The 72089-nt window shown below is 38.9% G+C and overlaps 1 long non-coding RNA gene across 3 annotated transcripts; it reads right to left on the bottom strand.

The window, feature by feature from the left end:
* Nucleotides 1-7884: 7884 nt before the first annotated feature.
* On the bottom strand, nucleotides 7885-46353 carry LOC103887116. Of its 3 annotated transcripts, none has more exons than XR_004185929.1 (4): nucleotides 43626-46353; nucleotides 35014-36569; nucleotides 32886-33000; nucleotides 7885-9283 (listed from the first exon to the last, which is right to left on the bottom strand). It is a non-coding gene; the product is annotated as an uncharacterized LOC103887116 (long non-coding RNA). The 3 variants fall into 3 exon arrangements; XR_004185930.1 differs by lacking the exon at nucleotides 7885-9283 and having other exon boundaries at nucleotides 32129-33000; nucleotides 35014-35087; nucleotides 35919-36569; XR_002523987.2 differs by lacking the exon at nucleotides 7885-9283 and having other exon boundaries at nucleotides 32129-33000.
* Nucleotides 46354-72089: the final 25736 nt, after the last annotated feature.

Below are 72089 nucleotides of genomic sequence, written 5' to 3' on the forward strand. Positions count from 1 at the left end.
ATTAGCCGGGCATGGTGGTGGGTGCCAATACTCCCAGCTACTTGGAAGGCGAAGGCAGAGAATTACTTGAACTCGGGAGGCAGAGTCTGCAGTGAGCCAAGATCGTGCCACTGCACTCCAGCCTGGGCGACAGAGCGAGACTCCATCTCAAAAACAAAAAACAACAACACAAAAAGGAAAATGAAATAAATCTGCAGTTAATATTTTGGCAAGCTTTCTTCACTTGTATGCATTTTTAAAACCCTAATGTTAATAGCAGTTTGGGACTTCTAATTTTTATTTTATATTTAAGTGACAGATACACAAATTGTCAGATGGTACTTCATCATCCTTCTCTCTCTCCCATCTTCTTAGAAATATAACTTGCTTTAGGTGGGAATGCTATAATTTTAGACCAGAAAATACATGCCAGAGGTCTCTTATATGAAGCTGTCCTGCCCAAGGATATATGCCTTAGTCATTAGGATGTGTTCTAAATATTACCGCAAAGCCCTTGGAAGGTGGGTCTGAACCCTCACTTATACTTAACTGTTGGCATGTTGCTTTGTCCCCGTGTCTTGTGCTACTATTTCCATTGATGTAAAGGAAGCACCAATTAGATAACACTCCATTATTAGAGAACCAGGCACAAGTCAGCTGAGGCAGGAGACCCGCCTTCTTTTCCAGAAACAATGTAAAGCCTGGGTGGATGAGGGTCTCTGGGCTTCCGCTGTGCCTTGCTTTTGACATTCTCCAGCACACCCTATAAACATGTCTAAGGCTGTCCTGTTTAGTCTGATTATTCAAACTATATTGTCCAGCGTAGAGCAAAGGGAAACCTAGCTGAACCCTGGAGATGACAGCAGGGAGAGAGAGAGGGGCAAAGAAGGGCAAAATGGGAAAAACAGGAAACAGGCTAGCGAGAAGAGTAAAAATGCTTCAGGGTGAGGAAGCAGGGTTTCTAAGCTCTCTAATCTCCCCTGTGCAGCTGGCTTGCTGTATGGTTTATACAAATTCAGTGGTGATCTCTGTGCACCGTGGTATCACCTGTTTAAAGAGGTCTCATCTTCATTTTCAAAGAGGAATAAATGTTTTTTACTTACTCTTCTGCATGACTGACTCCTTTTCATGCTTAAAGTCTCAATCTTAATGCCACCTCCTACTTCCTGACTTTCCTAGCAAAAGTGGCACTTCCCAGCACCATTACTCTATGTTTATTGCCTGCATAGCTCTTATTTGTAATGATTTTGTAATAGTTTGATGATGATGATGATGATGAATATTACTTTACCTATTTATGGCCTCTCTTTTAATGTTAAATTCTGTAAGCCCCATGAGCACAGGGACACATCTCTTTTGTCACTGCCCCAATGCTAGCATTTAGCACAAACATGGCCCATAATAGATACCAAACATTTATATAAAAATCATGTAAATGACTAAATCAATGAATGAATCTATGAGAGAGCGTAGATAGCAGCACATAAAGGAAAGGGAATGTAGTAAATTTTTCATTTTCCCTGAAGATATAGCTATGTATTAGGACTTTGAAAAATATGTTATCAAACACAAAGCTAAATTATGCCAGTTAACGAATACTAAATATAATAAAATCGGCTGGACATGGTGGCTCACGCCTGTAATTCCAGCACTTTGAGAGATCGAGGCGGGCAGATCACAAGGTCAGGAGATCGAGACCATTCTGGCTAACATGGTGAAACCCTGTCTCTACTAAAAATACAAAAAATTAGCCAGGTGTGGTGGCAGGCACCTGTAATCCTAGCTACTCGGGAGGCTGAGGCAGGAGAATTGCTTGAACCCAGGAGGCGGAGGTTGCAGTGAGCAGAGATTACACCACTGCACTCAAGGCTGGGTGACAGAGCGAGACTCTGTCTCAAAAATAAATAAATAAATAAATAATATGTAAAAAGTCAGAAATCTTGGGGATTATATTGTAAAGAATTTCCACTATATTGATAACAGAGGAAGGCTTTTAATACTATACTTTTTGAATACTAAGAAATTGGCATCTACTCACCAGTTTGGACATTACTTTTAAAATACACACTAAACGAAAGCCATTTTGTACTGATAAGTTAAGTGCTAGATTAAATTCCTGCATAGGCTAAAAAAGGTCTCTTTCCATTCATTTCCAAATATACAATTAACAAAGAGCTAATTATTCTCAGAGAGTCACTTATTTCTTCCAATTCACCAATTAGGATGAGGGCTATTTGTTAACATCATAAAAGAGGAAATGGTGCATGGGCAAGAAGAAATTTGGAAAGGAAATGTGATTAGAGGAATTATGTCGAAAGGTAAAACAAGGGAGAACAGAGATAAAGAAAAGAAAAATTAGAAATTGGAAATAAAGTTATTCCAGCCCCTCTCTAGTAACTACTACTATTTGGAACAAAGGAAGCAGAACCTGACAAGACATTTTACAGTCTGATGAAAGGGATGCTAAAAAGTCAGGGACCACGGGTCTCAGGCTTCGACTGGATGTGTTCATGTCTGAGGCCTTTCGATTCTCACTTTCCTCATCTGGAAAACAAGAGTAGCTGAATCTCCTTCTAAGGGCATTTGTGATATGAACTGAGATCTTGCATATGACTGCACCAAGTCTAGCTCAATTCGCGTGAGTTCCCTCCATTATACCCCTCCCCCCAACTTTACTCAGACTCAGAAGAAAGCTAGGCAATATTTCTACCTCTGTATTATGCAAAAACAAAAGCAAACGAGCAGAAAACCTCCCCAAAACAGTTAACTTCGACATTTGGGCTTACACAGCAATTCAAAAATCTCTTTTCATTTCATCCCGTGATTACAGTTATTTTTCTAAAGTGAATGATTCTGCTTCCCAAATGCAGTAAACCCACTGTTAAAGATAGTTAATTTTCCTCTGGATGATTGTGGCTCTTGAAATTCATCAAGGTTGTTTTTTTTAATTATTTCCCCAGTATTTGTCCTGAAACAGTTTCTTTTTGTCTAAATCAGTCCAAGTAGGTTCTGCATTAGTCATAAAGGGGGTGCTGACCAACAAAGAAATCAACTGAGTGGAAGTGATAGTATAATGTAAATAACTTGACACAGGAATACATAACACTCATAGATATTGATTTATTTATTTAATAAATTAAAAAATAATGCTTATGATATGTAAACAAGATATAACAATGCAGTCAAGAATAACTCTCTTTATTTCAGATGATTTTTTCCCATACATAACTGAATAGCAAGAAAACAAGTAACCCAATTCAAAAATGGACAAAAAACTGAAATAGATATTTCTCAAAAGAAGACATACAAATGGCCAATAGGATATTTTTAAAATGTTACTAGTCATCAAGGAAATGCAAATTAAAATGACAATGAACTGTCACCTCACACTTGTTAGAATGGTTACTATCAAAAAAGACAAGGGATAACAAGGTTGGCAATGATGTAGAGAAAAGGGAATCCTTGTACGTTGTTGGAGGGAATGTAAATTAGTATAGTCATTATGGAAAACTGCATGGAGGAGCTTCAAAAAACTGAAAATAAACCTACCACATGATCCTAATACTGGGTATATATCCAAAGGATTTGAAATCGATATGTTAAAGAGATATCTGCATTCTCATGTTCATTGCAGCCTTATTTACAATAGCCAAGTATGAAATTTGCTTGAGAAAACATATACACAATGGAATACTATTCAGCCTTAAAAAAGAAGGAAATCCTGTCATTTGCAACAACATGATGAACCTGTAGGACATTACGCTGAGTAAAATAAGCCAGGCAGAGAAAGAAAAATACTGTATAATCTCATATGCAGAATCTTCAAAAAGTGGAACTTATAAAGGTAGAGAGTAGAATGATGTTTATTAGAGGGTGGGGTGGAGAGGGGTGGGGTACAGGGAACGGGGGAATATTAGTCAAAGAGTAAAAAGTTTTAGTTAGACATGACAAATAAGTTTTCAAATGCTATTGCACAGTGTGGTGACCATAATTAACAATAATATCTTTTATATCTAAAAATAGCTAAAAGAGTAGGCCTTAAATGCTTTTAGTACAGAAAAGTAAGTCTATGAGATGATGCCTAATTTAATTAGCTTGATATAATTATTCCACAATGTATACATACATGAAAACATCACATTGTCTCCCATAAATATATACATTTATTATTTATTAATTACAAGTGAAAGTTTAAAAAATGGCAAGTAAATCATGTAGCCCCTGAGACAGATGGATATGTGAGTCTAGCTTGAAACAAACGGCATCATATAGCCACCATTACACAAGACTTTGAGCAGACTGAATGCTCACAGAACATATTGGGAGGAGATATTTGGCAGCTGACGTGGCAAATAGTCATTTTCCAAGGGAGCAACAAAGTGGAGAGGTTTCCAGTTAAAGTTGCAGAGTTTCTGCAGAGTCTCTGGCAGTGATGGATCCAAGGGTATGCCGTACATCCAAGTAGCTCTTGAGGAAACCATAGGCAGATCCTGGCATAGGGGAGCACCTCGGGAGCACATCCTGAGTTTCAGGGCATTTGAAATGGATGTGCAGTCACATGCCACCCAACTGCAAGGGATACCTAGCCTACACACAGAGGTCAGGCAAGCTGCCCACATTAAGACATTGCATGCAATAAGCCGCTCCCCAGTAGGAGTCTATGGAGATAGAAATGCATTTTGAGGAGCAATTTCATGCAGTCACAGAGTAAGTGAACCAACTGAGCTATGAAGCCAGATTTTCCCTCCTGGGCGACATATTTCAGAGGCACATAACTCATGCTTGCAACACGTATTCAAGAGAGACCAGCTACACTTGGTAGAGAGAGCCATAGGAAAGTGAAATGACCCCAGGGTTTAGTAAAGCCAGCTGTTTCCACTTCCGAAAAAAAAAATTTTTTTAATGATACAAAGTGCAAAGTTTAACAAATACATCTGAAACCATTTGCAGCATATACATCTGAAGCCATTTGCTGGCTCTAGAAAGTGTGGGGTCTTTGTTGTGGGGACAGTGTTACCGATTTAGCATTACTTATATCTGGCAAATGATATTTTTGAGATAACATGTTATGGAAGAAAATGAACTGAACTTGGAAGTTTGAAGATCTCAATGGAAGTATCATTTCTGCCTCAACTACTTGCATGAACTGAACATAATGGAAAAATAAGATGAGAGTACATGTTGTGTCCTCTCCAAAGACAGGGAGACTGCTGATATAAGGGGGCACTTTTAGTAACGGATGGAGCAAAATGTTGTTATGTGAGTGTCAGCATAGGGCCCTGGGCTTACAATGGTGCCATGAACCTTAGAACAGAGGAAGGATAACTACAGCAATGAAAGGACTAGTTTAGATTCAGAAAAATAAGACAGAAACCAAGGTGTGATAACATGTTTTAGTATGGAGGGGAAGGCAGTCATAGAAGCTTGAATTACATAATTTGTACATTTCTGGGAGATAGAAGGTAAAGATAGCAGCTAATGGAGACAGGACGGGACTGGTACTTGATTATGGAAGAAAGGAGGTAAATAGAAGAGACAGAAAGGGAGGGAAGGCATGTTAACTGCTTACTCTGTGGTAGCCTCTGTATCCAAAAGGTTGACTCAAACATTCGCTCATAACTTTGTCTGGCTTAATCCTGCTCATCCCACAAGACTTACTTCAAGTGTCTCCACATTTTAGGAAGTCATCACTCACTTCTCTGGGCTTTCATATGGGAGAGCATTTCATTCTATTGAAAAACTATTTAGTACAACATCTACCTTTCTCTATGGACTCTGAGCTTCTTGAGGGCATGTATCACGTATGTTCTATTCTGAAGCACCCATACATAGAACAAAGCTTAGCACATAGTAGGAACTTAATATTTCTGAGTTGAATAACTAGCCTTATATAATCCTCACAACAACCCTAAGCTAGAGACTCAAACAAGGCTGGAAATAAATAGGTGTCAAGAAGAACTGAGATTCAGACACATATTTGCAGGTAAAACATAGGAACACTGAACATTCACTGAGAACTGACAATTTAAGGGGTTGTTGAAGGATATATGACCAGAGATTCTTGAATGCCAGTCTCTGTACCCGTGCCATGTTGGCTAACAAGAATCACATGGAATACTTGCTGAAAATGCAGACCCTAGAAGTTTTCTCAAATCTAGAGAGACTGTACTATGGTTTGAATATGGTTTGTCACCACCAGAACTTATGTTGAGGCTTGGTTCTCAATGTAGCCGTGTTGGGAGGTGGGACCTAGAGGGAAGTGTTTGGGTCCTGTGGGCAGATACCTCGTGAATAGATAAATATTGTCTTGTGGGAGTGAATGACCTCTCTTGCAGGACTGAATGAGGTACCACAAGAATGAGTTGTTGTGACGCTTCTCCTCGTGTTTTGCTGTCTTTGCATGCTCCCTCTTGACTTTTTTTTTTTTTCTTCGCTATGTTATGAGGTAGCACATAACCCTCTGCAAGCTGAGTAGATGCCAGTGCCATGCTCTTGGATTTTCTAGCCACTAGAGTTGTGAGCCAAATAACCTTTTTTTTTCCTTTATAAATTACCCAGATCAGGTATTCTGTTAGAGCAACTCTAAAGGGACTAAGACACTCTTATTCTCACCAAATCTTTATTTTGGTAATGATTTCTCACATTTATTCATTTGCTTCAGAAAAGGTTGTCATTCTCTATAGTCTATCTTCATCTTCCACTTCATGCTTATTTAATCCATCACCAATTCCTGTCAATATATCCTCTTAAATATCTCTTACATCCACCAACTTTTCTATCATCACTATTACTACCCTTTTACAAGCACATAGACCACTGCCAGGAGCCCTTGACTTGCCAGCCTGACTCTATACTAGTTCTTCTTCCTACTGCCACCAGAGCAATCTTTTTAAACAAAACTATGACTCAACATTTACTCTCTTGATAAAATCTCTTAGGAGGCCTTCTGTAGCTCTTAGAACAAAGACTGAAATAAAAACTCTATAATATAGTCTAAACGTTCCTTGTTGGTCTCACCCTCTCCAGCTTCCTCTCTCTATGCTCCAACCACACAGGATTGCCTTCAATGCTTCAGATATCACCCAGCTTCAAATTCCCTTCTGGGTGCAGGGTCTTGGAACAAACTGTTTTCTCTGCCTGATGTTTTTCACCCTTCCATCTACATTCATCAATTTGACTTCTACTTATCTTTTGGAACTCAGCTCAGACAAGGTTAGATCCTGCCATTGACATACTCATAGCACCCTGAAATATTTCTTAATCACTGTGTATGATTATATATTTATATAATCACACTGTGTGTGATTAATTGATTAATGGCTGTCTGACCCCCTCCTCCCTGCTTTAAGACTATAAGCTACATTAATTCAGGGCCCATGTTAGCTTTACTCAGTACTTGGTACCCAATGCCTACCCCAAGTAAGAATGCCTATCACAAGTAAGAATGTTCAGTACATGGCTGTTAAATAGATACATGAATGATACAATAAGTCAACAATTGGGCTCAGGAATCTCAATTATTTTAATGCTATCAAAGTGATTTGATGCAGATTTGGGAAAAATTATCTAAAAAATTCATCCCAAGCTAAGATCCTGTGATTCTTAGCTATCACAGAATCTGTGATTCTGGGCTACTCCTCTGCGCGACGTATACATGGGTATAACCATGAAAAATGTTTGTTAGTTTGTTTGTTTTGAGACACAGTTTAACTCTTGTTGCCCAGGCTGGAGTGCAATGGTGTAATCTCGGCTCACTGCAAACTCCACCTCCTGGGCTCAAGGGATTCTCCTGCCTCAGCCTCCAGAGTAGCTGAGATTACAGGCGCATGCCACTACACCCAGCTAATGTTTACATTTTTAGTAGAGATAGGTTTTCACTATGTTGGCCAGGCTGGTCTCAAACTCCTGACCTCAGGTGATCCACCTGCCTCAGCCTCCCAAAGTGCTGGGATTACAGGCGTGAGCCACCACACGCAGCCGAAAAATGTTTTAAAGCATCTAGGGTCATTGGCAGGCCTTTAGCACACTGTACGGAAGGGACATTCTGTGCCTGTCGCTGGAATGACCAGCAATTCTGGTTCCTTTCTTTGCCCAGACTGTTTCTATGTCCCCTTCAGTTTAGTTCAGTTCAAGAATTATCTAGTGAGCACTTTCTCTGAGCCGAGCATCTGCTTTGTACTAAGTGTAAGCCCTGCCTCCAAGAACTCATTGCGTAGGAGAGACATACATGAAAACCAACTAATTGTGATTCAGTGTAAAATACATAGTAATTGACAAATGCATATAGTTTCATGGTAGCCCTGTGGAAGGAGTAGGCAAGTGTTCTAGTATGGCTTCAAGGAGGAAATGTAGCTTAAAACAGGTTCGGAGGGATGAATAAGAGTTTACTATACTTTTAAGGGGGTTGGGAGGAATATACAGAAATGAAAATTGCATTTTGCAAATGCAATATGAGGAGCCGTGGGACAGTTTAATGTGTTTGGAGAACAACAAGTAACTGTGTGGCAGGAGCAGTAAATATGACAAACGAGGAAGCTGGTGAGGTTGGAAAAGCCTGAGGGGTCATGAGGCATATTACCTTCATTTAAAAGGCGTGCCCTTTTCTCCCTCTCCTGCCACTTCAAATTCAGGTTCACCATTTATATGTCTATTAGTCCTGGTGTCTTTCTCATGCTCCTTGATTAGTCCTTAATCCACAAGCCCAACATTGCAATACTTGCCTAGCATATTTCACAGGCAGGGTACCTAATGTCCCTGTGAGAACCCATCTAGCTGAGATTGTTGCTGGCAGATTTACTTCCAGTGTGATTATTGCAAGAATTTGTCTAACAGAATGAATGACCAACCTTGAGTAAAAGGGATTATGAAAAACTTAATAGCATTGTAGCAATGTGGCTGTTAATGAAATACAGTTGGCTGCTCCCACTGTTTGGCACCAACCAACCCAACACTGTCAACATCACAATATGATATTTGTTCCCAATTATTTTACAGCAACAACTGAAATACAATGTGTTATTAATCATATTTATTATAAGTATCAATTTGAGAAATTTCTGACATGCCAGAAGATGAATAGGTTTATTATGAAAAGCAATTCTGCTTGGTGCATGCTGGCTGCTGCTGTGTAATAAATAGCCTCTGTGGGGAAAATTTTGTAAAAGAAGTAAAGCAAAAAATAGCACTGAAAACAGAAAGGAAGCATCAAAACCCTTCAAATACCTGCTGTGTCCATTGGTCAGTCACATCCAGGACATCACATGCCTTTAGAACTCCAGCAGGTTCCAACAGGACGTTCTAGACTCTGAGAGAGAGCAAGGGAGGTCTTATGACTGGGGAAAAAGAAAAGAGACACTGAAGGCAAAAGACAATCTCTGAATATGCAGTACCCTCCGAACTGCTCCTCCTCTCACAAAAACACCTTCCCAGCATGCACTGCTTTAGGGACTGTGATTGTACCATGACTCTGTTCAGAAAACCTGTGTCCTGAATATGTCACAGGGCTCATTCCTTCACTTCTTTCAGGTGCCTACTCAGGTATTTCCTGATCAGAACAGTCTTTTGAACCACCCCATTAAAAAAACAGTCTTGTCAACCCTATGTTAACACTTTATTTGTTTTTATTATTTTTTAACAATACATAATAGGTGCACATATTTTGGGAGTACATGTAATAATTTGATACATTCATATCGTGCATAAAGATCGAATCGGAGTAACTGGGATATCCATCGCCTTAAGTGTTTTACCTTTTCTTTATGCTATGGACATTCAAATTACTTTCTAACTCTGTGAAATATATAATAGAAGAATGTTAACTTATAATCACCCTATTGATCTATCAAATGCTAGGTCTTATTTCTTCTATCTAACTATATATTGTACTTATTAATTAGTAACTCTGCAATTATATTTACTTCTTATACTTTTATCCTTCTAGGCTATAAACCAAATGAGAGTGGGCATCCGTTTGGTTCACTGCCCAACACATGCATGCCTACCACATGGCAGTCAAAATATTTGTGGAAGAAATGAATGAATGAAAAAAAAAAAAAGAAATGGATGAATGAATCACGATTAATGATGAATGAATCAAATCGGTCTGCCATGTCTTTCTAAACTAAATTTGGATGATTTTGGGTGATTCCACCCCTTTAAAATATTTCTTCATTTCCCGCCCCAATTTAGTTTCTACTCAGGACTTTTTCAATATCTTCCAAACCTATTGTTCTTTTTTGTTTATTTGTTTGTTTTTTGAGGCAAGGTCTTGCTCTGTTGCCACGGCTAGAGTACAGTGGTGTGATCACAGCTCACTAAAGCCTCCAACTCCTGGGCTCAAGTGATTCTCCACCTCAGCCTCCCAGATAGCTGGGATGAAAGTGTACAACACAACGCCTGGATAATTTTATTTCTCCTTTGTAGAGATCAAGTCTTACTCTGTTGACCAGGTTGCTTCCGAACTCCTGGCCTCAAGCCATCCTTCCACCTCGGCCTTCCCAAGTGCTGGAATTATAGGCATGAGCCAACTTGCCCAGCCCTGTAATTTTTGAGTCTCTTCAATTCTAACTATTGTCACCAAAAGTAATTTAAGGAAAAAAAATGCATTATCTCCTAGCTTCATTGCACCATTAAAATCTTTCCTAAATTTCCCATGTTAAAGATGAAGCTCAAAATCCTCAGCATAGCATATAAAACACTTCATAATCAGATGCCTCTTCAAATATCTCCTATCAGAATGGTCTCTCTGACTACCCCTTTAAAAAATTCCCCCCAAACCTTGTTTCCTCAGCTTCACCTCCTGCCTCCACCCCATGTGTACTGCTGGTCCAGACATTCCTACAGAGGTGTCCTCCTAAGTTGGCATCTTCCTCTCCTGCCTCAGAGGCTTTGCCCTGCTCTTCTCTCCCTCTTGAGGCTCTGTCCTGTGCCTCTCTGCATCTTGTGGCTGGAATGCCTAACTTTTTCCTACTGAAGATCTGGATGCCTAAATCATCATTAAAATTGCTACTTTTTACTTCCATTTACAGCAGAGAAATTCCTCCTCTGGCCTCTCCTCTTCTCTGTGTTTCTTTCTTCATAATTTTAATTTATTATTATTATTATTATTTTCATTGAGATAGAGTCTCGTTCTGTCACTCAGGCTGGAGTGCAATGGTGCGATCTCGGCTCACTGCAGTCTACACTTTCCAGGTTCAAGCAATCCTTTCACTTCAGCCTCCCTCCTGTAGCTGGGACTGCAGGTGCCCGCCACCACCCCCAGCTAATTTTTGTATTTTTAGTAGAGACAGGGTTTCACCATGTTGGCCAGGCTGGTCTCAAACTCCTGATCTCAAGTGATCCACCCACCTGGCCTCCCAAAGTGCTGGGATTACAGGCATGAGTCACCGCACCCAGCCACTCTCTTCATAATTTTCCTACTGTTCACCTGCATCAAACTCCTGAATCTGTCATGCAACTGGAACAGTAAGTGAGAAAAACATGGCGTTCAAAGAAAGATGTTGAGAAATTTAGAGTTGCATAGAATTTACTGTATAAGAATGGAATCTATCAAGTCAGACAAGCGACAGAGACCTATTTTCAAAGAGACCCAGTGAAAATTACTGGAGAAATAATAAAGGGAAATGCTGCGACTTTCAAATAAATAATGCTCAGAAGTCACCTGCAATATTTAGGATAGTGTCTGAAACAGATACAAATATTTCTCAGCAGTAAAAGAATTTTGTACTTAGTCTAGTCATGGAATAGTAGTCAATTGTCACTGAGGAGGGACTTTGGGATAGAAGAAGCATTTGAATGTGTTTGAAGTCTGAGGCAACAGGCAAGGTTTGATTTTATAGTTTTGAAAATGGATCTATCAGTTGGTGGAGCTACCCTCATGAAAGATTTGTAATATGCCTGTTTACCTACAAGATTAAATCAAGTGTCATTTCTTCAGGGAAGATTGCCCTTCACCATGTGAAATATACATAAAGTATATGTCACAATGTATGACAGTTCTTTGCTCACAAGTATATTTCTCAACTTAAAGGAGAATTTTTTTTGAGATATGATCTTGTTCTGTTATCCATGATGGGGTGCAATGGGGCAATCACAGCTCATTGCAGCCTCCACCCTCCTGGGTTCCAGTGGTCCTCCCATCTCAGCCTCCTGAGTAGCTGGCACTATAGGTGTGCACCATCAAGCCTAGCTAATGTTTAATTTTTAGTAGAGACAAGGTCTTACTACATTGCCCAGGCTGGTCTTGAACTCCTGGCCTCAAGTGATCCTCACACCTTAGCCCAGAAGGAGTCTTATTTAATTCATGTATTCTTAGTATCTACCTGTCATCAGGCCCATAGTAGATCTCAGTAGATGTAGATTGAGGTTTGAAGAATAAGAGATAGCTCACCAATTAGAACATTGGATGGTATTGGAACTAATGTATTCCTTTATTGTCAGCAGAATGGACTATGCACATAGAAATAATAAAATGGGAGAATTGATTGCCATGGTCTAAATTTTGTGCCCCCTACAATTCATATGTTGAGATCCTAACCTCCAAGGTGCCGGTACTAAGAAGTGGGGCCTTTGGGCAGTGATAAGGTCGTGAGGGTGGAGCCCTCACAAATGGGATTTATGCCCTCATAAAAGAAACTGCAGAGAGCGAGTTAATCCCTTCTACTATTTGAGGACATGGCAAGAGGCTGCTGTTCTCTCAACCTGGATAGAGGACCTCACTAGACACAGTATCTACCAGTGCTTCATCTTGGATTTCCCAGGCTCCAAAACTGTGAGAAATACGTTTCTGTTGTTTATAAGCTACCAGGTTTAAGGTATTTTGTTACAGCAACCCAAACAGTCTTAAGACCATAATGAAGCCCTGGGAATGGTGGCAAGGCAACTTCATGTGAGTAACTACAGTAAAGCCAGGTGCTAGTAACAGCCATGTTGCCCGTAGAGCAGATCCTGCTATTACAGTGCCTAGCACATTACCTGCATATGATGATATGTGATCAGTTAGTTAACTGATTAGTTTATGAATCAGTCTACCAAAAACTAGGGCAGAAATTGATACAGCATTAAAATAAATATGACTTAAAGTTTGCAAAGAGACCCTGTTAACTGCACACTGTTTTCTTTTTCTTTTCTTTTCTTTTTTTTTTCTTTTTTCTTTTTCTTTTGAGACAGGGTCTCACTCTGTCACTCAGGTTGGAGTGCAATGGCACAATCTTGACTCACTGCAACCTCCACTTCCTGGGTTCAAGCGATTCTTGTGCCTCTGCCTCCCAAGTAGCTGGGAATACAGGTATGCACCACCACACCTAGCTAATTTTTGTATTTTTAGTAGACAGGGGGTTTCCCATATTAGCCAGCCTGGTCTTGAACTCCTGACCTCAAGTGATCTACCTGCCTTGGCCTCTCAAAGTGCTGGGATTACAGGCGTGAGCCACTGTACCTGGCTAGCCACTCACTGTTTTCATGTTAGGGTAAGTAAGCTTTTTTGAAGACCGTTAACATAAGTATACAACCTCAATGTATTTTACCGGAATAATTTTACTCATGGCCACAGCTTGCTTTTTCATAGGCTGCCATGATGAGGAAGAACAGAGATGAGTAGTAGCACTATTCATTTCTGATATTTTTGCAGTAGTTCTAATTCTTACTCCAATTTAGAAAAGATTTGTAGGAAATCACAGGTCTAAATCATTTCTTCCTCTAAACTACTCTGTTGGGTAGAATTTATTTTGCAAAGACTTATGTAAGATCACTGTTTTACTACAGGTTTTGTCATATGGGATTTTTACAACCTTTTTTTCTGCTGATACAAATGACTTTTGATCCTTAAAAGGGCAGGACTATATTTTCCTTTAAACATTTTCAAAAATAATTTCAGAGAATTAATTTTTAGTAATAGTGAGTGAAGAACATTTTAATCCTAGAACTTAAGAAAGGAGAGGCCCAATAACCAGATGCTGGAAATCTGTTGAGGTTTTTTTAAAATTCCAGTATCCAGACAGTTGGCATGAAAATAAAGGAGCCTAGAAAAAATGTTGAAAATGAAAACAATAAAAGTGACAGCATTTTATATTTGCAAAGCACTTCCACAAATGGCCACAAATGTCATCTCTTTAAATTTTATTCCTGAGTTGAGTAGGAAATAAACCATTTGGAGATTCAAGGTTTAGCTTAAGATATGGGTGTTGCTTGAACCTAGGAGGTGGAGGTTTCAGTGAGCTGAGATCATGCCACTGCACTCCAGGCTAGATGACAGAGTGAGAGTCTGTTTCAAAAACTATATATATATGTATATGGATGTTGTCAATATAATCGGGGGAAAGGAGTACTTTGAACTACTTTGTTGGAAGGAGTTTGAAATCATTGTTGAGGACTCAGCAGCATGAAGTAGAGAAATTCACAGTTGGTAGAAAGGACTATTGTCTTTCAACCTTCATTAAGGTTGACTATTCAACCTTCATTAAAGAACAGAAAGTGACAATTTCACAGCAAATTCTAGAACTTTAGATCAAAAGTCAACTTAATATGGGGGATTTATATAAGAAAGAGCAAAAAAAGAATAAATGTAATATCTATAGTATTGCGAGTGAGAGGAAAACAGGAAGATAAACACCACAAGAAGACAAAAATGTATTTAACATTTTGGGACAAGATTGTGGGATCCACAGGAAATTGGAACTTGGAAATTCCTGTTCCACAGAGATAAGCAATACACTTACTTTTATCTCACTTCTCAAAAAAAGTAAGATGAATGGGGTTTTAGGCCCCAGAGAGAAATTGTAGCTGCAATCAGTTGTACATCTGAGTAAAAATTGTCCTCAGAGGAAAGCGAGTAGGGACCTGTCTGAAGGGACAGGTTATTAACAAAAGAAAGGGATAATGGATTGCGTTTGCAGGTGCAGTTGGGGCTAACATCAATGCCGTCTTCATAGCTGGTTCAGAAACATATTCTGGATTCTTTTAGTGTTGTGGTTGCAGAAGGTATAAATGTACCCTTAAAAGAGATTAGGGTGAGAAGTGCCTCCCACAGCACCACGACCAGAAAGGGAAGAGGAAGGACAGGCAACAGTCAAGGACTGTTGAGGACAGTCAACTCATGTCCACATCAAGATCTAATCAGCTTGCACTCAACTCATTTCTAGCTCTGCCTTGGAAGCTGGAGCTCCTGCGCTATCAGTGTGAGCCCCTGAGTAGGAACAGCCTGGTACAGTTGAAAGAGCATTGATCTGGGTCAAAAGACTCTGGTTCCTGTCTCAGCAGTGCTACAATCAATCCAAGTCAAATATCATCTCTGGGACTTAATTTTCTTAATTTAAAATATAAAGAAAAACAAAAACATAACAATTAGACTAAATCAGGATTTGGCAAACCAAAGCCTGCTTACCAAATCTGGCATACCACCTGTTTCTGTCTATACAATTGTATTGAAACTCAGTCACACTCATTCATTTGCATATTGTCCATGAAAGCTTTTGCACTGCCACAGCAGATCTGAGTAGTGGCAACAGAGATGTTGCAGTGGACCATGTTGCAATATGGTCCAAAATACCTAAAATATTTACTTCTTGTTTTATAGAGATTGCTGACTGGCACCACAGAAATCTATGGTCTAAAATCATCTAAAAATTTAGGCACACATGTGACCACACATTTCAAAATGCTATCTAGAACACAGCACATGAATCAGTAGGTAAACCTATCCATGTCAGTTCTCAAATTTGAAATTGATTCTCTTGAAAATATAGCTATTTTTCATGCTTCATATCATATCTGGGTTTGGAATAAAGAAGTGTGAGGGGAGAAAAATTCCCTGAGCATTTTAAATCTAATTTCACCTTTATTATGAGACTACTGAGGCTTTTCTTGAGCAAAGGAGAGAGTGTGAAATAGAATAAGACACTCAAATCAATAGATTAAATTTATTGAAAGGATGAGTAATTGGAGTAATGTTACAGAATATCAAGCAGATTATTTAGATAGTAAATACGTTTCCAGTTTAAGTCAATTCACAGGCCATCAAAAGGTACACAGAAACACAGAGGGTTTAATCCAATAGCCTTCTGCATTAGAATGTAGTAATTTGCTCTCTTTAGCTATTTAATCTCTTCCGCATGTTCAGAGGGAGAAAATAAGTGATGAGAGAGAGAAGTAATAAGATCATACTGCAAATCCTTACATAGATAAGATAACAGAAGACTTTTCACACTGGCTAATATTTCATATTGTATTTACAGCTCTTGTCCATGTACAGATTTGGGGTCATTAACAGAGGCGTTGATCAGCAAAGTCTTAGAGTGAGTCTAGGGAAATGGTTGCCAAATATATCTGGGTATCAGAACCATCAATAGAGCCTGCGCCCCAGACTTACTGAATCACGGTCTCTGGTGGTGGATTCCAGGTAGTCACAGCTTTAACTGAGTCATTAGGAAATTCACTGTGCAGCCAGCTCGGCAACCACCAGTGAAATCCAACCCCTTCATTGCTTAGTGTTGGAACCGTAACTTGCTGAAGATGTACCACTGTCCCAGCCACTTCACCCCTCATTCCCAGCTCATTTCTCTCAGAGAAAACTGCCAAGTCCCCACAGTGGCCTTGCATGGGCCATTTGTAATGTCACCTCTCTGACCTCATCTCCTACTTTCCTTCACCCGCCTGTCTCTAGCTATCGCCATGCTCTTTCTCGAACACAGCAAGCACACTCCTGCATCAGAGGCTGTGAATTTTCCATTTCCTGCTTTGTTCCTCCCCGATATTTGCATGAACCACTTTCCCACTTAATCCAATTTTCTGTTCAGAAGTCACTTTCACAGAGAAGTCTTCCTCAGCCGCATGTATTTTCTTCTTGGTGCTTACTATTACCTGACATTTTATATATCTATATGTTTGTTTCTTGTTTGTTTCCTATTCCATTCGACGGTAAGCTCTGGGTGAGAACAGAAAAGCTCTGTTTACTCACTGCTGTATCCCCAGCATCTATATCTAGGACATCATTGATTCTTAACAAATATTTGTAAATGAATGAATAAATGGCTCTGCTAGATTTTTGTCACCTGGACTGCCAGACCAGTGCAAATAATGGAAAGCAAAGTATTGTAAAGAGTTTTGAAATCAGACAGCTCTAGCTTGCATTCTTCATGTGTGATTTTGAGCAAGTTACTGATTCTTGCTGAGCATCAGTTTTCTATGTGTAAAGTAGGGGCATGGACTCTGGAGGATCATGGTGAGAATTTCATAGAGCAGGCCAATAAGAGCTCCTTAGGGAAAGAAGGCTAAAGTGGGCCTCAGGTTTAGGTTTCCCCCACTGGGAGTTCCAAGGGGCTATGGAGTTGATAGGATTCCCCATTTGGGCTGTAGAGGAGCCGGAAACATGCTTTAGTTTCTTAATTCTGAAGGAGTGGGAGATTGTGTAAGCCTCATTGGTGCACTTTTGAACCACATTTCATCAAGATATTGTGAAACGGGGAGCAGCAGGCAGCCTCCTCTGGCCAACATGTATCAGGGCCTCATGCTTAGTAGGATGTGCCCAGAGTAGACAGGGAATCCCTGGCAGCCTTGTATAGTACCTCTAATGCCTTTGTTCTCATGGGGCTGGCTGGAAACAGGCCGGTAAGCCCCATGGAACTACTGGGACAAATTACCAAGCAATCTCCCACGGCCATGTAGAACAGGATGCCTCCCAAGGTAAGATTTAAGGTTTGTGGTCTGCAAAAAAGAGAAGGGAGGAAATAAAAAAGCACTGACAATCATATTGAAAGCCTATATTCTAGGTAACTGGCTACTCACTTTCACAACCCAGTAACAATTTTACTTAATCCTATACATCTATAAATAGGATTATTGTCTTCATTTTCCAGATGAGGAAACAAGACTTGGCAAATGTGTAGTCTAGTGTTTGGCAGTATTATGTAGTTGTTAAGCATGCACATGAACTTGCAAGGCCTTGCTCTTCCCTAATAATTCTGTCCTTTACTAATTCTGTGATCTTAGAAGCTGTGCCTTATGTATTTGTGTTCTATTTTGTAAAACCTAATGACAACAACAATAATAATACCTACTCATAGAACCATTATTGTGATAAATTAAGATGTTGAGAGTAAGGCACTCAGCCCAACAACATGCCCATAATGTGTACTCAATAAATGCTTGCTGGTATTTTTAATAATATTGTTAATAAAGTAACCCAGCCAGAGGTAGAACCCAAGATTCTGACACTAGTTGACCGGATTCTAAGCCAACTCTTCTACGGTACCACATCGGCCCATTGATTTAGACAACATGGAACTCATAGCCCAGGGAATTCACACTCTTAAAGAACTTAAACAGCACAGCTTAATATGGTCCCTTCCAAACATAAGACTCAGTAATTCCAGTAGGAGGGCTGAACAACCTATTCTGAGAGGTCTCCAGGAAAGGAAGCCTGGAGTCTTCCCTGGAAACATGTTCCCTTATGGCACCTCCCTTCTCTTCAGGATGCTGAGGATCTCTGGCTCCATGGACTTCATCCTCCCATACAATTGGTTCCCCTCACAATTAGTTTCTGGCACCGTCATCAAAGTGATCTCTCTCCAAGGACATGGAACAGGATGAAAAACAAATTGTAATTGTAAACTCGAAGTACGATCAGGGCAGGCACAGCAAAGGAGGAAGGTTACGTTGTGGGAATCAGGGGTCAACAATAAAAGACAGCCTGCTGCCTATCCCCACCAGGCAATTTTCAGGGATGTTCATGTCCCCACTTATGCCCCCAAACATTCCCATGACAGTAATGCCTAAGGAAAAGAACCTCTAAAGATTCAGCCTAAAATTAGAATCATTTTTCTCTCTCATTCCAATTCATAGCAGGGAAGTGGACTGGTTCCTGAAATCCAGAAAGTATCAGACTTATCCTATCAAATCATTAGGGCAACTGTGTTTTCCCTCATCTCCTGACAGCACGGATTAGGAGAAGGAGCCAAAAGACACAGCATCTCTCTTCAAATGAATACTCAACTTCAAAGAAGAAAGTGACCACTGTTAAGGAGGTGAAGTCATAGCCTCAGCAAACCTTTGAAGCTGGAGGAGAAGATGTAAATTAAGCACAGACAAGCAGGGTATAAAAATAAAATCCTTGAAGGAAAAGCAAAACCGCTTTGCAATGGGTGTGAAAGTAAAGGAAGTTGGCCAAGGCCAGAGGAGGTAAACAGGGTTGCATGATGTAATCACACTAGGAAAAGGCAAACTAGTTGAGAAATATAGAGAAAATACATGGAAGTTGTAAATTGTCTATTTTATCTGAGAACTTGTAAGAATCAAAGTGGAAGCAAGGTCAATTTTCTCAATATTCAGGCCATTATAAACCCTTGTGGGGAATAGGAAACATGCTTTTATTTGCTGTTTCTGCAGTAGTGTTGTTTGGGTATACGACAGGACCATGGAACTCTATAATCTTGTATAGGGATACATGCCAAGTGCCATTCCTGATTCCTTTGTAGTTTTTATTTTTTTTCCCTTATGTCTCCTATTAGTTGAATAATTCATTTCTGGTTGGTTTATTTATTCATTCATTCAATAAACTGCTTTTGTGCTTACAATATACCAGACACTCTACTAGATGCTGAACAAGCAAAGATGAACATGACCTTGTCCTTACCCTTAAAGAACCATAACTCTATATAAAAACACATTTTATTTGTAAATTAGAGGACAGGATAGTTAGTTTGTGATACAGAAAACCAAATGATTCCAAAAGAAGACAAAGTATAAAGGTTTGAAAATTATCACCCCAAAATTCACATCTACCTTGAAGTGCAAAATGACAACTTGTTTGGAAATATGGTCTTTGCAGATGTAATTAGTTAAGATAAGGTCATAGTAGATTAGGATGTGTTCTAAATCCAATGACTGGTATTCTTAAAAAGGAGAGAGCGTGTGCTCAGACACACACAGGGAAAAAATCCATGTGATGATGGGAGCAGAGACTGAAGCCGGGAAAAGACAAGGATTGACAGGAGCCACCAGAAACTAAAAAGAGGCAAGGAAAGATTTTCCCTAGAAGGGAGCATGGCCCCGCTGACACCGTAATTTCAAATTTCTAGCCTCTAGAACTATAAAACAATAAATTTATTGGTTTTCTTAAACTGCCCAATTGGTGTTACTTTGTCATGGCAGCCCTAGGAAGCTAACATACAGGGGAAGGACATTTAAACTACAGTAGTAAGAGATGGGATGTCGTAAGATGTTTCTTTGTTGATATCATGTGATTTTTAATATGGATTTTGCTCTGGAGAACTCTCTCTGTCACTGTCAATCAAGGTACCTTGCTCCACTCATCAAGGGGTGGCCCATATCCAAGCTGGAGCTTTTTGATTCTCTCTTTCTGCACTTTAGATCTTTATGCTGATCATAGCTCCCAGAAAAAAAAAAAAAAAAAAAAATGGCCATTTTGCTTCCTTGATTCCAGAAGCTGTCCCAGCTCTTGTGCATCCTACAACTCAGTTCTTCGGCTTTTCCTTCTTTGTTTGCTTAAGTGAACCAAAAATGGCATTTATTGCTTGCAACAAAGAAGTCTAACTGATACAGGCCCCATGATTAATGTTCTGGTTCTTCTTTTGTAGAAAACATAATAATGTTCTCTAATTTCATCTTTTTTTCTTTTTTTTTTGTTCTGCTGCAAGAACATATCTGCTTGTGGCAACTTGTGGCAATAATGGAAGACTCTAAGATACATTTTTATAAACATGTTTTAGCCCTGGATAAAATAACACCTTGATTCACCATGGTCTCCTCATCTGGAATCCCCTTTCTTTTAACCAATGTCACATATCAAAAATTATTTTTTGACCTCAGAAATGCCTTAAGGAATAAAGAGAAGAAATAATACAGTCACTGGAGTTTAACTAAACTGGGCTTTAACTGAGGTGCCTGCAATCAACTGTATATGGTCTAAATTCGGACTTAGCCTTCCTGAGCCACGGCCTTCCCAGGTCATATCTACCAATGGGTCATTCTTGAAATCAAAAAAGTATTATAAGGCAAGTACTCAGCCCAGTACCCGACATGTAGAGATGCTAAAAATATTGTTTTCCTCTCTTTCTTTCTTCTTCCAATCCTGACCCTCTAAAAGTCATCCTGACTCTTCTCAGAGCCTGTCCTTTTTTTCTGAAGTGGACCTGTAGCTACAGAAAATTGAGAATGATAATTGAATAAATGAGGACAGATGTCTCTTTAGCCCCGTTCCTCTTTAGCTTGCTAGGGTCTCCTGACTGGATTACTCTCAGCTCAAGGAACCCCTCCCTCAACCTCACAAAGAGAAGATAAGGTTCATTTTTATACAACGTTGTTTGTCAATTCAATCGACTCTCAAAGTATGTTTTGCCTTTTGAAATCTAAATGTTCATGTTTCGTTTTCCAAGGTATCTATATTCGTTTAATGGGGAAGAAACAATACCTGGAGTCATTATATGTGTATCAATGTCTTTCTAAATATGCACAAACATTTTACTTGAATATTTCCATGTCCTGCAAGAAATTCTGAAATAGATTTTCATTTGTGTGGCTTCAGGATTCATTTCAATGGCAGCCCAAACATTCTTCCAGCAGAAACCTGCTTAATCTTGTGAATCCATTGATATTTTTACCCTTCCAAAAGCATACACTATTGATTGTGTTTCTCTCTTAATTGCACAGAGGAAAAACTGACTTCTCATGAACACAACTTGATTTCTCACTTGATATCTTCATTTTCACACCAGTGTAACCGACTTATCAATGCTTGCTTAGACCAGACTATTAAAATAGCCACTTGGATAGTATGGGGTTTTAAAAAATCTGGCAAGGGATTTGCCTCATTGTTATCATTTGGAAATTTCTAGAAATATGTCATCTGTAATATCAGTGTACTGGCCCACCAACTGGGTTAGAAGTTTCTTTTTGGTGTTCTTCCCCCAGAACTCCCATGCTATTCTATATTACCTCTAGGGTAGCAATGATCACATTGTCCCAGAACAATGACCATATAACTTTATTATTCAAACTGGGACTTTCAACAGTGAAAGGGGGCATGGTTATTAATTAAGTTAGAAAAAGGGAATAAAATCAGAATGTCCTAAGTAAAAATAGGTCACTCTGATTTTAACCATTAGTTCAGTGCTGTGTCTCTTCCTCTAGACATTAAGCCCCTGGCCATATTTAGCTTGTTCTCTGCTCTATCTCTAGCATCTAACATAGTACACAGGGAAGGATCTGCACTTCAGTCATGGTCCTGTGTCATGGCAAGAACAGATAAAACAATCCCCCTCAAACTTACAACTCTTTTGTTGTAGTCACTAGAATATATTATGTTAGTATCACTCAAGGTAGCAATTGACCAATCATCTCTTCTTGTCTGGCTAACTGCTTATCCTTCAAGACACCAGATGTCAACTGCATTGAGGTACATTCTTATATTTGTGTAGCATCCTGTCTTGATATCTTTGTGCTTGATCATGTTCTATTATAATTGTTTCTTTAATAGACAGCTGAGAACTGCTCTGAACTCCATTTTATCTCTATACCAGTATTTAGCTCAGAGTCTGTCACAGAATAAGGAAATAATACATGGCAACGGAATGAATGTATGTGTAGATTCATGAATGAAAAAATGAAATATCTAGATTAGACATGAGAATATCCTATTTGCCAATTGCTGTTTGGTTTGCCTGATACTAATTATTTGCCTACTTGGTAATATCTATATAGCTAGAATCACGGACCCACAGACTACTATAAACTAAGAGACAATTCCAGACATTAGTAAGGTAGAAAAGTATTCTAGTGTATCATAAAATATTAAATCTGATGGTAGCACTACCAATGGCATGATGTATTTGAAGGTGAACATAGGGCTAATGTTCATATACAAATCATCCTGTGATATTTGTTACTGGTTAACATTTTTTTATTCAATTTCATGGGAGAACAAAAGAGTGATTAAGAGCTAGAAAATAGAATTCATGAGAAAAGGTTAGAGGAATTGAAGTTATTTAGCCCAGAGGAAAAAAGTATATGTAGACATTCAGTGATTCAGTGAAACTTCATTATCCAATATCAATTTATTCAAACGATGGCATAATTTAAATTGACAGCAATGTTTCCAATGAACAAATGACCTACTGTTCCTTAAAAAGTAAAAAAAAAGATAATCAGAAACCATTTAACTTAAATATCTTTTTTTTCTGTCTGATCTAGTCTGTTTTGGATTACAAAGGATTTGTTTTACATGAAATCTTCTGGGTCACACTTTGCAAGGCAGTGGAGGTAGTAGATCAGGTCAAAGTGGGTCATGCCCCATTTTTTTTTCTTTTGCTCTTAAGTTTTTATTTTTAAAATGCTATTGTGTTTTCATTCATTCAACAATATTTATTGAGGAACTAAGCATGTCAGGGTCCATGCTAAGCACTAGGGACAAAGAAGCTATGACATACAAGCTATTTGCATTATTATAAGATGTTTCAGTTAAGTTCCTCCCTTACCGAACTTAAAGGTATTGGAAAACTCATTAAAAAGCCACACCCCTGACATTTTAATGATCACCATTCTAACTGGTGTGAGATGGTATCTCATTGTGATTTTGATTTTCATTTCTCTAATGACCAGAGACGATGAGCTTTTTTTCATATGTTTTTTGGCCACATAAATATCTTATTTTGAGAAGTGTCTGTTTGTATCATTTTCCCACTTTTTGATGGGGTTGTTTTTTTCTTGTAAATTTGTTTAAGATCTTTGTAGATTCTGGATAGTAGCCCTTTATCAGATGGATAAATTGCAAGAATTTTCTCCCATTCTGTAGGTTGCCTGTATACTCTGATGATAGTTTCTTTTGCTGTGAAGAAGCTCTTTAGTTTAATTAGATCATTAAAATGTCAGGAAACAACCGATGTTGGAAAGGATGTGGAGAAATAGGAACGCTTTTACACTGTTGGTGGGAGTGTAAATTAGTTCAACCACTGTGGAAGACAGTGTGGCAATTCCTCAAGGATCTAGAACCAGAAATACCATTTGACCCAGCAATCCCATTACTGGGTATATACCCAAAGGAATGTAAATCATTCTACTATAAAGACACATGCACATGTATGCTTCTTGCAGCACTGTTCACAATAGCAAAGACTTGGAAGCGGCCCAAATGCCCATCAGTGATAGACGGGATAAAGAAAATGTGGCACATATACACCATGGAATACTATGCAGCCATAAAAAAGGATGAGTTCATGTCATTCATAGAGACATGGATGAAGCTTGAAACCATCATTCTCAGCAAACTAACACAGGAACAGAAAACAAAACACCACATGTTCTCACTCATAAGTGGGAGCTGAACAATGAGAACACATGGATACAGGGAGGAGAATGTCACATACCGGGACCTGTCGGGGGGTGGGGGGCTAGGGAAGGGATAGCATTAGGAGAAATACCTAATGTAGATGACGGATTGATGGGTACAGCAAACCACCATGGCACATGTATAACTATGTAACAAATCTGCACGTTCTGCACATGTATCCCAGAACTTAAAAGCATAATAATAATAACAGTAAAGATATCACCCCCCCTCCCCCAAAAGTCATACCCCTGGGTTAAGGCATCTCTAAAGTACACACATTCTTATGTTGGGGACAGGGAAGTAGCAAATTAAGCCATTATCTGTATTGTTTATGGATTTATTTTTCAGATGGGTTCCTGTTGAAAAGAAAATGGGATATAGATCAAATGAGCTTTGAAGGATAAGAAAAAAAAAAAGAAATGAGCTTTGAAGGATAAAAAAAGGGATTTTTTTAAAAAAGACAATAATGTTGGGGAAACTGGATATCCATGTACAGAATAATAATAATAGACTCTTATCTAACCACTTTTACAAAAATCAACTCAAAATGGATGAAAAACTTAAATGTAACACCTGAATCTATAAAGCTACTAGAAGAAAATGTAGGAGAAAAGCTTCATTATATTGGTCTTAGGTATGACTTCCAAAGCACAGGCAACAAAAGCAAAAATAAAGAAATGGAATTGCATCAAACTAAAAAGCTTCTGCACAGCACAAGAAACAATTACAGAGTGAAGAGATCACCCACAGATTAGGAGAAAATAGTTGCAAATCATATTGCAAATCATAACTGTTAATGAGCTAATATCCCAAATAGACAAGGAACTCAAAACTATTCAATTACAAGGAAACAACCCAATTTTAAAAACGGGCAAAGAACCTGAATAGACATCTCTCAAAAGAAGAAATACAAATGGCCAACAGCTATATGAAAAAAAATGCTCAAAATTTTTAATCATAGAAATGCAAACTAAAACCACAATAAGATATCACCTGTTATATTGACTATTATCAAAACGATGAATGATAACAAGTGTTGGTGAGGATGTGGAGAAAAGCAAACCCCTACACAATGTTGGTGGCATTGTAAATTAGTACAGACATTTTGGAAAGCAGTATGGAGTTTCCTCAAAAAACTAAAAATAGAATTATCCATATGATCCAGCAATCCCACAACTGGATATGTACCCAAAGAAACAGAAATCAGTATACCAAAAGAGATACCTGCACTCCCATGTTCATTGCAGCATTATTCACAATAGCCAAGATATGAAAAAAATCTGTGTCCAAAAATGAATGAATGGATTTTTTAAATGCGGTACATCTACACAATGGAATACTATTCTGCCTGAAAAAATAAAACAGGAAATTCTATCATTTACAACAGATACACTTGAAGGATATTATGTTAAGTGAAATAAGCCAGGCACACTTATATGTGGAAGCTAAAAAAATGGTACTCACAAAAGTAGAGAGTAGAACTGTGGTTATCAGAGGCAGGTGGGGGCTATGAGGGTAGTTTATGGGGAGATGATGGTCAACAGGAGATGTTGGTCAACAGGTACAAAGTTATAATGTTAGGTTTGTGCAAAAGTAATTGCGTTTTTGCCATTACAAGTAATAGCAAAACACATTTATCCACTTGCTTCAACTCCTAATCGTTAGGAGGAATAAGTTCTAGAGTTCTGTTGCAATGCAAGATGACTGTAGTTAATAATATTGTATTGTATATTTCAAAATAGCTGAAAGATATGACTTTCAATGTTCTCACCACAAATAAATGATGAATATTTGAGGTGATGAATATGTTAATTACCTTGATTTGATTACCTTACTATCTTGCAATGCTTACATAGGTCAGAAATCACATTGTATCTTATATAGTTATTTGTCAACTAAAATTAATGTTTAAAAATATTAAAAAGAAAGGTTAATATTAAAAATAAATATTATATAAAAGGTTAGTTTAAGAGTTTAGGATTAAATTCTTAAAATTTAAAATTTTAATTTAGGATAAAAAAGAGCTATGAAGTTCATAATATTAAGCTGAGAAATATAAAGTTCACAGAAGTCAATTGACAAGTTAACACAGTAAGTTCATAATTACTGTGACTATAATTCTGGTCTCAGATATCTTACTATCTAGTACTCTTTTCTTCTTCCAAATTAGTAATTGCACTTATTTACTAATAGTAACTATTTGTCTATGGTTGTGAATAACAGAACCCAACTATGATGGCTTAAACACATAATATTTATCCACCTACATCAAATTCAGAGCTAAGCAGTCCATAGCTGCTATAAAAATACGACAAAGTCATCAGGGACCTAGACTCCTGTCCTTATGCTTTACCCTTTTTGTTATGTAGCTATAATCTTTTTTTTTTTTTTGAGACGGAGTCTTGCTGTGTCGCCCAGGCTGGAGCCCTGTGGCATAATCTCGGCTCATTGCAAGCTCTGCCTCCTGGGTTCAGGCCATTCTTCTGCCTCAGCCTCCCGAGCAGCTGGGACTACAGGTGCCCGCCACCATGCCTGGCTAATTGTTTGTATTTTTAATAGAGACAGGGTTTCTATGTTAGTTAGAGACCATGTTAGCCAGGATGGTCTTGATTTCCTGACCTCAGGATCCACCTGCTTTGGCCTCCCAAAGTACTGGGATTATAGGCATGAGCCACCACACCAGCCTAAGTAGCTATAATCTGTAAGGCTACAAGAAGGCTGCTTGAGCTCCAGCTACCACATTGTCTTCAATTAGGTACATTGCTGCTTGACATATATTTGGTTTTGTTGCTAAGTGAAAAAGATATATATGTATATATTGGGTAGGCAACTTATCTTTACCACATCATTGTTAAGAGACAATTTTCTATGGGTCTCCAGAATTTCTGCACATCTTGTAGACAGAGGCCCTGCCTCTCTTTGTTCTGAAGTGATTTTCCAAGGTTGTGTATAAGCCTAGGAAGCTAGAGATCATGTGTCCCTTCAAAGCAGAGAGAAGATTCTTTACTGTCCAACATAACAAAGGTAATGTCTCTCTCTCTGGGGCGACGATTAGGCATGTGCATTGCCAATTACAAAAGATTCAAATTTGCTAAACTCAGTATTTCTTTCCTGTAACACTATGCATCACGTGTGCGGGCATCACATGGCCCTATTCATGTCACCCTATGGGAATCGACGCCCAGGGACTGGCTTGAGAAAATGAAGTTACTGGTTATTGTTATTGTTGTAAGTACCCAGGTGTCTTTTGTCTCTGACTCCAAAATCTCATACCATGTGCCAATACCTATGACACTTCAGCAGACTACCTTGTTAGCTTGCAAGTAAAATAAAGTTTCAGACCCTTCACAGTTCTTGACAGTCTTCCCTAACTCGCTTTGTATGCTATAATATCTAAGGTGTCTAACTCCAAGGTGTCTAGAACAGAGTAGGTGACTAATACATACTTAAATAAATAAATAGAAAGTCCCAAAAGGCATTTTAATGAGTCAGACCACTTGACATAAAGTCCCAGACAATACCACTGAGGAGCCTTATTACCTTCCACAAAATCACTTACCCTCTCTAACCTCAGCTTCTTAAATGAGTAGTCTGCATTTTCTCCTTCCCCTTGCTCAACCTTTGTTTATTCCCTAACCTACTGCTAATTGGCTTTGGGCCTCATCCCTTCAGAGAAACTGTTCTTCCAGGGTCTCTAGTGACCCACTAACAGGCACAGCCTCTGCTGACCCTTTTCACTCTGTATTTCTGCTGTTCTGTTGACATTTAACTCCTTAAAACCCTTTTCTTGCCTTCAATGAAACTTTTCTCTCCTGGTTTCTCTTATATCTCCAGAAAACTATTTATCTGTTTCTTCTTCCTTAATTTATTCTTAAATAGTGATATGCCATAAATGCCCACCCTCTCTCCAGCTCTCTTCTCACTCTGTAGAATAAAGTTTATGCCTTTAAAAAAATAAATTGGTTTTACTTACCATGTTTGCGCTTACAACTTTTGAATTTCTATCCCCAGCCCAGATTTTTCTCCTCAGCTTCAAATCTATATTTTTAGCCCCCAATTCATTACTTCTACCTGGATGTGTTATCAGAACTTCAAATGGAAACATGTTTGAAGTTACACTTATTATTTATTTTCGCATCTCCCAAACCTGGTAGAGCTGGCCTCCGTTTCTCGGTGAATGGTACCACCATTCATGAATTTTTAAAAATATTTTATAAACCTAACAACTCTAAGGCCAGCAGCATTCCCATTCAGTAGCATGGCTCTCTCATCAATACTTCTCAAAACACTTGTCTGTCTTTCCAGTGGCTCCGCATTAATTTAGGCCCTCACTCTCTATTACACTGGCCCCATGTTCAAACCGTGTCTCCAGAATCTGTCCTACTGGATCATAAAAGCCCCCAGAATAAACTTTCAGAACCAAACTCACATACTGCTGCTGCCCTGATTAAAATCTTTCTTTGGCTTTTCTCAGTCAGAAGAATGGGAGAAAGTTTAAACTCTTTAGCATGATACACACAACCCTCCTTAATCTGAAAGCTGCCTGCCTCTTCAGCTTCACTTCCTATTTCTCTCCATCTCACAGCCTGTGCCCCAGCCGTAATAAACCACTCACGGTTTCCAGTACGCGCCCTGTTAATAGAGACCCTGCACCACTAAATAGACTGATTCTTCTACCTACTAGTTAACATCACCCCCAAATCCAGTCTAGGGAATCTTTTATCCTTCAAAAGCTAGCTTAACTTTTTCTAGCCCTGGGAAGTTGACCCTTAACTATCAAGCCCTCACTCTTAATACTGGCTGATTACTCCCTACCTGGTGCTTCTCTCTACCTTGAAGGATCTTTTTTATCACATGTATCATTTCTGTACCATACTAACTGGTCTACATACCTGAAACCACTAATAAAATTGTCTTACTTATTGTTATATGTCCAACATAGAGCACAAATCCAGACTCAGAGTGGAGGCTCCGTAAAATTATTTAAAGGGTAAGAAAGCTGGAGAATTTGAGTAATGCCCGTAAACAGGCAGTTACTGAAGTAGAATGAAAGGAAGAAGGCACAGAATTTACCATCTTCATAGTTTGCCTGAAGTAAACTCTGGAATGTTCTTAGGCAATGATCACCCTCCTGGGCCCCAAAATGAGAAATCAAGTTCACCAGGAAGTAGCCAATTGGGAATTGCACATACAAGGACAGTGTCCTTCACCTCCCAGCCAGTCCAAAGATAAGTCAGTGGGGAGAAGAGCAGCTACAGGGCAATGGTTTGTCTTGAACAACAAACATAAAGAACAAACTGTGACCATTGGGAAACTTTCTAGTTAAGAAGCACACAGGCTGGCCCAGACTGAGTTTGTCAGATTAGGAGAGAGAGAGAGCACTGGGCAGGAGTAAAGGTCAGAAGGCGTGGGTGGAGGTGCCTCTGCTAACCTCACCACTCCTGGGTCCTTGGACGGTTTCTTTCACTTCTCTAAACCTCTGTGTCCCCATATGCAAAATGGAAATGCAAAATACAAATTTTACCGAATTCATGAGTTTGTTAAGTGGATTAAAAAAGAGAATGTATATGGAATGTTTTCAAAGTGCCCAGAACAGGTTAAGTGCTCAATAAACGTTAACTATTGTTTATAATGAACTATATAAAACACTCAAGTAGGACTCATCTCTGTTCCAGCTATTCTTCAAGAGGCTGTGACCACCAAAATGTGTGTAAAATTATTAATTATTTGGCTCAAACACCTTTCCTCTTCAATGTGTAGTGGGGTTCCTTTATAGATTTATTACAAAAAAAAATCAGTTTAAACGACTAAACACACCCTGTGGAATGAAAATCATAAACAGTTATTCTGGTAATAAATAGTTACTGTAGGATTAATTGCTAAACAAATTACATAGAGAGCAACCCACAGGCATAATGTACCCATAGCAATGCCGTTAAATTCCAGGCCCTCCTTCATGAAATTTCTATCTGGCCTCCTTTTTAACCTTCCTACTTTCTTCATGCACACCCTAAAAGTCCACTCCTGTCTTCTATACCCCCAACACTTTCATCTCAGATTGTTGACACTCATGTAGTTGCTTCCTTTATTAGTAGTTTTATTCTAACTGCAGTGAACTCTCAGGTTTCTTTGTAACCATTTTCTTAGAGTTTGTACTTTAGGTGAAGTTTTAATTAATTTTATTATAAATATTCACTTGTCTAATTGCTATTTCCACTGGGGTATTCCACAGAAAACTTAAATTTCACAAGTCTCAATGTCAATTCATTTTCTTCTTCTTCACGCACATTCTTCTCCCATGACTTCTAAGAGCAGACACAAACCTCATACCCAGAATAGTACACACCAAAGCCAGATTGTTGGAATTTAACTCCCGGACCTAATAGTCACTTGCTGTATGACCTGGAATAAATTATTAACCCCTCTGTGCCTCCTTTTTCTCATCTGATATTGATATTACTTAACTCATAGGGTCTTTATGAGGGTTAAATGATCATGTGTAAACACTCAGAACAGCTCCAAAAACATGGCAATTGTTACATATGCAAGTAGCAACTCACCAAGAAAAACTAACCTGAAAGTCATCTCTGAACTCCTATGTCCATTTAGTCACTTGTTTTTGTTTTGTTTTGTTTTGTTTTGTTTTGACAGGGTCTTGCTCTGTCACCCACACTGGAGTGCAGTGGTATGATCTTGGCTCACTGCAACCTCCGCCTCCCAGGTTCAAGTGATGCTCCTGCCTCAGCCATCCGAGTAGCTGGGGTTACAGGTGCGTGCCTCCACGCCTGGCTAATTTGTGTATTTTTAGTAGAGACAGGGCTTCACCATGTTGGCCAGGCTGGTCTTGAACTCCTGACCTCAAGTGATCTGCCCGCTTCAGCCTTCCAAAGTGCTGGGATTACAGGTGTGAGCCACCATGCCCAGCCACTACTTTTCTAAATATTTTAAATAGATCCACATCAGGGTATCTCTACTTTCATTACCTTTGTTTAAACCCAATCTTCTTTAACCTAAATAGTGTAACAGGCTCTGAAATAGTTCACTCATTTATTTATCCATCATGTAACAGGTACATATTCACTTCTTACTTTGAACCTGACAGTGGGAAGTATTAATAGATGGGATAGGCATGCTCTCCTCCTTCTGGTCTTGCTTCCCCTAATCCAGAATAATCAGATAGTGTCATTGCCCTGTGATCCCCAGTGCCTTCGTGTCAAAGTCAAAACATTTACTGTGCCATGATCTGACCCTTATTTATCACTCCATCCTCTCTACTTTCCATTCCTTGTTTGAATCTCGACTGTAAGCACGCATCTCTTTGCTTTTTAGAGAAGGTGACATGTTTCTACTTTCCTCTGGGACTTTGCACCTGTCATTTACTCTCATTTCCTCCCAAACCCACCCTATCCACACACTTTCAAGGAGCTAGTTCGTATTGGCGGTTTCAGCAAGATGTCTTCCCTGGTTCCCAGACCTATGTTCTGATAACGTGTAGAACTCAGTCCTAACATGACACAAAATTGCATTGAGTTGCATTTTCTGGTTTATTCATCTGCCCGGCATACTGTAGGTTGTATTTGTTAAGGAAATTCTAACCAAAGGAACAAATAAACTCTGAAACTTCAGTGACTTACTATAGGTCTTATATATATGTATATATAAAATGTATAGATTATATATTTTATATATGTATAATATATAGTTTAGATATACACTATACAAAAATAGGTTATATATTCTATATTAATATATTACCATATTTATACATTATATGAGATATACATCTAGAATATGTTATATATATTTATATATAGCATATTACACAAATGGTAGAATATTTTTATGAAATATAACACATTATATATAAATATTATATATTTTCTAGATTCATTTATTATAATACGTACATATGCATGTCCCTTCAGGAGAAGAGAGGTATTTCTGGAAAGGGATTGTCCAAGCAGAGATGACTTTTCCTAGCCTCCCTGATAATCACATGGAGCCAGGGACTGTGTCTTGCTTATTGTTTGTTTTCTCTGCCTAACATAGTACACAGCTCAGAGGAGGTTCTCAATAAATAAGTATGACATAAATTGATACTTTACCTCTCTGGTTGCAGCTTGCCTTTTTGCTAATTACACAGATATGGGAAGGTCGTAGGATTCAAATACATTTTACAATAAGCTGTTTCCTTTTTAAACTTAGACAGCATCTCTCAAGTCTAGGGGCATGTCAGTTTTCCATCAGCTTCCCTGCTATGAACACTTTGTGAATCACCCTAAATTACATCAAAAGAAAAGACATCATGTTCTCTTCTGCTTGGTGGTACAAGAGTGCTTTTCCACTGGGAAAAATACTACATTTTCTGTTTCCTGTGTGTTACCAGCAAAAACTTTTTTCACAAGTTGCAGCTTTCTGGGTTAGAGTGAATAAGTAACTAACCAATAAGCTTGTTCATTTCCAATTCAAGGACATCAACAGTTCTCTCATCTGTTGGTGGCCAATTCTTGTCCTATGTGATGTCAACACTTTAATCTGTCTATGGCAAGAGTAACTAATTATCCGTACTTACCTTTTAGCCCTGTCTGTGGCTTCAGAATAATTTCCAATGCAGACATCCAAATTTTGACCCACAGCTTGTTACATTTGGCATTGGGGTGACTCAGTTCCTCATCTTTAGTGCACTCCTTCATCATTTTTGCAGATACAAAGAAGTTAAAGGAAAGAAAGGTAAAGTAACTCTACAAAGAACACGCAAGATGGTAGCAGAGCAAAACCCAAAATTTAGGGATTCTGATCCTCAGCCAGTATTTTTTTTTAACCACTTGGAAATACACATCTAAAGCAGAAAGAAATGTTCCAGAAGCCTTGGTGTGTGGGGGGTGAGTGGATGTGGCTGTATGCCCTAAAGACAAATTTTAAGTCTCACAACTTGACTGCGGGCAAGCTCTGGTGTTTAGCAAGGTCTTGTATTTTGGGTTTACAAGATGCTCATTTGTTTCTCAATGGTTCCAACTTGTCCTTTCACCTGGAATGTTGTCAGAAACCTGGGGCCTAGAAACAGCCGATAAAGCACCAGGTGAGATCAGGTTTGAGCCACTGAGTGTCCTTGGGCAAGTTGGCATCCTGTTCTGAGCCTCAGTTGCCTACCCAACAAAATATGGTATTTTGAGGTATATTTAGATTAATTTGTGTGAAGCACGAATACAATATATGGTGGGTATTACATCTAGTGTCTTTATGTCCAACCTCAGGTCTCCCTACATGTTGTCAGAAAAAGACATTTGAGCATTTTAAGAGTGAAATCAAAAGTGCACTACCAAGGATTCTAACAGCCCAGTTCTATCCTGGCTTTTCTTCCTGCAATTGTTTTCAGCTTGGGTGAGTCACTTTTCTCTCTGGACCTCCATTTTCTCACCTGTAAAGTAAGGAGACTGGAAAATGATCTTAAGGCCCCTTCATCTTCGAATATCTATGAGTCTATGCTCTCTCTATATCTGAGTCCCCAGAATTCTCTTTCTTGGACTATCTCCCTAAGTTGAGAGAAAATTATAAGAAGGGCTGCTTCCCCGGTTTATTTTGGGTGCAGTGGCCAGTCTTCCTTGAACTTAGCATTTGCAACTAATCTCTATAAGCAAAGTGTGCTCCAATTATGACTTCACCCTATTGGCCCAGCAGAGCTATTGGGTACTGCCAGCAGGGATAAAGGAGGGTTCCAGCCATGAGGCAACTATTTTGTTACAATTAATGGACATGGGGTTGAGAGACATGTCCCTCAGGCATTCTCTTGTGCCGCCTTGAAGAGGTCATCCTATGTAAAAGTTCTCTGAAGAGAAGTATTGGCAGATACATATGGCAAAACGCAGCCTCCAACTCCAGTCAAACCACCACCACAAGCACGGTGAAAAGCAGAAGAGAACTGTTGGGTGTAGTAGGGTGGAGGTGAAGACCTTGGTCCTGTCTTTACGAAGCATACATCACTTTGCACCAAGCATCATGCTGGACTCAAAGAGATGATGAAGATGCAAAATGCGGTCCTTGTTTTTAAGGAGATCACAGTTTTCTAGGGCAGGCTTACAGTAACTATGGCAGTCAAGATATAAACAATAACATATATCTTGGACATTCACCTAGAGATTAAAATGATGATTCTAGCAAGATAAGTTGTCAGGTACTTTAGATTATAGGTGGGAATAATGAATCTTTCAGAATTACTAAGTGGGGCCTTCCATAGAAGAGTATAATTCAAGACACATTGGTGTCACCAATGGTGACCTCCCCTCAAAGGCAGATACAGGGGAGGAGACTTGATAGTGTTAGAGGAAAAGAGAGTCAAAACCTACGGGAAGGAGCATCACAAGGGAGACAAATAATTGAATTATTTCTGAGTTGGTAATGTGAAAGTTGCTAGAAATAATCCCTGCTCACGTGCTCTGGGACTAGTTTTTGTGCCAGCTGTGTGCACAAAGTGAAAGGATTAATTGCTAGAACTGTATTACTGTTGGCTGTAGTCTGCTGGACCTTCCATCTCCCAAACTATAGCTCCCTGGAGTTTTCTGGAAGTGCTTTTGTATTCCTGGACTTACCTACAGAATACCTTTAAAGGCAAGGGAAGCTTCTTAACTCCTCTTAAGTCAGCTAAGCTATGCTGGGGTAATAATAAACACCTATGTCTCAGGGACTTAACACAGGTTTCTTACCCACATCACAGTCCAGTGAGGGCTTCTTTCCATCCTAAAACTTTCCCCCTGGAACTCAAGTCTCTCCACGTTGCCTTGGAAAGGAAAAGAGAGTTGCAGGGTCAGGTTTTTAAGGACCATGCTTAGAGTGGCTTACATAATTTGCACCCACATTGCATTGCCCCAAATTCAGTCATATGATCCCAACTTATTGTCACCAAAATGCTACAGATTTGGTCTAGGCCCTGCTACTCACAGCACAGAATGCCAATCAAAGAGACAATGAGTATTGCTATGGAAGAAGGCTTTAATTGGGTGTTGTAGCTGAGGAGTTAGGAGATCAGCCTCAAATTTGTCTTTTGAACTAGCTAAAATTAGGGGTTTATATAGCAGGGAAGAAATGTAACCATGCATAAGAAAACAGGAATTAGGGAGGAGTGAGGAAGAGAAGTTGGTCGACAGGAAGTATGTGGAAAGTTAGGCAATCCTGATGGGTGAGGGGTCTGGCATCTCTTTGTCCAGATGCAGTGATCTGGTAAGTTTCAACTCCTCGACACTATCTGGGAGGTGTGATGGTTGGTTTCCTGAGAAAGAAACTCAGATAAGACAAATGTAACTTTCTTGAGTTTTAAGACTGGGGGGATCAATTTGTATGTTTATTCAAAAGAAATAATAAACATTAGTTCTGTAGAACACTTGGACCAGTTTCAGTCTCCCCTTTCTATTTATCAGTTCCTCAGTCATGGGGAATTTGGTCATTGATCTTTCTGGCTGCTTCATGCTGAGGAGGGGCATTACAAGCAGCTTCATACGAAGGATAATGAATCAAGTGTTAATCTAATACGACAGTCTCCTTCTATGACACAATCTTTCTCCCTCTCGTCCCTCACTTCCACCAAAGACAAATCATAGCAGGACTAACCTACCTGCAAAATTAGGTTCAGTCCCATATACTTGGCCTGATTACCCACAGAAAGTACCAAGCATCATCATCCACATAGGGTCTCCTAAATTGGCTTTCCTGGAACCATTCACAAGGCCATTTCAGTCAAAGTCCTGGGAAAATAACCAGTTCCTTCAACAGTGTCTCATTATAAAAGAAAACAGATTATTGTTGAATTTATGTAAGCAACCATATTGCCATAAATTAAGAATATTCACAAATAGTTTACAAATTCTAGAGAAATCAGGCAGAGAGAGAAATGTGGTTCAAATTCTATTTACAAGAGTATACTCTACTCCATTGTTAAAGGTGTAAATGGCTCAAAAGAAAAAGTGTTCTCCAGACTCTGAAAAACAAAACAAAAAAAATCAGCAATGTTTCAAAGAACCAAAAGAAAAAAACCATAAAAATTATTTCTCTCCTCCATTAGCTCAGTCCATGCAATCAGATCCCACTTTGCTTCATATTGGGTTAGGAATCTTTAAGAACACATCAGCTTTTCAATTAGTGTCCTGGAAGTTTTCTCTCTAGTCCAATGGCAAAAACTCCAAAGTTATGCAGAAACCTGCATTCAAGGATCCTTTTCATGAATTCCCCAAAAGAAGCAAGTTCCAGACTGTAGCTGATGATAGGCCTGTTTTTAAAAACAATTAAAGCAAATAATTATGGATGAGAAAAGGCTCAACAGACACAGTTGACAAGAAAATGTGGTTATTTCTGTGACATACAAAAATTTAACATAATCATAATTATTACTGACAACATATATTAAGACATCAGAATTTTAGGAATCTCATGTGTTAATGTTAAAGCTGATTTTAACAAAACCTTATAAACAAATCTAATTTTAATCAGTTTGATTATAAGGTAGGAAGTCTTTTATAACCTTTTACAATTTTTTTTATTAAAGATAAAATCATTGCTCTAAGAAAACTGCATTACTCCAGCACAGTAGCCCAGATACTGGTATTGCATCACTGTGCTTTTGCTATTAACATTTAATTTATAGAAAACCTTGAACTAATTTGTCCCTTAAAATTAGCCCTTACAATCTCACGTGCCCAGATTTTCCACAATAGTTCCTGGGCCTAGAGGGGTTGAATAGTTTTAATTTCTAGCCCTGTGTTTCATGCAAGTTCTTCATTTTGATTGTCACCTTCTTCTGGGTCTGAAAACAAGGCTTTGACTACTGTCAATATTCAAGATTTGGCAGAAGTCTGTGCCTTTTTTAGACCCAAGAGTCAAAGTCCTAACTTAACAATACAAGGATTAGTTAATAGGACATTTATATTGTAGAAAATCCTGTCATTCTCCCTAACATGTCACAAATTAAAACACTGTGAATTGGTGTCTAGTGGTTAATGCCTGTAGTACTTTAAATCACCATATTAAAGTGGTTAGATTATTCCTTGCATATATCTAATTGCTAACATTGTAGTGACAGAACTGTGACCCAAAGCATAAAAAATGTGGTAGGTCCAATGCCAAACTTATCAGAGTAAGACAATTACCTTTACTCTCCATGATTTAAGAAAATGGTAAATGCCAAATATCGGTTTTGGAAATTCAGTATGAAGATAAATAATCTCCTTTTGCTTAAATACTATACAGTGAAACAGGGACAAAGTAAAAACAAGCACAGAATATTTTGTTCTGCTTTTTAAAAGAGCATTATCATCCATTTCAAATATTGGTTTCTAGATACAGTACTGATAACTATTAGGTAAATTTCAACTCTAGAATCTTCAAACCAGAACAACACTAGTGTACATTTTGTTTTCAAGTACACACATTAAGACCTAATAGTGATAACAGGTTTGGAATACAAAAAATCACTAGAAAGCCTGACATTTTTACTGCTACTTAATCCAAGTGAATGTCACTTAATTTTGATACCTTACAACTAACACAGTCTGAGAGAAATCCCAGTCAATATAATTTCTTTTAAGGAAAAGGCAGGCTAGTCTTTCCTGAACATTAAAACTTTGTACCCATATCACAATTTTTCCTCATTACCTAAAGAAAAAGATCTGAAACCAATTCAAATTATTGATTGAATTGAATTTCCTTAGGGGAAAAAACTCTCTAAACATTCTTTTTATTTTCGTTTTTATTATACTTTAAGTTCTAGGATACATGTGCACACGTGCAGGTTTGTTACATATGTGCCATGTTGGTGTGCTGCACCCACTAACTCGTCATTTACATTAGGTATATCTCTTAATGCTATCCCTCCCCTCTCCCCCACCCCACAACAGGCTCTGGTATGTGATGTTCCCCTTCCTTTATCCAAGTGTTCTCATTGTTCAATTTCCACCTATGAGTGAGAACATGCAGTGTTTGGTTTTTTGTCCTTGCAATAGTTTGCTCTCTCTAAACATTTCTACTCTTACCTACTTTTCCAAATAAATAAGTAATGTACTATTTCTGCTCATAACTTATTTTAGAAAACAAGGTTTTTTGTTTTTTAGGGGTTATTTTTTGACCCATAGCTTAAAGCTCTTGTAGCTCTCTAGATCATCAGAGGTAAGCAAAACCAATCAAACTTTTAATGGCTGATGTCCCCTATCCATTTTTGCAGGCCTGACAAAGATAGCTTAAGAACTTTAAATAGAGCAAATGATGAATTGTTGGAAATGCATAAGAAACAAAATGGCTATTCATAGAACAAAATACAAGCCTTCCATTAAAAACTAAAAAAACAATGGTTTTTTATATATGTATATACACGTAAAACCCAAAGGAGAACAAATAGCAAATAATTAAAAATTAAAAGCAAAAACAAACTGGAAACCAATACCCAATTTTTCACCTACTCAGTTTACTTTGAAGGCTACAGTATAATCCAGAACCTAAAACAAACATATGTTGGGTATTTTGTTCCTAGTATACAAATTAATGTCTCTAAGTCCAGCAACACCACTATACCTTCTGTGCAATTCAGAAATTTACTTCAAGCACGTGACCAGTAAGTACTTTAGTGTTAGTACTATCTATGCAGAATAGCAAATACAGTATGAAACAAAGCAATGCAAGTGTGTATATAAAATTTGACTCCATGCTAAATCTGGGTTCATGCTTAAGTATGTTTTAAAAAAAAAAGAGCAAAGAATTGCCAAACTGCCAATATATTTCTTTACAATATTTATTTACCTTCATCAATACTAAGAGCTTTATGAACAATGTTAATTAGCCAAATTTCTCCAATTTTGTATCAGATTTTAAAGAGTATTTTACTAATTTACATAAATCATCTAACATGCTTGGACTTTGTTTTTGTCCTAAATTTTCTTTCTTTCTCTGTTTTTGTTTATTTGTTTTTTGTTTTTTTAATGACCAATTATTTTATTTTAGGACAAAAGTTTACCATAGTCCATAATTTGTATCAACCTTTACATAACTTATGAATTGACAAAATAATTTATTTTTCTCTGTAAAAACACATCTTCTCTCACACATTTGATATACAGAATAATATATTAATTACAATTCTTATTCTTAGTAACTTTAAATTTTAGTGAAAACCTAGGAAGCAAGACATTCTGAACTAGCTATCAGATATTAACATTTTACAGATGAGAACATTCCACAATTTTAAAAAAACATGTTTCCCAACGTCATAACCCTCCTTCTTCCTTCCTTCCTCTCTCTCTTTCTCTCTCTCTTTCCTTCCTTCCTTTTCTTTTTGATGGAGTTTTGCTCTTGTCACTCAGGCTGGAATGCAATGGCATGGTCTTGGCTCACTGCAATCTCAGCCTCCTGGGTTCAAGTGATTCTCCTGCCTCAGCCTCCCAAGTAACTGAGATTACAGGCATCCACCACCATGCCCAGCTAATTTTTGTATTTTTAGCAGAGTTGGGGTTTCACCATGTTGGCCAGGCTGAACTCCTGATCTCAGGTCTTGAACTCCTAATCTCAGGTGATCTGCCTGCCTTGGCCTCCCAAAGTGCTGGGTTTACAGGCCTGAGCCACCGCACCCAGCCCCATAATCCTTTCTTAATTGGAAGTGACCCAGATGGCCAAAAATAACTTCTCTTATTCAATCCAAAATAACTTCAAGATTTCCAATTACATTTAAAAGTGCAACTGTGTCCGCAATTGGTGGGTTCTTGGTCTCGCTGACTTCAAGAATGAAGTCGTGAACCCTCGCGGTGAGTGTTACAGTTCTTAAAGATGGTGTGTCTGGAGTTTGTTCCTTCAGATGTTCAGATGTGTCTGGAGCTTCTTCCTTCTGGTGGGTTCGTGGTCTTGCTGGCTTCAGGAGTGAAACTGCAGACCTTCGCAGTTTTATAGCTCTTAAAGGTGGGGCCTCTGGAGTTATTCATTCTTCCCGGTGGGTTTGTGGTCTCGCTGGCTTCAGGAGTGAAGCTGCAGACCTTTGTGGTGAGTGTTACAGCTCATAAAGGCAGTGTGGACCCAAAGAGTGAGCAGCAGCAAGATTTATTGCAAAGAGTGAAAGAACAAAGCTTCCACAGTGTGGAACGAGATGCCAGCAACTTGCCCCTGGCTGGCTTGGGCAGCCTGCTTTTATTCCCTTATCTGACCCCACCCACATCCTGCTGACTGGTCCATTTTACAGAGAGCTGATTGGTCTGTTTTGACAGAGTGCTGATTGGTGCATTTACAATCCTCTAGCTAGACACAGAGTGCTAGATAGAAAAGTTCTCCAAGTCCCCACTAGGTTAGCTAGATACAGAGTACTAATTGGTGTATTTACAAAGCCAGAACTAGACACAGGGTGCTGATTGGTGCGTTTACAATCCTTGAGCTAGACACAGAATGCTAGACAGAAAAGTTCTCCAACCCACTAGGTTAGCTAGATACAGAGTACTAATTGGTGTATTTACAAACCCGGAGCTAGACACAGAGTGCTGATTGGTGCATTTACAATCCTTGAGCTAGACACAGAGTGCTAGACAGAAAAGTTCTCCAAGTCCCCACTAGGTTAGCTGGATGCAGAATACTGATTGGTGTATTTACAAACCCTGAGCTAGACACAGAGTCCTGATTGGTGTATTTACAAACCCTGAGCTAGTCACAGAGTGCTGATTGGTGTATTTACAATCCCTTAGCTAGACATAAAGGTTCTCCAGGTCCCCACTAGACTCAAGAGCCCAGTTGGCTTCACCTAGTGGATACCCCCACCCTGCGCAGGCAGAGCTGCCTGCCAGTCCTGGGCCATGCACCTGTACTCCTCAGCCCCTGGGTGGTTGATGGGACCCAGTGCCACAGAGCAGGGGGCGACCCTCCTCGGGGAGGCTCAGGCCATGCTGGAGCCCACCGCGGGGGTGGGAGGTTCGGGCATGGTGGGCTGCAGGTCCCGAGCTCTGCCCCAAGGGAAGTGGCTGAGGCCTGACTAGAGCTCCAGTGCAGCACCAGCCGGCTGGCACTGCTGGGGGACCTGGACACCCACCGCAGCTGCTGGCCCAGGTGCGAATCCCCCACTGCTCTGGGCCTGGGCACTGGCCCACCACTCCGAGTGCAGGGCCCGCCAAACCCATGCCCATGCCTGTGGGAACTCGTGCTGGCCTGTGAGTGCGGCAGGCAGCCCTGGTTCCCACCTGCGCCTCTCCCTCCACACTACCCACAAGCAGAGGGAGCCAGCTCCGGCCTCGGCCAGCCCAGAGAGGGGCTCCCACAGTGCAGTGGTGGGTGGAAGGGCTCCTCAAGTGCTGCCAGAGTGGACGCCGAGGCTGAGGAGGTGCTGAGAGTGAGGGCTGCTAGCACATTGTCATCTCTCACAGCTACAAGCATTTATCTCATTTACATGTACACGATTTTTTCATTTTTTCAAACAATTTATCTAGATTACTTCTGAAAACTGAAATATTAGACAAAGTTAGTTATCATTTCAAGTTATTTCCTTGTTAACTTTTTTTATAGCCTGTGAAGATCAGATGTTTACCTAAGTAAGAACCTTTTAAAAGTTAAATACATGGGTATTTTGTCAACAATTCAGAAAATTCAGCTGTCTTCATTAAACTAACATTAAATTGGTCTTACTTATCAAAAAAAGTCAAACAAAGACTATTTAGTTTTGGCTGGGTATATTATTTTATAACCTTTTGTGCTAAACCCTGAAACCCCAGATATCTAGCAGAGACAAATATAAAACCCAGACAAAAATGTATGTTGGCAATTCCAAAGACATTTCTATTTTTATCTTACCAATAATTTTAAAGCCAGTTTTTTAAATTAACAATTTACTTAATCATATGAATTTTTAAAACTCTTAGACTTATATACTTAATTTATGAGCATTCTTTTGCTTATAAGCCAACTTGGTAGACACAACATATAGTAAATGTACATACACATAAACACATCTAAATATGTACATACACACACACATACACACAAGCAAAGATCCAATAGTGTTTACCTCAGAACTTTAGCTATGAAATAGCAATACAAACTCACCAGTTTACAAACAGGTTCACATAGCTAAACTATTTTTGCCCTGATACGTAATCCAATGAAGTCTGTGAACCAAAATTGGGGATAAAGCAGTTCTCATGGCAGTTTGCTTTTCAAAGGCCATATCTTCCCACATGCCAAAGAGCACTAGGTCCAGAGAGCACCACATAAAAACATCATCTGTAACCTACTAATCAGGCTCAACTCTGCTTAGAACAGCAGCGTAAGAGCCTGACTACATGGAATTTCATCTTGCCTTCCCATTCAACAGCAAACTCCAGATCCCAAAGAATACTGGGACCAGGTCAAGTGCAATGGCTAACACCTGCAGTGCCAGCACTTTGAGAGGCTGATGTGGGAGGATCACTTGAGTCCAAGAGTTTCAGACCCGCCTGGGCAAAATGATGAGACCTTATCTCTCCAAAAATTAAAAAAAAAAAAAAAAAAAAAAAGGCTAGGCATGATGGCATGTGCCTATACTCCTAGCTACTTGGGAGGCTGAGCTGGGAGGATCCCTTGAGCCCAGCAGTTCCAGGCTACAGTGAGCCATGGTGACACTATTGCACTCCAGCCTGGACAACAGAGTAAGATAGTGTCTTAAAAAAAAAAGGAATATTCAGGTCAAACAGCATTACAGAAGAATATCAGTTATATCAGTTTATCAAACTCTAAATTCCCATGACTATATCAACACACACAACCTCCAAAATATAAACCAACTGCTGTAACAACAAGCTCTAAGAGTATCCAAACTGAGAGAAGGTGCTTCCCTCTCTCAGTTGGGCTTGTTCAACCTGTAAATGGAAATTCTTTAAAAAATTTCCTGGCCGAGTGCAGTGGCTCACATCTGTAATCCCAGCACTTTGGGAGGCCAAGGCAGGTGGATCACGAGGTCAGGAGATCGACACCATCCTGGTTAACACTCTCTACTAAAAATACAAAAAAATTAGCAGGCATGGTGGTGGGCGCCTGTAGTCCCAGCTACTTGGGAGGCTGAGGCAAGAGTATGGTGTGAACCCAGGAGGTGGAGCTTGCAGTGAGCCAAGATTGCACCACTGCACTCCAGCCTGGACAACAGAGCAAGACTCCGTCTCAAAAAAAAAAAAAAAAAGATTCTCAAATTAAGAGGAGCAGATACTGTCTAGGCCCACAAAGGACACTTACCTATCCAGATGCAGATGTCAAATTTCTAAGGCTGTTTTTCCTAGGTAATCAGTAACATGGTTGGGGCCAGCAGGGGTGGGGCTAGACAGAGAGAGAAACTGAGACTCACCTCTGGCCAAAAAAGGGTCTGGCAGCTGCTTAGGAGGGCTTCCAAAACTTTTTCAGCCTGTGGAAACAAACCCACAAGCAATGTGTTACTGGTCAGGGAACTAAAAATCTGTTACCTAAATGCCAGAGGTTTATTCTAGGTTCTGCTGCTTGCAGCACAGAAAGCCAGTCACTGAAACAGTGAGTATTGCCAGAGAAGGCTTTAATTAAGTGCTACAGCCAAGGAGATGAAAGATCAGTTTCAAATCCATCTCTGCGAGCAACCAAAATTAGGGGTTTATATAGTAGGAAAGAAATGTACACATGTAGAGGAAAATAGGAACTAGGAGGGGCAAGAAAGAGAAGTTGGTCAACAGGAAGCAGGTGGTTGGTTAGGCAATCCTGATGAGTGAGGGGGCCTCTCATGTTTCATTGTGGAGATGCAGTGATCTGCTAAGTTTCAGCTCCTTGATACTATCTGAAAGGCCTGATGGTTGGTTTCCTAAGAAAGGAACTCAGATAAGACAAATACAACTATCTTGAGTTTTAAGACTGGAGGGTCAATTTCTATGTTTATTGCAAAGAAACCATACACATTAGTTCCCTGAGACAACTGGGACAATTTCATAACCTGCATTAGAGGTTGGGAAATGTCTTCCTGTATTTCCAAGATGAGAAAACAGTGTGGGGGCCAAAAGGCATTTGTCCCAGCCATACTCCCCTGTAATGTACGCTTTTCTCAAACATTTTCCAAATTCACTGCTACAATGCTCTGAACCGTTTCTATTTCCTGCAGATGTAACTTTAATGATGTATATTCCTGATATGATATGAAACAAACAACACCACCACATTTTCCCGGATATTGTTTTGCCAAGGCTTTGATCTTCTCTCCACTTGGCTCCTGATCTTATTGTAATTTCTGAGTGTAGGGGCTTTTCATTCAGAGCACATTATAGTATTCCAGCATGCCCATAATCCATCCGTCCCAGGAGTGTATCTTGAGGGCTTAAATGCTCAGTGTGGTGGAGGAAAGGTTAGCACTAGTTTCCTTCCATAAGGGAATTATTTGCTTATCAAATATTAAACAGAAATGTTTTAGCAGGTTACTTCTTCCTCTGCAGAATGGAACACTGCATAGTATTTCATTACCAGCTAATTTCTTCTGCAAATGAATGACTACTTTCTGAGTTTCATTCAACTATGTAAACATTATTGTGAGGAGTCCGCTGCAACAGACCCGTGCTCTGCTAGGAGATACAAAAATGAGTAACTCATAGTCTCTGCCTTTGAGACCTCTCAATTCATTTGAGTAAAGTCAGTGTGTAGCATTCCATGGATGGGTGTTCTAATAAAGGTGTTTTTGTTCACCCTAGGTGTCATTGAAGAATATTAGCAAGTCCTAAATTAGCTGATTTTTAAATAATAGAGTCTTTTACATATGTAGCTATTTTTCATGCACTGCATGTAATTTTGTTTGGTATCTATATGGAAATGCCTCATGTTAGCTTTGATATTGGTCACAGTTCTTTCCTGAGGACAGAATGGCATATAACTATTAATAATAATGCCAGCATTTGTTGGGTATTTATTATGTGCCAGATGTTAGAGCTCTTCTAGTCTAGAGTCTTTGCCCAGTGAATGTCATGTACTAATGTGGAGCTTTATTCTCCAAGCAACACAGATGATAAATATAGCTATTACTCCAATTTTGCAGATAAAGAAACTGAGACTCAGAAAGCTTATTAACATGCCCAAAGTCACACAAGGAGAACTGTGGATCCGTTTGACTTTTTCTAAGCTTACTTTTAAACTTTATTAAGACTAATCTAGAGATGTTAGTTTTGCATCCCTTTGAGTGTCATCTTTCTGGCATCTGTAACAAAATCCTTGAATGTTCAGGAAGTTCTCTATCCTGTAGGTGGCATAAACTCAACCAATTCCCCAGGTCAGTGTGAGCCCTGCCAATTTTTCAGCTTAGGGCTCCCTGATAATTCTTCTTTCCACAAAGTTGTTCCTTGCCCAGCTTCATGGAATTTGGAGCAGTTTATCTTCTCTGGTACTTTGCTCCACAAATTTGAGCTGCCTCTACTTCTGCCCCTAATGGTCTCTTCATCCTCAACTCAGATTGCCAAGCTGTTGTGATCTTTGTTGTATGCCCTACAGTTCATAGATTGTCTCTAGGCAAAAAGCCAGAATACTTGTGGGGGTTGCCTCTTTTGCTTCTCTTCTTTGGGGGTCTCATTCATGCTCTGTCTGCTGTCCTGTACCAGAAAATTGTTGTCAAATACTTAATTACATTTTCTAGTCATTTGTGATAAGAAAGTATCCTGCTAGCAGCAGACATTCTCGCAGGATGTAACAATGTTCATGGCGTTTTAAGTGGAAAAAAAAATCACACTTTAATGGAACATATACAGTTTATGCTTATTATGGAAAAATATATTAATATTCTATTGAATGGATCTAAAAATACAAACATAAAATGTTTGAGGTGCATGATATCCCAATTACCATGATTTGATCGCTACACATTATATACATGTATCAAAATATCACATGTATTCCATAATATGTACAACTATTATTTATCAATTTAAAAATGTCAATAGTAGTTTCTGGGTGGGTAAGATTGTTGCCATTTTTTTCTTTTTGTTTCTGATAGGAAACCTACAATGCTTAGATAACACGAAAATGAAAGCTTCAGGAAAAATTAAATGAAAAAATATATAGTCCTTAAAAGCAGAATTATAGCTAAAATATGGCATCTATATTCATCATTAGAGTTGAGTAATGTCAATCAGAATCAGAGCTATCCTAATAGAAATAAAACCATCCTTAATGGTACTATTTAAACATTCAAAGATCAATCACTGCTATTTTACTTAACTCCAATTTCTCTCTATCTCAGACTAAAAAAAAAATGTATCCAAGGTGTTTCTTAATTGTTCCCAATAATTTCCCCAAATTGTAGCAATGCCTTCACTTTACACAGGGTTTCTGCTTAAAGTTTTCCTTAACACCTTTGTCCCTCTGAACTGTGTTGGTAATTTGTTTAAAAATTGCTCTTTTATTTTTCTCTCACTCTGGTCTGTATTATCCTGAGAGGAAGAAGGAAGTTGGCATTTACTACTATGAATCCAGCACTGTGTTCTCATTCATATACTTGATTTTATTTGATTTTCAAAATAATCCTGCAAAGTATTTTGAATTCACTTTAGGTTGATAAGTGGGGAAATAGTCTTAAAAAGACAAAAGCACTTGCCCAAGATTATAAAACTAGTAAGCAACAAATCTAGAATTGAACTCTGGAATCTAGATGTATTTTCCAATTTCTTGAAAGACTATTATTTAGGAATAAAGGGAGGAAATACCCTCCCTTTATGTCCTCTCCTCAATTTCCATCAAAGTTTTATAATATGCAAGTTAGTTCTCAAAAAAAATGTGGCTCTGTCCTCTTCCAACCATGTGCCTGGGCACAACTCTACATAGTATATATACCAAAATAGTCTCCGAGCATATATATGCAGATTTGTGAGGTCATTTTCATTTCAATTATCATCTTCTCTCTAATTCCGTAACACTCAGTTAATTCATTTATATATTCTTTCTTTTAACTGATATGCCTGGGACCCAGGTTATGTAGTAATAAGTAAGACTCGATTTCTACCTTCAAGGTGCTCAGAGTCTAATGTGAACACACATGCACATAGTGTAGTAAGTATAATGTTAGAAGTAGCCATGGAGTCCTATAGATGCATAAAGAAAGGGCTTTTTATTTAATTTGGAGAGGAGATCAGTAATGGCTTCTTGGAGAATATCATAACTGAGTCAAATATTGAAAGTTACGTAAAAGACAGGTGGGTAACATAGGAAAGAGGATTCAGGTGTTGGGAATTTTACACAAAAATTACTTGTAAGCATGGAAGAACACAGTGTAAGTGAAAACTCATGAACATTTAAAGCTAGTTGAAGAACAAGTAAGATGGTGGAATGGTGAGAAGGAGGATGGAGACTTAGACACAATTCAGATCTTAGGATGGAAAGTTTACATCTTAAACTAAAGATTGAGTCATCATTGAAGATTTTCAGGAAACAAATGATGTAATCAGATCTCCTCTTAGTGAAATTATGTAGGATACCAATATAAAGAATATTCACATATTTTACTAAAAGTATTCCAAAAGATAAAGAGGGAATACTTCTTAAATCATTCTATAAAGCCAGTATCACCCTAATAACAAAACTAGGAAAGGATATAACAAAAATAGAAAACTACAGATCAGCATCTCTGATGAACATAGATGCAAAAATCCTCAACAAAGTGCTAGCTAACTGAGTCCAACAGCATATCAAAAAGCCAACACACCATGATCAAGTGGGTTTCATACCAGGAATGCAGGATGGTCAAACATTTGCAAGTCAATAAATGCGATACATCACATAAACAGAATTAAAAGCAAAATTCATCTTAATAGATGCATAAAAAGGCATTTGATAAAATTTAACATACCTTTATAATTAAAACCCTCAGCAAAATCAGCATAGAAGGGATATGCCTTAAGGTAATAAAAGCCATCTATGACAAACCCACAGCCAACATTAAACTGAACAGGAAAAAGGTGAAAACATTCCCCCTGAGAACTGGAATAAGACAAGAATACCCACTTTCGCCACTTCTTTTTAACATAGTACTAGAAGTCCTAGCCAGAGAAATTAGATAAGAGAAAGAAATAAAGGGCATCCAAATCAGTAAAAACGAAGTCAAACTGCTGCTGTTCACTGATGATATGAATGATACGATCATATACCTAGAAAACCCTAAAGACTCATCCACAAAGCTCCTAGATTTGATAAATGGATTCAGTAAAGTTCCAGGATACAAAAATCAATGTACACATTTCAGTAGCACTGCTATATGCCAACAACCAAGCTGAGAATAAAATCAAGTACTCAACCCTTTTTATAACAGCTGCAAAACAATAAAATAAAATATTTAGGAATATACTTTACCAAGGATGAGGAAGAGCTCTGCAAGGAAAACTACAAAACACTGCTGAAAGAAATCATCAATGACACAAACAAATGCAAACACATCCCATGCTCATGGATGGGTAAAATCAAAATTGTGAAAATGACCATACTGCCAAAAACAGTCTATAAATTCAATGCAATTCCCATCAAAATACCGTCATCATTCTTCACAGAACTAGAAAAAAAAATACTAAAATTCATATGGAACCAACACATAGCCAAAGCCTGACTAAGCAAAAAGAACAAATCTGAAGGCATCACATTAACTGACTTCAAACCATACTACGAGACTGTTGTTACCAGAAGAGCATGGTACTGATATAAAAGTAAGCAGGTATACCAATGGAACAGAATAGAAAACCCTGAAATAAAGCCAAATACTTAGAGCCAAATGGTCTTCGACAAAGCAAACCAAAACATAAAGTGAGGAAAGGACGCCCTGTTCAACAAATGGTGCTGGGATAATTGGCAAGCCACATGTAGAAGAATGAAGCTGGATCCTCATCTCTCACCTTATGCACAAATCAACTAAAGATGAATCAAATACTTAAATCTAAGACCTGAAACTATAAAAATTCTATAACATTGGAAACACTCTTCTAGACATTAGCTTAGGCAAAGAGTACATGACCAAGAACCCAAAAGCAAATAAAACAAAAACAAAAACAGATGGGACCTAATTAAACAGAAAACCTTCTGCACAGCACAGGAAATAAACAGCAGAGTAAAAAGACAACCTATAGAGTGGGAGAAAATATTCACAAACTATGCATCTGACAAGGGACTAATATCCAGGATCTACAAGGAACTCATACAAATCAGCAAGAAAAAACAAATAATCCCATCAAAAAGTGGGCAAAGGACATGAACAGACAGTTCTCAAAAGAAGGTATACAAATGGCCAACCAGCATATGAAAAAATACTTAACATCACCAATTATCAGGGAAATGTAAATTAAAACCACAATGAGATACCACCTTACTCCTGCAAGAATAACCATAATTAAAAAATTGAAAAATAACAGATGATGGTATTGATATGATGAAAAGGGAACACTTTTTTTAAATTTATTTATTATTATTATACTTTAAGTTGTAGGGTTCATGTGCATAACGTGCAGGTTTGTTACATATGTATACTTGTGCCATGTTGGTGTGCTGCACCCATCAACTCGTCATTTACATCAGGTACACTTTTACATGGCTGAGGGGAATTTGAACTGGTACAACCACTATGGGAAACAGTATGGAGATTCAAAATAGAACTACTATTTGATCCAGCAATCCCATATATATATAGCATTCCTGTATGTATCATGGAATACTACACAACCATAAAAATGAATGAAATAATGGCATTCACAGCAACCTGAATGGAGTTGGAGACCATTATTCTAAGTGAAATAACTCAAGAATGGAAAACCAAGCACCATATATGCTCACTTATAAGTGGGAGCTAAGCTATGAGGATGCAAAGGCATAAGAATGATATAATGGACTTTGAGGACTTGGGGGGAACGGTGGAAGTGGTGTGAGGGATAAAAGACTACACATTGAGCACAGTGTACACTGCTCACTGCTTAGATGATAGGTGCACCAAAATCTCAGAATCATCACTAAAGAACTTTTCCATGCAACCAAACACCACCTTCTCCCCCAAAACTATTGAAATGAAAAGAAAAAGCCTAAACAACAACAAAATATCCTCACTTTTTTTTTTTTGAGACGGAATCTCACTCTGTCACACAGGCTGGAGTGTCTTTGCGCAATCTCGGCTCACTGCAACCTCCACCTCCTGGGTTCAAGTTATTCTCCTGCCTCAGCCTCCTGAGTAACTGGGATGACAGTTGTGCACCACCATGCCTGTCTAATTTTTGTATTTTTAGTAGAGGCAGGGTTTCACCATGTTGGTCAAGCTGGTCTCGAACTCCTGATTTCGTGATCCACCTGCCTTGGCCTCCCAAAGTGCTGGGATAACAAGCATGAGCCACCACGCCCGGCCCTCCAAGTATTTTTGAGGGCATAATTCAATCCACAGTAGAAGGCATCAAGAAGGAGGAACTTGTAAACAGTGTAATATTCCATTAAAAGGGCAAGTATATAAGGACTGGGAAATGTCTGTTGTGTTTGGTAACAGTGGGGCCATTAGGACTTTAAGAAAACTTATTTGAATGGATTAGGTTACTACTGGGGCACCGAGAACACTGTGACAGTCTGTACTTGGCAGAGCTCAATCTAATGAAGAAACCAAGCAAAGAGTTAGCGAAAGGCATCACACTTTGCATTTGAGGGTCATAGAAAGCTTCCTGGAAGACGCGACAATGGAAATAGGTTTTAAAGCAAAAATAAGTCATTCAAAAGGGAGGGGGAAGCATACCAACCTAGAAGAACAGGGTGGTCAAAGGCAAAAAGGATGGAGAACCCGGGCATGGTGGCTCACACCTGTAATTCTAGCACTTTGGGAGGCCAAGGCAGGCAGATTGCTTGAATTCAAGGGTTCAAGACCAGCCAAGCCAAAATGGTAAAACCCTGTCTCTACAAAAAATACAAAAACTAGCCAGGGGTGATGGCACACACCTGTGAACCCAGGTACTCTGGAGGCTGAGGTAAGAGAATGACTTGAGCTCAGCAGGAATAGGTTGTAATGAGCCGAGATTGCACCCCTGCACTCCAGCCTGCGCAACAGAGCAAGACCCTGTCTGAAAAAGAAAAGTGGGGGGGACAGATAAACCACAGTTTGTGAAGAGCCATAAAATAATTCAGCATGACTAACGAGTAGAGAGAGGAGTTAGTAGAGAGCAGAAGGTAAGGTAGAAAAAGATTAATCCGGAGAAGGCATGAGCAAGCAGGATTCAAATGCAGGACTTAAGAATTCTGCCTTCCCACTGCTATGCTTCTCAGCATTTCTTAGTCCTGGCCCAATTTAGGAAACCATTTTATGGGGGTCCCATTAGGTTCAGCTTTCAGTTGCTAGTGACATATGCCACAAAGCCGTCAGAAAATGACTTTCTGTCAACATTCATCTCCACTCCACACTCCCCACCCCCTCAACATTAACAAGAAAATGAGAACGCCTGCCCAGCTGTCCTGTTGGATGTCACTGGGTAAATTATCTTTTATTAAGAATCTGTAATTGTTCTTCACTGAGCTGTGACCTAAATTTAGCGGTGCTGAAGAGTGAGCCCCAGCCAACAGGATTTCCCTGAGAACATGATGAAGTTCCTGTATCAATTCGATTCATTAACTAGAAAGAGAGAACAAGCAGCCAGCTGTTTTTTTTTTTTTCTGCCCCCATTCTTTAGTGAATCATTTGTTAGTTTGACCAGAATTTTTCTGGGATCCAGTCTACGATTCTGTAAGAAAAAGAGACAGCAAAACTCATTCAAATACTTCTTGTGACATTAATTCCGAGGCAGAAACCAAATTACATTAAGTGGATCTGATTGTCTTGCTATTAAAGACCTTGGATTTACTCACTGAGTGTTTTCAGCCTGAGGAGAAGAAATGCTCTCAATCTGGATAGGGTGTTTGGTGACTTGGGATAAAATGAATAAGAGCCAACTTGGCTCACAAGTGGATTTAAAAACAGGAAGAAAGTGAGAGAAAGAAAAAAAGAAAAGAGGCAAATACAATACAAACCTAGTACAAGCTTCCAGTGAAAATTCGCGTGTTGTAGTTGTAATAAAGCTTATAAGAAGGAAGAGAACCAACATAAATGCTTCATATGTCTAAGAATGCCTTTAATTATGACAGCCCAGTTGAGGTCCAGAGAGGTCAAGTAATTTACCTAAGGACACAGTTTCTAGAGAACTGAATCAAAATTTAAAGCTACATCTTCTGACTTAAAGTCCAATGTTCCTTTACTCTAACAGTAATTTTTGAATTTTGACAGTGTGAACTGCTGACCAGTGGTCAATAATATCTTGGAATCTCATAGGCTGATACCTGCACAGGTAGAAAGCAAACAGCCCTCAACTCGAATATCATTCCTCATTTTTTGATAGCAATCCCCAAAAAAGAATCATTTCATGGCTCCATCTCCTGCTTCCCTGGCTGGAACCACATGATGGTTCAGGTTTTACTGTTTAGGCATTTCATGCATCCTTATGTGAGAAGTACAAAAGAATAGAGAGGACAGTCTACAACATACTCCCCTGAAGCTCACTCTTTAGTCAGGAGGCTAAGAGACGTACACATTCTGATATTAATGTAGAGTGACAGCATGCTTTCACTGATATCATCTCAGTGGAGTCTCACAGCAAATGTGTAAGGTAGTCTGAACAGGTGACATTATCCCTATCGTATAAGTGAAGAAACTGAGGTTTAATGGGTTGAGTCACTGGCCCAAGGTCACAAAGATAGTGAGTGGCAGAACCTAATGTGAAGCCCAAAGTATGTGGCTCTGCACTAGTATTTCTCACAGCCCACTGTAATGACTGTCAGGTTGCTTTTAAGATTATGAAAGTCCTGTAATGAATTATGATTCAGATTGAGACCTTGGAGTCTGAAGATGGAACTACTTGGGAAGAAGCATCACGGTTTCCTAGAAGAGTCTCCCTCCATGAAGCAGATTTGGGGTCTCATTCCATTTCTGTACTTACATTAATGGACCATGTTAGACAAGTCATTTAATGCATTTGGACCCCAGCTTCCAAATCTATACAAAGGAAGGTATAATTGGAGAGAGTATAAAGCCTTTATTGCCCACTTCACTTGACAGTTTTTCAGAGCAGTCAATGAGACTTTAGAAATAAAAGTGGATTTAAAGCATAAAGTGCTTTATAAACCCCAGCATTGCCTTAAACCCTGAGATTGCTTGATGGCCCATTGGGTGTATTCACAGGCACTGTCCCAATTGACCCTTACAACAACTCTAGAAATGACAGGCATTAAATCTTCCCAATCCATAGATGAGGCAACTACAAAGTGTTATTTTTAATCCTCATTTCTTAAGGAGAAAAACTGAGCTTGACCACATTAAAAAAATTTTGCCCAAAGTCAGTATGGTATATCTTGACCTTGGAATTGGAGAAAAATCTTCTGTCACAAGAGCAGGAGCCACAAACTCAAATACTTTTAGGGTTATGTTACCAATTGTGGAACACATGTGCACGAAATGAGCTGAATAAGATGCCAAATGGCCTGGTATTGGAGAGGCAACAGGGAGTGGTGGGGCCTGTAGCAAATTGGAGGGAACATGGCTCAATTAAAAGAGAGTGGCAGCAACTCAACTCCAGCCAATTGTTGCCATATAATATTAAGCCCAGGGATTTTAGAACTTCTAGCGAGAAAAATAGAGGCTAGATATGTATGTTCTTGTTAAAAATTGCCTCAATTAGAAGATATTGGCAAGTAATTCAAATGCAATACATTTTTGTATTATCACTATACTGGTCCACATAACAAGGGGACAGTTTGCTTCCTGCTGTCACAAAGTGTTTCAGATTAAGTTATGACCACTTAAGTATGCAAAGACAAAACAGTGTATCAGTAATGCAGTGTTTGTGAGCATGTACTTCAGAAACAAATGATCTGGGTTCAAATCCTAGTGTTGACATTAGGTAGTTTAATAACCTTGGACAAGTCACTTGACTTCTCTATACCTCAGTTTCCCTATCTGTAAAATGGAAGTAATAAGAGTACTTACCTCTTTCAGTGGTTGTGACTATCAAATGAATTGACGTAGGTAAAACACTTAGAACAGTTCCTGACACACAGTAAGAGTCCTGTAAACACCAACGCTTATGAAAGCTCTCATCCCAGGATAAGCATCTCCTAGAAAACATCTTTGTTCATGTACCAGCTTAATCATATTTATTCTGCAGTTGATGTTTATGCCACATGTTCTTTCTGGGTAGAGAAGCCTGAAGTTATTCTGTTTATCCTGACCTTGGAAAAGACAAAGCAGCTCATGTCCCCAGGGATCTAAAAATTTCACTGGGATTGATCGCCCAGTGTCCCCAAAACCTCGGCCAGCGTTTCTCTATTCACAGCTGCACTGAAGAGCTTCCTTCCTGGCTTGTGTCTCCAAAAGGGGATACGATGGCAAGGTCTGTAAGAGGAAGGAAAGGGGACCTTTTTAATTAGCTTTCTCTTTTGAATGACGCCATCACAGATCTGATTCATTTCCATGAATTGAAAAAAAAAGAAAAAAAAAAAAAAAAAGCAGGGTAGGTGGTAAGCACTCTGTAAGGAATGAATGAAACTGTCAGGAGAGCACAGATTAGAGGAAAGCTGAAGTTGGAGAAAACAGCCATGTGAACTTGGCCATCCACCATGACCCACGTTTAGGCCAGGAGATGATGTCAAAATCTAAATTTAAAATGGAGGTGGCAAAAGGTTTGCTTCCACGGTTGGCAAGGAGAGGCCAAAAGACAGATGGAAATGTTGGTCCGATTCTCAGTGTTGTAGAACGTACCAAATGGGCTATCTGGAAACTTTTATGAAAGGGTCTCCTGTTTGCAGATCTATTTCTCTGATATTCCACAGGAAGATTTTCTGCCTTCACGTCACGTCATGGTGTGTGGGTGTGTGTGTGTGTATGTGCACATAATATATTTACATGAAAGTTCACAAGCCTGAAGCAGCCTACTAATTGAATGGCATGGTCTTTCCTGCAGACATTTACTCGATGACAAACCAATGTGCCTTTTTGGAGACTGAAGAATAGGACTCAGATCTATGGAATCTGGAGACAGCACCATTTCTCCAGTAGTTTTCGTGTTGTAGGCTCAGTATTAATGTCCTTACTACATTACCTCATCTTTCCTCATGTCAGTCCTTGGAAGTAAATATTGATTCTACATGATAGATGGAGAAACAGGCCCATAGAAGTCTACTAACTTGCCATAGCTACATAGCTACTGAGTGGGATTTTAGTTAGTTCTGACTTCTTCAAAAGCCTATGCTCTTTTTACTGTCCCCATGCGACCTTCAAAAGAATTACTTGATAAACAAGAGGTTTTTGCAAACAAGGCCATTAACCATTCTTCAAACCATCACTTCCCTCCATGTCATTGAGTTTCTTTACTTCTGCTGGGAAACTTCTACCATCGTTTTAAACCTAATTCAAAAACCCTGTCCTCAGTGAAGGTTTCACTGACCTACCATTCCCTCAGCCAGATACCATCTTTGTCATTTCTGGAATGTCACAGCCCATAGTATACGGCTCAGCTATGTCAGTGATTATACCAAATAATGTGTTGGAATGGCTTTCTGAAATTTGATGAACCTCATTATGTCTAGACCAAGTCATGCTCATCATTGACGTCCAGTCTAGTGCCTGACTCATGGCGTCAACAAACCTATCTTGTATGTATGTATTTGTAGAAACAAGAAAAGAAGGAAGGAAGGAAAAATGAAAGGAAGGGAGGGAGGGAGAGAGGCAGCAGGCATACAGATATGATTTCATTTTCATAAGCAAAAGAGACTTAAGTAAGAATCATTACTCTTTTTACTGAAGTAAAAAGTCTTTTAGATTTTGATTCAACAAATTGATTCCTGGTCTCTAGGCTCCACAACTATATAATGGCTCATACAGAGCATGTATGTATGTATGTATGGACCTCAGTTCCCCTCAACTGACCAGAGTACATTGCTTGTCTCCAAATGTTCATTAAATATCCTGCAAAGCCTTGCACTCATCAGTTCTGCTAACATTTTATTGTATCCTGGCTAAAGTTAACTCAACTCTGGCAGCAAGAAAACCAACTCAGATGGGAGCAGATGGCTTTCATATACATTATTTGTTCTGTTGTCAGTTTGTATTTTTGCTGTTTGTATTTGTTTAGTCCTAAAGCCTTCCCCAACCCCACTTGAAAAAAAAAAATGTTTCTGTCTGGGCCAACAGGTGTCACTGTTGAGCAATATAAATATGCCCCCCATACCCCCAACTTTTTGGTGCTGAAAACCCTGGCTGCTTACAAGGCGCACCCTCTGCTCAGTCCTGATATTATCGAGTGAGTGATATCTATAGTCACTGTGTCAATTGCCTGAGCAGACCTCCAAGGAGCATCAGTATATATTTTTCTTAATGATCTAATTTCTCAATGCAACTGTAGACCTTACTACCCAGAAAAGAGGCAACAAGGAAGAAGAAACTATAACTGTTTCCATCTGCAAGAGGCAGCATTAGTGGAGGAGCTTTGTTGCTCCATTTAGAATGTCTAAGCTTTGGTGCCTGCACTATCCCAACCAGTTGCCACTGGTATAATTGGCTCAAGCCAGAGGAGCCCCCAGAACAAGTTGGCACAGGAGTGAGAAAGGTTGCAGATCACCAAAAAGACCAGATGATTAGTTTAGGCCACAGATCTTCCAGGACACCCAGAGCTATTCAGGAAGAATTTAAGGGGAATGTATTCACAGAAAATAGGTGGGGATAGAGCAAAAGCAATGTGTCAATTGCTACCTGTTTATTACTCTCAGGCTGATGTGGCCGGGGAGATGTGGAATTGTGTAGAATGGAATGCGATGGAATATGAAATGGTATAGAATACACTATAGGAATGCAAACAGAATGAAATCAAATGAAATGAACCAGAACAGACCAGGACATAAAACAGATTATTGTATCAAAATGATGAAATGAAATACAGAATGCAATAGAATCAGATGGACTTTTTCATTAAATGCTTTGAGACATATAGAGATGTGTTTAATTGGCTTGAAAGTAATTAGCAAATTCAGGAAATTGTCATGATATTTCCAGGCCAGATGATTTAGCTACATAGGGACCTGAAAGTCTGGTGCTTTTCTTGAGTTATTCTGCTTTAAAATTAGCACAAGTGGTCACCTGTCATGGCCCACAACTGGCACTCCGTTGTCACAACCAACATTTATTGCCTCTTTGCTGGAGCCTTTGTATGTATTATTTCATTCAATTATTCTATCAGTCAAATGGCAGAGGTCCTATTTTGATCTCCATTTTATAGATGGGGAAATAGAGCCACCAAAAGGTTAAGATACTTGCCCAAGACCACACAGCTGGAAAGTAGTGGAATCAGAATTCAAACATTAGGCAGTTTGGCTTGAGTTCCTACATGCTAAATCACCACACACACTGCCTCTCATCATGCCAGGGGCTCATAGCCTATGACACTTAAATGTAGAAATATTAAGATCTGCGTGTTCTGTTTTAGCCACAAAATATTACCTGCAAAAAGGCTGGAAAGCTTGGCAGAAGCACTGCTCTGATACAGAAACGATAAAACAGCAGCACTTAACTCTTCTGCCATACTCAACACAACCAACACCACACCGGTCCCTTCCATTTTTAAACAAGGTTTCACTGGGGGCTTCCCTGATCCTATTAAACATTCCTAATCCTGATACTCATTTGCTCAGCAAACATCTCCTAAGGGTCTGCAGTGAGTGCAGGCAGTCCTATCATTCATTTACTCATGTAACACTTGAACACCTATTCTTTCTCCTTAGGTTTCTTTTTTTTTCTCTTTTTTTTTTTTTTTTTTTTGAGATAGATTGTCACTCTATCACCCAGACTGGAGTGCAATGGCGCAATCTCAGCTCATTGCACCCTCCTCCTCCTGGGTTCAAGCGATTCTCCTGCCTCAGCCTCCTGAGTAGCTGGGACTACAGCCATGCACCACCATGCCCGGCTAATTTTTGTATTTTTGGTAGAGATGGGGTTTGCCATATTGACCAGGCTAGTCTTGAACTTCTGACCTCAGGTGATCCACCTGCCTCGGCCTCCCAAAGTGCTGGGATTATAGGCGTGAGCCACTGCACCTGGCCCTCCCCTTAGGTTTCTAAGAAAGTGGATTCAGTTATTGTAAAAAGATTCTCAGCAATAATTTTTAAAAAGACAATGCACGAAAAATATAGAATTAATAATTAAATAAATAGGATCTCCCCTGAGATCCTAGAATGCCCATTTTTTAAAATGCCCCACTGAGGCTACTGATAGCTGCCTTCGTTAAGTGTTTACTCCTTGAGAGAGGCTGTACAGTCTGCTCACTGAGAGAGACTGCCTGAGCTCAAACCCTGGCTCTAACACTAAATAGCCTTGTCTCCTTGTGTGAGCTACTAAAGCACTCTGAACCTCAGTTTCCTCATCTATTAGATGGGGATAATAGTACAGCTTGAAAGATAAAACAAGTTAATGTACCTGAAGCACTTTACAGCTTGATACAAATTAAGAATTTCATAATGTCAGTTATTATTATTTTCCAGGCCTTGCATCATGTACTTAGCAGGCATTATCTCTTTTTTTTTTTTTTTTAAACACTGAGTAACATGGAGTTTTTAAAAAATAAACTTATTTTTAGAGAATATTTAGATTCACAGCAAAATTGATCAAAAGTTACAGTATTCCAAAATAACCCCTGCCTCCATTCATGCATAGCCTCCCCCATTCTCAACATCCTCTACCAGAGTGGTGCATTGGTTACAGTCAATGAATCTATATTGACACATCATTATCACCCAAAGTCCGTGGTTTACGTTAGGTTTCACTCTTGTTGTACACTCTGTGGGTTTGGACAAATGTGTAATGATATACACCCTTATTATAGTAGCATACAGAATAGTTTCACTGCCATGAAAATCCTGGCGTGCTCCACGTATTTATCCCTCTCTCTCCCCAAGCACTAGCAATCCCTGATCTTTTTTACTGTCTCTATAGTTTTGCTTTTTTAAGATTGTAACATAGTTGGAATCCTAGGGTATGTAGCCTTTTCCTATTCAGATTGGCTACTTTCACTTAGTAATATGCATTTAAGGTTCCTCCATGCTTTTTCATGAGGCTTTATAGCTCACTTCTTTTTTAGTGCTGTATAGTATTCCACTGTCCACCATACCATAGTTTATTTATCCATTCACCTACTAAAGGACAGTTTGGTTGCTTTCGAGTTTTGGCAATTATGGTTAAAACTTCTATAAACATCCATGTGCAGGTTTTTGTTTGCACATACCTTTTCATCTCCTTTGGGCAAATACCAAGGAGCCTGATTGCTGGATTGTATGGCAAGTATATGTTTAGTTTAATAAGACAATGCCAAACTGCCCTCTAAAGTGGCTGTACCATTTTGCATCCCCACCAGCAACAAATGAGAGTTTCTGTTGCTCCACATCCTTGCCGGCATTGGTGTTGTCGGTGTTCTGCATTTTGGCCATTCTAATAGGTGTGTAGTGGTATCTTATTGTTGTTTTAATTTGCATTTATCTGATGACATATGATATGGTGCATCATTTCACATGCTTATTTGCTATCTCACATCATTTCACATGCTTATTTCCTATCTTGCATCATTTCACATGCTTATTTGCTATCTCATATCTTCTTTGGTGCAGTGTCTATTAAGGTTGTGGGTCCATTTATAAGTAGGATTGCTGGTTGTCTTATTGTTGAGTTATTTGCATATTGTGAATAGTAGTTCTTTGTCAGATGTGTCTTTTGCAAATATTTTCTTCCAGTCTGGCTTTTCTGCAAATTCCTTGACATTGCCTTTCACAGGGAAGACATTGTTAATGTTGATGAAGTCCAGTTTGTTAATTATTTATTTCACAGTTTGTACCTTTGGTGTTGCATATAAAAAATTATCACTATACCCAAGGTCATCTAAGTTTTCTTTATGTTATCTTCTAGGTGTTTTATACTTTTATATTTTAATTTAGGTTTATGTTCATTTTGAGTTAATTTTTGTGAAGGGTATAAGGTCTATGTCTAGATTGAGTTATTGCATGTGAATGTTCAGTTGTTCCAGCACCATTTGTTGAAAAGACTATCTTTGCTCCATTGTAGTGCCTTTGCTCATTTGTTGATTATCAGTTGACTCTATTTATGTAGGTCTACTTCTAGGCCCTCTATTCTATTCCACCTATTTATTTGCCTATTCTTTTACTAATATCATGCAGTCTTTGTAGTAAGTTTTGAAGTTCAGTAGTAATAGTCCTGCAACTTCATTCTTCTTCAGTATGGCTATTCTGTGTATTTTGCCACTCCATATAAACTTTAGCATTAGTTTGTGGATATCTACAGAATAATTTTTTGAGATTTGGAATGGGATTGCATTCCATCTATAGATTAAGTTGAGAAGAACTGACATCTTGACAATATTGAGTCTTCTTATCCATGAACATGGAATATCTCTCCATTTATTTAGTTCTTCTTTGATTTCTTTCATTAGAGTTTTGTAGATTTTCTCATATAGATCTTGTACATATTTTGTTAAGTTTATACATAAGTATTTCGTTTTGGAGGTACTAATGTAAATAGTTTTGTTTTTAATTTCAAATCCCTCTTGTTCATTGCTTGTATATATGAAAATAAATGACCTTTGTATATAAATCTCACATCCTGAAATCTTGCTATAATCATTTACTAGTTTCAGGATTTTTTTGTTGTTGATTATTTTGAGTTTTCTGCATAGACAATCATGCCATCTGCAAACAAAGACAGTTTCTTTTCTTATTAATATAACTTTTTTTTGTTTATTGCACTAGCTAGGACTTCAAATATGATGTTGAAAAGGAGTGGTGAGAGCATACATCTTTGCCTTCTTCTTATTCTTACTGGGAAGGCGTCTAGTTTTTCACCATTAAGTATGATTTTAGTTGTAGGTTTTTAGAGATATTCTTTATCAAGTTGAGGAAGTTACCTTCTATTTCTAATTTACTGAGCATTTTCATTGTGAATGGGTGATGGATTGTGTTGAAATTTTTTTCTACATCTACTGATATGATAATGTGGTTTTTTTCTTAAGTCTGCTAATGTCATGGATCACATGAATTGATTTTTCAGATGTTCAGCATGGCTTGTATACCTGAGATAATTCCAATTAGTCATGGCATGTAATAATTTTCATACATTGTTGAATTCAATTTGCTAATACTTTGTTGAGGATTTTGCATGTAATTCATCAGATACTGAACTCTGATGTGTCTGTGCCTCTGGACTGTGAACTTCATGCCTGCTTCTCAGGTTTCTTCCGCTCCCCCTTTATGTGGGACAGGATAGCTGAAGTAGGTTGGAGTTGGGTATTTCTCCTCCTCCATTTGGAAGGCTGGAGCTTGCTGGAGTTGAATATTTCTTTTTCTCAGGTCAGTTAGGCTCTGATAAAACCCTAGTGGGTTAGGCTATGGTTTGATAGTTTCCCCTGAGGGCAGACCTGGTTTTTTTTTTTAAAAAAAAGAATGTATTGCTCTTTTTCAAAATGCTTCCTTTTTTTCTCCTCTTGCCAAAGCGTGAGGAAATTTTTCTCAGATATTCAATGTAAGAATGTATTAGAGCTCCCAGAGGTAAAACTCATAAAAGTATGGTACCCCCTATTTCTGGACCCTCTGGGAGTTTTTATCTCTCAGACTTGTTGACCCTGAGCCTCCAGAAATAAATCAATTTATAGTTCAGGTTTTCCTACCCTGGCACTGGTTCCAATAGATGTTTCAGCCCATAGGTTTCTGCTCCAGTAAGTTGTGATTCTCTTTATCTGCCTATCTGTTTCTTCAATTCTGGGGGCAGTAGTTTCCCTTGTGACCTTCCTTCTCTTATGTATCTAAGAAGAGGTGTTGATTTTTTCCACTTCTTCAGATATTTACTTGTTTTTAGGATGGAGTGGGGACCTCCAAGCTCCTTCTATGTCAGACTAGAAACAAGAAGTCCCTGACATTTTTAATCATGATAACCATCCTATGAAGTAGAAGTCGATGTTTGTATAATTTCTACCAGTTTACAGGTATGAAAAATCAGGTACCAAGTAATTAAGTAATCAGCGCAAAGTCTCGAAGTTAGTAGGTAATAGAATTGAGTTTCAAATCCAAGCCAGTCCAACTCAAAAGCCAGGACTCTTAACCATTATGCAATAATATCTCCTTTTCATACTGTTGGGAGGTCTAATAGAGTATAGGGAAGAACATCCAGAAGTTGGGCAGAAATGAAGGGTTTCAAGTGGTCCTGAAAGAAGGAGGCTTATGAAAACAGGAGAGGAGTACATGGGTAGAAAGTGGTGAACTTCAGGCAGAAAAATATAAAAACCACTAGGCCATCAAAGAAATGTGCCAGCTCTTCCTGGAAATAGCTCATAGCTTCCTGAGGGCCCCACCCAGAAAACCACATTTAACTTCCTCCTCTACTTAATCTATACCTGCTGTTGCCTCCTGTCTTTCTCCCACCACAACTCAATTTAGCCTTTTCTGATTTACCAACTACAGCCATGCCTACATGACAACTAGGTACTAAGGAAGATCATAGAAATTAGTGCTTCCAGAATGGCCCTGCAATATTCGGCCTATCTCATGTGATACCACCCTGGTCCAAGCCACTGTCTTCTCATCCCTGGTCTCTATAGTCATTTCCTAGCTAGTTCTCCTTCATTTACACTACTCCTCCCCAATCTGTTATCCAACCTATAGACAAAGTAAGCTTCCAAAGCATAAATCTATTTGTCTCACTGCATTATATAATGTAATGCCTGCTTTTAATCATTCTTAGATAACATCCAAATCCTCAACAAGAAACATCTTGTGCAAGGTGTTTGCAGGGAGAGGGGACGTAGTTATCAGGAGAGTAGAAAACAAAAGGGACAGTGGAGGATATGAAATTGGAAAGTTACAGGGTCCAGCATCTTTCAACATTAGCACTCATCCAAATGTGTAATTTTAACCTCCATTGAGAAATTCTTTGATTCATGTCAGTAACGGACAACCTCATTCATTCTGAAGTTCATATGAAAGCCTTGGAGTCATCTTTGAATTCTCTCTTCCTCTTACACTCAGAATTTGATCTTTCTGTATATGTGACTGCTTAACCTTCAAAATATCTTAACCAGCGTTGCTGTCAGCAGCCTGGTCCAAACCACCTACTTCTTACATGGAAAATCATCACAGAGGCCTTTCTAATGATATTGCTGCTTCCCGCTGGTCTCATACAGTCTGGTCTCCATATGCTAGACAAAGCAAATCTTTTAACACCTAAGTCAGACCACATGACTCCTCTGTCCAGAACTTTCTGGTATATTATCATCTCACTCAGAGTAAAATCTAAAGTCTTCCCCAGGGCGCACAGGGCTCTATTCAAAGCTGCCCACTGCTCCCTGCTCCCATACCTTGTCTGGTCTCACTTCCCTTTTTCTCTCCACTCCAGCCCACTGCTCTCCTTCTTGCTTCTCAAACACTTTAAGCATATTCCTATCTTCAGGTTTATATCCTTGCTGTTCCTTCTCAGAATATCCTGTTCCCATATATCCACATGATTTTCTTTCTAGTTTCGTTCAAATCTCAGTTCAAATGTCACTTCATCAAAGAAAACATCCCTGATCATCCCATCTAAAACCATCCCACTCATTGCTCCTTTCCCCATTTTTCTGCTTTAATTTTCCCCTTATCATATCCTACCGCCTGGCACATGGTTATTTTGTGTCTGTTGCATACCTCCCCAACCTACCCCAGTATGACGTAAGCTGTAGAAGTCAGGGACTGTATCTGCTCATTCTTTACTGTATCCTTCATTTTAAGAATAATCCCTGTTATAGCCAGGTGTGGTGGCTCTTGCCTGTAATCCCAGCACTTTGGGAGGCCAAGGCGGGTGGATCACGAGGTCAGGAGATTGAGACCATTCTGGCCAACATGGTGAAACCCCGTCTCTACTAAAAATACAAATACTAGCTGGGCGTGGTGGTGTGTGCCTGTAATCCCAGCTGCTCAGGAGGCAGAGGCAGGAGAATCGCTTGAACCAGGGAGCCAGAGGTTGCAGTGAACCAAGATTGTGCCACTGCACTCCAGCCTGGTGACAGAGCAAGACTCCATCTCAAAAAAAAAAAAAAAAAAAAGAAAACCAGAATAATCCCTATTACATAGAGGCAACAATAAATATTTGTTGTCAATAAGTGAACATCTGTCAACTTTAAAAAGCTACAGCTTCATAGGACTAGTGTTGTTCTCCATTAGTCCCCAGTGCATGGCTCATAAAAGACACTTAAAATATTAATAGAAGAGTGAATGAACAAACAATTAGGGTATCTTATTGACCATGAGATGAGGATCCTAAAACATGTAGTGAAAGGGTCTAGAAATGTGAGGCAGGGTGATCTGAACTGCCACCTATGAAGGTCATTTGGGTAGAACAAGTCAATACCCCATTTTCAGAGACCCAAGATTAGATTCTGGGCTGGAGGATAGACACAGGGTTGAAAGAACATCCTGGAAGTCAGAAGTGTGGCAAAGTTGGGCCTGTAGGAGTGAGCACTTGATGCTTCATCCCAGGGCATTAGAGCCTATGAGCTCTCTCTGGCCTCTGTTGAGGATTAACATGAGAAACAGGTAGGAGGAAGTCTCCACTGGAGTGTCAAGGGCTTCCATGCAGCTGGAGAAGCTGAGCAGTGCAGAGGCTGGGAAGGGCAATGTCTGTGCATGAGGCATTTCAAAGGTGGATTTTTGTTTTCTCAGGGAAGTTTTTACTTGGGTGGTCAAGGGGACTGTTAGTCCATGGAGAGTTTCGTGGTTTGAACTGAATGTGGATCCAATTCTTCTAGAGAGGCCCCGTGCCTTCCAACATGTTTTATTTCAGTGCAGGCACAACTGTAGTGCCACATTTTGCTGACCCACCTGAAATGCAAATAGGAAGAGCCTGCTTTGCTTCAGAGGCTGCCTCCCCTCCTACTCTGCAAGAAGCCAATCAATAATAATTTTACTGAAGACACTAGGTTCCAAGGGACTGAATCTGAAGAGATGTCTTGATATAACGAGGAAAAGTAAATGGAGGGTCGAGGAGATGCCATCAAATTTAAGAGCACATAAACAATGAATTATCTGTGCTACATATCTGAGAGGCAGTGTGATGGGAAGGAAAGAGTGAGCCGGGCACTCCAGATCAAGCCTTACTCCAGAAGCTACAGAATGTGGGGCTTTGAAATGGCACTTAAGATTTCTGAGCCTTTTTGATCTAAAAATATTGTTTCCTATATACTTCTTAAAACTCAATCAAGAGGTTAATAATATTTGTATAGTATTTTTTGAAATACATGAATTTGTTAATGTAATCTTCTTATTCATTCTACAGAGTAGAAATTAGTGTCATTCTCATTTTATAGAGGAGGAAAGTGAAGATTTAAAAGTTGCAGAAGCCTACCCCAGCCCTGGTGGTATTGTGACGACCCAGCCACTCAACTCTCCTCCTCTCAGAGTTTTCTACTGCGGAAATCTTGCCCCAAGGAGCATTAACTATATAGAAAATAAACTAACACCATAAATAACCAGAGAAACCCCAAATATCTCTAAATGTGGAACTCTCTAGTAAGAAACTGGGATTGCAGGAATATCTGAATCCTACCCCATTTCTCAACAACCCCTCTATGAGGCACCTGGGAAAATTCATGCATGAAGATGAAGGAGAAAAGATAAACAAAGGTCAGGATTGTTCTGAGCTAGACTGATGCACCGAAGTCTTAGTAAACTGAACATAAATGGCCCAACTAATAGACTAGAGGGGCTCTCCAATTCTCAATTTTCTTACCAAACCACAGAAGATAGTTATAAAAGTGTAGAAGAACACACACACAAACACACACACACAGAGAGAGAGAACACATACACACACAGAGACACAGAGAGCGAGAGACTTCTAGAGGGGCTTTTGTCAAAAAGAATGTGAAAGGATAGAGGAGAGATACCCACAGGTAGGTAACGTTTCAACAACTGTTTCTCCCATTTAATAGTCAAATTGAGCTCTCCACCGGGCAAGGGTAGGGTGAGGTGAGAATGGCCCCGCAGGTGAAAACTTTACAGAGGCGTGGATTTTCAGATCTGTGACACCTGCAGGGTCAGCACCTGAGAGTGGGTGCTTCTGGAAATGTTGCACCCTGCGAGCCTCACTTGTGTTACCCTAGTCCCAGGTCTGCAGTCAGTATCCTAAAATCAAACTAATTTATTAATTCTGCTCTTAGGGAGGATCTAGGTGCAAAGAGGTGTGGGAACCTGTATCTCCCCACAGTCCAAAGCATGGGCCTACCTATTGCCTTGCATCTGCCGTTCCTCTAGACTCTCAGTCCTTCTCAAACTATACGGCACCTGGGGATCTTGTTAAATTATATTCTGGTTCAGTAGGTCTTGGGTAGGGCCTAAGATTCTAAATTCTAACAAGCTTCCAGGTAATGTTGATTTGTGATGGTCCACTTACCACTCTGAGCAGCAATGCCTAGAAATGATGGTTCTTCAAATCCAAGTGATAACCCATAGTAATTAATTCATTAACTTAGTCCTGCCATAAAGTCAGAACAAAGCAAGGAGAAACAGAACCTCTGCAGGAAATGGGGGCATTTCTGAGGGTCACTTGAAAGCAGAAACTCAGGAGCTTGTATGAATAATAAATACATAAGCTTCTGGATATTTGCAGAAATGTTGTAAGATTCAGAGGCATATATGGGCCGCTTAAACCAAGAAAATTACGCTTGTTTCATACTGCTTCCATTCCAAATGGCTTCTTTCCAGATAGATGGACCTGTCCTCCTGAAAAATCTAGTCATCTCATAGAAAGACTCAAATGGCAAATTGAAGCTTTTAGGTACTGTCTTGGATCATTTTGTGTTGTGAGAAAAGAATACCTGAAGCTGAATAATTTATAAAGAAAAGAGGTTTCTTTGGCTCACAGTTCTACAGACTATAAGAAGCCTGGCACCAACATCTGCTTCTGATGAAAGCCTCAGGCTGCTTCCACTCACAGTACACGGCAAAGAAAGGCTGGTGTGAACTGATCACATGGTGAGAACTGATCACATGGTGAGAGAGGAGGCAAAAGGGAGGGGGGACAGGCGCCAGGCTCCTTTTAACAACCAGTTCACTTGAAAACTAATGAGTGAGAACTCACTCACTTCTCCTCCCACTCCAGGAAAGGCATTAATCTATTCATGAGGAATCTGCCCCCACGACCTGAACACCTCCCATCAGGCCCCCATCTTCAAAATTAGGATCCAATTTCAACATGAGGTTTAGGGGGACAAACATCCAAACTATAGCAGACACCTTTGCACATGGATCAACTCTGCATAATTCCTGATATCTTATGGGTGCAAATAAAGTGACTCAACATTCATTTAGCTACCATTTTCAAAAGTGTCCATAACATTAAGCACAAAAATTTATACTATTACAGAAATATTTTGTATTGCATGTATATCTTCTTATTCAAAATTCCTTATTTTCATATGGTGTTGTGCCTGGCAACCTAGAAGGACATACAAACCACACATATACCACACACACACATACACACATGTACAAACACATGCACACACACAGACCACATACACCCATACACACACACACATGCACACACATATACCACACACATACACACACCCCCCACACAAAAGAATATCTACAGCCAGAGGAAATCCTTGACAAATTGCTAAGACATTTAAAGTTTTTGAAAATAATTTTATATTGACAAATAGGACACAAGAGGATTAAGCAGCTGCTACATAAGAATTATCATGCTAAACATGATAAATCATGTTAGATCAAAAGTATCATTTACTTCTATATCCCTGATTCCCAGGAAAATGTCTCATATAAAGCATGTAGTTCATTTCTATTTTAATGTATATAAATAAATTGTTGGAAAAAAACAGAAATGGAAATGCCATGGTAATGATTCCATCTTAAAGCAGTATTTTAGCCAGGATTAGGGGAGGAAAGACCAGGAACAATCTCTACCAGTGGGACCTGGAAAGAGCAGATCAGGGAACAAGTTTTCAACTAAAGCTTGAACATTTAAGGCAAAACTTTAATCTTGGTTAAACAAAACTTGGACAGGAAGCGAGAGAGGAGTCCAATTATTTTGACCAGGCCAGTTTGAAGGGCATCAAGGAAAACCTTCAGAGCAGTCAACATTCCACCATTCAGTGTTGACACCAGATACAGCAGGCACTAGCCATGGGCAGGAAACCATTCTTGATTCAGCCATTGCTGGCTAGGGTTCCATGCAGATAGCTTAACCTTGCCAAACAGACCTGGAGCTGCTAATTTTCTCCCTTGTGGCTTACCACTATCTATGTTTCCTATATATTTTACCTCCTTGATCCACTAGAACATGGGCTCCATGAGGGCAAGAATGCCTCTTTTATTATACTAGCATCAAGAAAAGTGCCTGGCAATGGAATATTATGCAGCCATAAAAAAATTAACTCCTGTAATTTTCAGTAACATGGGTAAGCTTGGAGGACATTATGTTAAGTGAAATAAGCCAGGCATAGAAAGATGAATATTGCATGTTCTCACTCATATATGGGAGCTAGAAAAGCTGATCTCATGGAAGTAGAAAGTGGAATGGTGCTTACCAAAGGCTGATAGGGGAGGTAATGAAGAGGTTGGTTAGTGGGTACAAAAATATTGTTAGAAAAAAATAAGTTTTAGGGTTCAATGGCACACTAGGGTGATTATAGTTAATAATAATTTATTGTATATTTCAAAATAGCTAGAAGAGAAGACTTGGAATGTTTTCCATACAAAGAAATGATAAATATTTGAGATGATGGATATCCTAGTTACCCCTTTTTGATCATTATATACTATATGCATGCATCAAAATATCACATGAACTTCATAAATATGCATAGTTATGTATCAACAAAAAGAGAAGAGTGAAACAAAATAGGTACTTAATAAATATTTATTGCCTGAATAAATAAATGAAATAGAAAAATTAATGAATATATGAATGAACTGAATGGACAGAAGCTTTGTGGGAGGCTTAGAGTACTTAACTTTGAATCAGGAATGATGATGCAGAGTATCAATATATGAAGTCCAGCTTCAGAAGACATTACAAATAACTGAGAAAACACAGCAGAAACATAAGAAAAGTTAAATAAAGATATGAGAATTAACTAGCCAAATAATAATTTCAGAAAATTACAAACATTTTTAGTATCTTAAATCATATCATTTGATTGGGAAATGAATGTAGAAAAAGAAAGGACAGAGACATGTGGAGTGGTCACCACAACATTTTTAGAGATGAGGTTTGATAATACTTCTTAAAAAATTTCATGGATTGTCAAGATCTTTTCCAAAGAGTCAAAATCATGAAGATTAAAACCACAAATGTTTATTGTCTGATAATGCTATCAATCTTGATTTAAAATTTGCATGGAAATGCCATCAAAAAGGCTATCTTAAAAAACATATCTCTGGGTCAGCCTAGCCAAAGAGATTCTTAAGATTTATAGATTCTTTAAAGTCATGGCAAACTATTCCAAGATACGAAGAAGCTCAAGATAGAAAGAGAAATGATATCTCAGCAGCACTCTCTCTCTCTGAGCCCAGGTCTTACTTTTGGCTGCGTAGGCATCAAAAGTTATCTAGAAAGTTGCTCAGCTTTGCTCTGTGTAAACACCTTGGGCTAAGTGACCCTCCCACATCTTTGTTTTACATTTATAAGAGAGAGGGTGTGATTAGTTTTTTGTAGGCAGCAGTTGGCAGAAAGTGGGTCAGTTGGTCAGAATTCTAATCAGTCACCTCAGAGGCAGTGAAAATGTCTCATGCTCAACCCAAAGATGGGGACTTTCTTTGGTAACACAAAATGTAATTTGCTGTGGCCCCTCACAATGTCTCCTGGCATGTGTGACACCAACGTGGAAGACGGAGTGAATTACTGGGACTTTTTCTTTAAAAAGGCACAGGGAAGCACAAAGACTTTATCAATTTCTCTTTATGGACAACAATATGTTTTTAAAATAATTTCTTAGTGGCTTCTTACTAAATCCTTCATGTTAAAGATAATCTGTTAAAACTTAAGATGATATAGAAGTCGTGTTCATCTGATAGAAGAGAATCATTGTGCATAACTTTCAAGTCATACATAGCTAATGATTACATCATCCTGATGTTTCCCTCTTCTATGGACAAGAGAAAGTTTCATTCTTCTGATTAGGAGAAATTGATCATGAGGACTCAATAAACACAATAATAAAACAAAACTGTTATTGCCCTCTCAGTTCTTCAACGTGAAAGAAATAAAAGATAACTTATTAGGAGCTATTGTTGATAGAAATCATTTCAGTACCAAGATACAGAAAAGCAAATATATTACTAATTCCTTAATTAGAATTACACATTGCTAGAAAGTTTGAGAATCCTGTGATTGAATTTTAACCTTAAGTTGGTCTGAGATTACACAATAGTACTCAGTCTCATAAAGGTAATAGTACAATAGTGCTCAATAGTACAATAGTATTCAATCTCATAATTGCAGACCAACAACCATCAGGCTGGTCTGAAATTACACAATAGTACTCAACTCATAAAGATACAGCAAAATTTGGCTGTAGAAGAATAGAAATAAGCGTGTATGGTTTTGCTGTGACTAGTAATTAATAAGGGATAGTGAAGAAGATACATACTTTTATCTTTAATTTCTCTAAAACCATTCATACATGTAGACATGTAGAGTTTCACATACATATGCAGCTATTCTTGCATGCCTGCATATATAATCTTTATAATTATTAAAACTATAATTAGCCATAGAAGTTCAGTTTTAACATTAAAGTTTACCTTTTGAATTTTAAGAGATAGCAAGTAAAAAGGCATATCAACCTTTTCAAGTTGCCATGAAAAAGGAATGAATGTATGAATGAACAACTATTATTCAAAGATAGGGGCCACAGGTGAGGCCCTCACTGCCACCTGGTGGCAGCATACCCTAATTGAAGAATTAGTGTTTAAGTGGAACTGAGAAGCCTAAACACATAAAGTGACAAAAGTCACATCACATGAGATATATGACACACATGAGATAGTAGAGGGTCACAACCCCTGGTAATTTGAATGCAATACTGCTATTTTTATTTTCTACCTCAAGTAGAGGGGAGTAACACAACTCCCTGGTCACCACAGAGCATACTTGGGTTCAGGCTGGATTCCCCATAGGCGATATTTAAGAGCGCTCATTTAATGAGCCACAAAGCTATTTTACCCATAAGGTGGCCTGAAGCCTATTCAGTTGCCGTATTGACTAAAAATGTTTTTAAAAAGTTTTATTATGTCATTCTATGGGCAGAGTGTAGTGAAAATAACATTGGTTATCTATCTAGACCAGCAGCGTGTTCTAGGGATACCTATCCTTTACTTCTCAAAATTCTCTGTAGTTCAAGGAATTTGTGCACAAAATTATTTACAAAAGATTATTTTATTAAACTAATCCCAACACCCAGGCCACAATTCAGACCAATTGTACTAAAATCTTTGGGAATGAAAATAGGCATTGATATTTTTGTTAACGGTCCAATGACCAGTCAGTGTTGAAATCATTGAACTGGAGTAAAGAGAAGGTTGAAATACAGGCCAAGGAAAGATAATTTTCCTATTTAAAATTAAGCAAATTTGCAGCAAAGATCAATATAAAATCCAGGCATACATAAGATATACGAAACAAAAAAATGCCATCAGCGTCTATCCTTCAGTAATGAAAAATTACTCTTTCCGTTACTGAAGAGCAATGGAAAGT

The sequence above is a fragment of the Papio anubis genome, chromosome 8 (assembly GCF_008728515.1).
Source record: "Papio anubis isolate 15944 chromosome 8, Panubis1.0, whole genome shotgun sequence".
NCBI classification, from domain to species: domain Eukaryota; kingdom Metazoa; phylum Chordata; class Mammalia; order Primates; family Cercopithecidae; genus Papio; species Papio anubis.